This window comes from Rhodamnia argentea, chromosome 11 (genome assembly GCF_020921035.1).
Source record: "Rhodamnia argentea isolate NSW1041297 chromosome 11, ASM2092103v1, whole genome shotgun sequence".
In the NCBI taxonomy this organism is placed as follows: Eukaryota; Viridiplantae; Streptophyta; class Magnoliopsida; order Myrtales; family Myrtaceae; genus Rhodamnia; species Rhodamnia argentea.
Window position 1 is genome coordinate 6,417,703 of NC_063160.1, and position 70,833 is coordinate 6,488,535.

Sequence of the window (70,833 nt, forward strand, 5' to 3'; positions counted from 1 at the left end):
GACAACTTCGGTAAAGCCCCGGAAGCTACTCCCTATCCGGCAATGCCGCTAGAGGATGTGATCATCACGGGCGTGAACTCGAGCACGCCGCCCGTAGTCCCAATCCCTCAAGCCAGCCCCGTGACCCCCGGATTGAATGGTGATGCGGCCAAGCTGTTGGCCCAAATGGAACAGAGGATCGAGAAGTCGAGGGGACTCACAACATACCCCAGATTGACCTGTCTGTCTTTTCAAAGGTCATGGTGCCGGAGAAGTTCAAGATGCCCGACTTCGAGAAGTATGATAGGACTTCCAACCCGATGACGATAACCAACGACCAACAAGTTTGTCATCATGGGGATACATGAGGAGGAGAACTTAGTGGATTCAGAAGTATACGACCTAGATGAGTCCAATCCAGAATATGAGTTCGGTGCCGATTGAAACTCAGCCAAGATGGTTACTGAACCTGGAGAGATAACATCCCGGACACACGATCTGATCCAGATGAATTGATCTTTTCAATTCAAAGTTTGCAAGGAATACGTACAAGGGTAAAGCGGTATCGTTTCAACTCGTTTAGGACATGAGAACGTACATTGATGCTTTCCCTTTTGATTTTTACAGGGGTCACTGCCTTTCCGGATAGGGAAGTATCCATTCTCCCCGAAAAATTAATGAAATAAGAAATTCCTGGAGCCTTTGACAATCTCATGTCTCGAACCGGATAATGAAGTTTTGCAACTCATTTGCATGAGCAGGGGCAACTCCCAATCCACGCCCCTAAGGAGTTTCTTATGTGCTTGCGAATTCTGTCCACCAAGATAAAAAGTTGCTGCATTTTAGATGCTCAAAAACACTCATACATTGCATAGTTTGCGCATGACTGTTCCTCATGTTTAATTTACCAACTCTGAATAAGGAACACGAACTACATAAGATACATCGAATGTATGGAATGGGGCGAGACAGGATGATGAAAGGCAATCCTTTCCCAAACACGTCCCATTTTTTCGGGAGAGTTGAACGATGGCTAAGTTCCGCATTTCACAAGGTAAAAGGTTTTCTCGCAAAAGGTACGATAGCCGAAATGACAGAGGCATTCAGTTCTCTATCCCAAACACTACAGGTGATCCATTGATTACCCCTTTTGAGCGGTGGTTTCATTTCTTTACCCCTGTCAAGAACCACCCCACATCGGAGTCCAGACGAGTTAATTCCAGCAGCAACACGAGGTAAATGGTTAGAAATTTTCTTGCTCGGACTAACATTAATCTTCGGGTGTTTCTTTGCATTTATACTCGAATTTTAATTCAAGTGCCTTAGGATGATGAAGAGCATTCACTTCTCTATCCTATACACTTCATTCTTTGCATAGCCCACTTGAGCCTGCAAATTCATTTCTTAAACCCCCGTTGGTGATCATTTGCTCATTCCAAAGACAAAGATAGCATTGTCCCAATGATTAGAATTGGAGATGGTCGGGTCAACAGAGAATTCCCGAATGGACTCATTTCTTGTATGCTAGTTTTTTTATGTTTACATAATTTTTCTTTGTAAATGTTTATGTTTGTTGTAATTCCTGGTTCAAAATCATGGGATTGTAAAAAAAAGGAGAGGCAAACTCAGCTTAAAGGAGAAGGGCTCGCTCTCGAAAAAAAAAAAAAAAAAAAGAAAAATAAAGAGATGCTGAAGAGCTCTCAAAGAAAAAGGAAAAGAAATCTCTTCTCGAAAAAAAAGAAGAAAAAAAAGAAAAATGAGAGTCGGGAGTAAGAAAAGCAAAGGCTGATCTCATATGAAAATTTCAAGCATAGGAAAAGCAAAGTGCCTACCAAAAGTAAGGCCAATGCACATTCATTTGTAAAGTACTTCTGAATTTTGAATGTACATTTTTGCATGTTAAGTTGTAAATTCCATGTACATGTTTGCATTGTGTCTCTTGCAAATCCTTGACAGACACTTGTTGTGAAGAAGACTCCCCAAGAAATCGGTTTGTAAAGTGCAATTTTCAGTAGAAAACTATCATCCCTCATTCAATGATGGTATTCTTTCTGAAGACATTTCCGGAAGACCAAGATCGGTGACTAGTCGGCGATGATCACCAACGTCAAGCCCCTTCTCATTTAATTTCTGAGCCAAAACGAGCCTTTTCGTTCCTCGGTCCCCAATCCTAGCCTACGTTATAACCCTCCAAAGTCTCTTCTGATTAGGGCACTTGAGTTAACGTAGAGTTAAATGATTTTAAGCATCACTCGAAGAAGTTCGAGCAAGATTATTTCTCTCTCATTTTTGCAGGATTCTTGACTTGTAAATCCGGAGCAAATGATGAAGAAATTCATTTCAGCAGCCTTGACTCAACTAGAGTCCCCTTTGTAAACCTTTGACCTAGCCCTCATTACGGTCCTAATCAAGACCTCCAGATCGGCTCGGTCGTATCAATTGCGAGATTACTTGGATCCTTATCGAATGCGATGATGGAAAGATTGAGTGATTTCTCTTGAATCCTGCAGACGGGATAAATAGCTTTTCTCGAGAGTGAGAGAAAGCCCTTTCGGACTGAAGTCCCCCCATTCAGCTCACATTCGAGGTATTCGTAATGTGAGAACCTCCCTGGACAAAATTGGTAATGCAAACTTGACAAAATGGTTATGCATGAACCATAGTATGAGTGATTGCATTATACTCATTGTTGAATATGTTTGTGTGTGTTACCTATGACATTCTATGATAGGTAATACATTCCCGATGTTCGAGTTCCCTCCCAAGGTCTCGAAATTCATCCAAGGATTATTGAATGAGCAAGTTTTGCTTGGCAAATGCCTACCAGTGTACGATACAAGCAATCGCTTCGTTCCTTGATTAATCGTTTGGAGAACCCGGGTAAGTTTTCGAACCCCTTTTCAAATTAACAACTCTTCTCATGATAGTTGTTATGATTCAATTCGTGCAATATGCCCCTTTTGTACTTATCGATTCCATTCGATGGTGCTCCTATCAAATATTGTTCAATTCAGGCAATATGCCTCTTACGTCAAGTCGTGTAGACATATGCACCGGCGATCTTGACATCTTATCAAATCATAACGACGTAGCTCTTATGGTTTCAATCTCGGGACGTGAAGACATATGCACCGGCGATCTTGACATCTTATCAAATCATAACGACGTAACTCTTATGGTTTCAATCTCGGGACGTGAAGACATATGCACTGGCGATCTTGACATCTTATCAAATCATAACGACGTAGCTCTTATGGTTTCAATCTCGGGACGTGAAGACATATGCACCGGCGATCTTGACATCTCTTCAAATCATAACGACGTAGCTCTTATGATTTCAGTATCGAATCACGAAGACGTATGCACCGGTGATCTTGACCTTTAGTCGGCTCATAATGACATAGCTCTTATGATTTTCAGCTCCTTTATCAAATCATGAAGACATAAGCACCCATGGTTTTGATCCAAACCAAATCATAACGACGTAGCTCTTATGATTTTGGTTCCCCTTTGTCGAATCGTGAAGACATATGCACTGGCGATTTCGACATTTAATCAACTCACAACGACGTAGCTCTTGTGAACTTGATTTCACTTCTTTCGACTCACAACGACGTAGCTCTTGTGATCTCAAACGACACACATATCTTGCGCTGTCTTGCATTAGAGAGAAGTCTCCGATAAGAGATAGACCAAATACCTTAAAATCCTTGCATCTGCAAAAAGAAGCTTGGAAATTAAGAGAACCATTAGCTTACGAGAAATTTGGTAAAACAGGTATTCTTGTATGCGATCCATGTGCAGATTTCTCTAACATGAAAAAGGGAAATTATGACACATGTTATTTACGATCTTGCATATCATGCATCACTTCATTACATGAACAATGGGATTAAAACTCCCACCAAAAAGTTCATCCATAATTTGCACTGTCAAAATTTAGGATTCAATTTTGTCTTTGAGCGGAACCTCTACGAGCCTCCACTCAAAGAGGGGCAGCTGTTGACGCCTAAATTTTGACTAATCTATTTTTTTGCATAAAAATTATAAAAATCATCTCACATATTTATTTGTTAGCATACATTGCATTGGCATATAAATGGACCGGCAGAACATTTGAGCTTAATTTAACGGGCATCTGGACTTGACATGGGGTGAAAAATGTAGCAAGAATATTTGGACTTGAAAGAAATATTTTCTCAAGGATTGTATTGCAAATACTTAGAACCTCGTGGACTGTATTGCAAATACCAAGAGAAGGGGATATGGAGAAGGGAAGATGAAAAAGGGAAGATGATGAAGGGAAGGTGATGAAGAGAAGATGAAGAAGGGAAGATGATGAAGGGCAAGTGAAGAAGGGAAGATGATGAAGGGAAGGTGGTGAAAAGAAGATGAAGAAGAGAAGATGGAGAAGGGAAGATGGTAAAAAGAGGATGGAGAAATTTGGCTATAAAAGAGGGAGAGTTCTTGAGAATTGAGGAGGAGAATTTTTGTGATAGAGATTTTAGAGAGCTCTTGAGAGGAGTTTTAGAGAGTTTTTGGGAGTGGAAGAGAATTGAGAGAGTTTTGAGAGAGTTTTTGAGAGGAATTTTTAGAGAGGAAAAAGAGAGTTCTTGAGAAAAATCGGAAGAGAAAATTCGAGAGTGAAGAAAGGAGTTTTAGTCGAGCATCATCTTCGACGAGTCACATATTTCGCCTCTCGCCACCCAACAACGCCATTGCTTGTCATTTTCAACGACAGCCGCGTTCTTCCGGTTCCGAGATCTTGAAGGGAACTATAACGTGTATGTGAGTAAGATTTTGTGTAATAGAAGGTAATCCTTTCCATCTCGATCTACAAAAATGTAATCGTTTGGTTTGAATATTTGTTTGTCTATTTTAGACATGTCACGTGTTCCAAAGTTTAACATTATTACATGTTAATTTATTTCTGTAAATACTCGTGCTTGGCTGCGTTTTCTTTCTTTCTAAATCATCCATGGTGTATATCGCACAAAGTTCAATGTTTTGCATTCTCATAAAAAAGAAGATAAAAAACCAAAAAATTGCATCTTTGAATTTCAAGTAAAATCCATCAAAATTGCCAAATCAAATATTTTTCATGAAAATGGTACCGAAAGGGCGTTAGAGAAATCGACGTAACCAAATCCCCGTATTCAAAATCTCCGGTTCGCGGAAATAAGATAGTTTTCTCCCGCTATTTTATTTAGGTTTCTAATCAACCTACCGAAAATGATTAGTGGCGACTCCAAATTCAAATCACATTGCATGTTAATTATTTGAACCTTAAGTTGCGATTTGGTATGGACTTGGGAGAGTCCGAGTTAGGTTAGTTAATTAATTAACCCGATAATCCATTAGCCCGAAAATTGACTTGCGTTTTTTTTTAGGTCGCGACAGATATTAGTTATAATAGGGCGCATGTGAAAGACAAGGAAACATACATGAGGCCAAAACTTAAACAATCAACCACCCAAACATAAAATGATTACGCGTAGTCACCTAGCATAAAATTACCAGCGAATACCACAACTCCTGATTTATATATGTATAAAGTGACTCGATTTATACTTCAAATTACCAAAAGGGAAAACAACTGGGAAAGTAACAAACGTCTCCTTCGAATCCGTCATTCTTATCATCCACTATCATTACTACCACCACTACTCACGGTTACTACTACGTCCGGATACCATCCAAAAGTGCCTCTCATGGCTTCATCCCGCCGCTAGTCCGAAATAGGTAGAAATCAACAAGAGTGAGAATAAAACTCAGCAATTAAAGCATCTAACAAAACGATTATACCATACACCAGCCACACAATCAAGCAACAATAACTACCCATGACCTTCAAAGAAACACATAAAACCACGACCATAGACAATCACCAAATAAGAATGGACGACGACTCTATTCTCATGTCAAATGACTCTTACCGATTTCATGAATCATAATCCCATAAGCAAGTATATGATCCATCATCACGAGACTCTTACAATGCAATGCAAGCCGCAATCCCTATGAATCCCAATGATTAGTCCCATTGTTATTATCGAGTGGGACGAATCCATCTCACGAGACCAACCCGTATCTCGAGACAAACCCGATGATCAATTCCTGGACCAACCTTGATTTTCCAAAATCAATTCGGTCTTCGCACTCTGCAGCGTCCAACGAGCGCATCGTTAAGCTCCGACACACGGCTTCCCGATTTCCTTCCTATTCTCACGAGGTATCGTCAGAATGCATCCGACGGAACATTGCTACCAGATACAATAAAGTAAAATGATGTTACGAGACACACTGAAGTAACGTATAGATACCGGACACACTAAAGTATTGAATGGATACCGGATAAACTGAAGTATCGCTTCTAATACAAGACACATTGAAGTATCGGGTTTACTTTATCATTCATGCACACTCATTTGATTGTTTTAATCTTTTAATACATCGACTCGCCGACCTACGGCCCATGCATGAATGAACAACTACAATTCGTGTCATGCCACAGTTAAGATGGGCTTCACAATCAATGACCCATTTTATCGTATCAAAACCAATTCGAACCAAAATATTCACAAGCAGGACTCATCTCATAATGTTAGACTCAATGCACGTAATCGATAATCCAAACACATGCAAGTCCACGGCTACATCATGCACGTCATCCGAGTCCCAAGTTACGCCACAACAAATTCAAATCCGGGTAATCCCACACTATTATTAGACTATTCAACAAGTCCAAATATCCCTTAATCGGTCTCATGTAACGTGCAAGCCACAGGACTTCCTAAACATCCATCAAAGCACTCGACCTCCACATGACACGGACATTCGTTGCAATTCAATTCATTCAATCGACATGTAAGGTAATCGATCGATCATTTCGATCTACCCAAGATCCCTAGTCCACATTAACCCCTAGATTTAACGTGCAAGTCAACGAAGAACATCCTCAAGAACCATAGCTACTTGGCCGAACTCCCTTCTAAGACTCAACTTCCATTCGCATTCAATTGATGAAATTCAAGATGATCATCCTCCGCAACCCAAATATCCATGACTAATAGATGCTAACATAAGTAGCGTAACCGACAAGAAAGTCAGAATTGTACAATCACTCTTCAAGAATCATGCCGAACCACTCATCACACTTCAACTTCAATTCATGACAAACCGAGAACATACAAGATGTTCAGCTCTCGTAATCTAGATACCCGAAGCCACTCAACTTCAATTCGGACAACGGATTCAACATGCAAAGCCAATTTCTTGGACATGCAAGACAATATCCATCTCGACACCCAAAACCCAAATGGCATCATCATGCTCAATCAAGAAAAAGTTAGATGCATAGGCAAAAGGTTAGAGACCCCACTTGCCTCGGGTTCTACGTTCGAGCAAACGGAAGTCGAATCACCTCGAAACGAAGCATGGGTCGCCACCTCCTTCTTTGATGTTATGTGGCCAAGAAGGGAAGATAGAGAGAGAGGATGGGCACACGGGCAAAATGACAAGTGGTAGAGGAGAGCTTAGGTCGAGGGAGGCCGGGCTGCTGGGTCGGTGTTGAGGGCAAGAGAGATGAACCAAGAGGGATAGACGCGGCGAGAGAGAGATCGAGAGAAAAGAGAGGGTGGCGGAGAAAACAAGGGATGGAGGGAGTGTTGTCCATGAAGGGTGAGGGAAAAAGTGAGGGGAGGAAAGAGAAATGGGGGGTTTAAATAAAGGGGCTAGGCGTTTTTTTTTTTTTTTTTGTGGGGGTCGGGGGGGAGGGGCAAAAGGCGGTGGGAAGGTTTCGCGAGTTTAAGCTTCATGCCGAGCAATCATACGAGATCCAAATCAAAACATAGATCGCTTGTCCATCCAAAGACTATCCTTTACCTTCCAATGGTTCTATTAGCCCAAATCTTTATCGTGCACATCACCAAAGTTTCGTCCAATACTCCATCACGCCAATGCTTAAAGATCCCAAATCATAATCAACATTAATCCAAGCACAAATTAGCCATTCCGCTTAATAATCCAACTTGCGAAAATTCCGGCCTTCGTAGCTATAGATAAGTTTACCCCAACGAGATGGCCAAGATACTTCTGCAATCTTCTAATAAATTACCGATGGGCCAAGGTCCGCGGGCCAAACTTGATACATTTGGGTTGAGCTCTGTGAGAGCTTTTCAATGACACCCAATTCACCCAAATCAAACCCCCAAATATCTGGATACCACGATTTTTAATCGTAGATATCAATTCTTTATGGGGTTGGGAAAATCATAATTTTCAAAGGGGAAAATTGTGCAAAAAGTCCAAAACCTATTGCACTTTTGCCAATTAGTCCTAAATTTTTTCCCTTTTTGCCAATTGAATCCATCCGGCCATTTTAACAGGAAATAGCCGACGTGAACGTCGACCATCCTACGTGGCACTGTTGGTGCCGACGCAGATAATTTTTAATAATATTTTAATTAATTTTCAAACTTTTTACTATTTTTTCCTTTGATTTTTATTTTATTGGTTTTCTTTTTCTAAGCTGCCGGCGAGGGTTGCCGGGCCAATTCGTGATCGATTTTTACACTTTTTCGATGAAAATTATAGTTACAATTTTTCCGGGGGCGCAGAATCGGGTCTATCACACGTAGAATGTGAGAGAAATGGTATCGGATTTTTGGCTCAAATGGTTTGGCATTTTCTATTCAGCTTACTCCAATCTTCCGGTTTTAACAGTCCAATAACAAGCTAGAGTCCACTAGCGCAATCCATGGAGCCTTTGACAGCGTTTACAAATGAAGTTACCTCTTCACGAAAGACTAGAGATCAATATACAAGTACACACTTTACTCTCCGCTCAAAGCACTCTTTGCAATGATTATATCCATTTTATCTTAGAATTTACAATTAGCATGGCAAGATTTTTCTCAAAAATAAGCACACGAAGTGGAGACATTCTTTGAGTGCGATTTGATTCCCTGGCCAACCTTCAACTCCTACTTTCGGACACATAAAGGCCTCCAAGTAGGGGTGTGCAAACCGGACCGGACCGGCCCGGGACCGGCCCGGACCAGCCAGGTTGGTCCGATCCTTGAGGTGGATGGTCCGGTCCCCGGTCCCAATAAATGGAACCGGTGATCGGGCGATCCGGTCCTCGGGTTTCTTGTATTGGGACCGGACCGCCAATAATATATAATTATTTATATATAAATATATACAATTGCAAAAAAAAAATTGAAAACAAAATAGAATAATAAAAGTCCACTGCCCATTTTTTTCCCAATCTTGCATGGTCACACTCTCCTCCTCAAGACTCTCTTTTTAGTCTTATTTTCCATCTTGTTTTTGGTCATCTTTTCTCTCTGCAGGCTTTTTTGAGTGCAGTTGGTGATGTTTTTATCATGTAATGGTTGGATTTGGTATTGAATTCGAACATTTTGGTCAAGTTCGTCGATCATAAAAGTCATAGTGAGTCGCTATATTTTTACCATGGCATAGTTTATTAAGTTGACTAGATTTTCAATAGTTAGCGGTCCTCTTGGGCCGGGACCGGGACCGCCGGTCCCGGCCCGGTCCTTGGTCCTGAAAATATGGGGACCGGGACTACGGTCCGGTCCCCGGTTCCATACCGGGATCGGACCGGCCCGGACCATGCACACCCCTACCTCCAAGCTTGATTTGCCCGTTGGAGTCTTTTTGGTCAAAAGAGATTTGAGAGGTCTGTTCTTAAACTGAAAGTTCACCTGGAGCTAATTAATGGGCATTGCCAAAAAGAGACAAAATTGTCTTGGCGAACTTGTTTGACACCGAAGTGGCAAACCCCATCTGACTTCTCCAAAACAATTGTCCGCGGATTCCAAAGCCCGAAACTGGCTACAAAGGACCAATTTGAATTTAAATCAATTGATACAGAGCTAGCTCATTATTTACGGTTTCGTGGAGTAGAGTCCGCTCTGTATGTAGCGTGACCTCCCTTTATGACGAGAGCTATCCAAACTTAACGATTCTATCAAATCCCATTTTCTGTCGCTACGAGCCCCCACCCGCACGTGATGACTCATCACTTATGAGCACCATCATGATGGAGCTGACCCTTGAGGACCACAACTCCTGTATTGAGCGCTTCTCTTCCACTTACCATGATGATCCTCCTTCAGTTGCTTCAAGCTCAACCTCACGGCCACCAAGATCTCAGCCACAATGTCGTACTCCGCGGCCATGGAAGGGATGTTGCCTCCGCTCCAGAGGCACCATATCTGGTCGAGGTCGCCGATGCGCCATGTTTGGTTGAGCTTGACGTCACGCCATCTGGTCGTTATGGAGATACAACAGAGATGCAGCGGCACGGCCAGGCAAGGGCCAAGATCAACGTACTTGTGGCAGGTGATTGTGGAAGTTGCGAATCGTGAACCAAGGAAAAAAAAGGGAAAAGACTATACACGCTAAGATGGAGAAATAAGAAGAGCATCCGTCCATGTCATCATATTTATATGATTGGGAATCCACTTAAGTGAAAACTATGGGACACGACGCTCCTCTCGACAAAAACCTTTCATTTTCAAAAGTTGAGGTACTAAATTTATAAATAAATAAAAAAAGTAAGTAGTTTAAATGCTTGACTGAAAAACGAATGAGGGTTCGATTACTTGCAATGTCATTAACGCTTCGGAAAAAACAGGCAAAACTTGCAAAAATAACTATGCATGTCATTTTGATATTGTATCCTCAAAGATTCAATTTAGCGTCTTATCACAGCACGGTGTCATAAGTAAATAAAAGTACCTCCATTTAGGACAAGAAACACGACACCTGAAAAGGGAACAAGCATCATAACAGCCCATCAAAGTGCCCAAAAGAAAAAGGACGCCTCCTGGCTTTCACAGATTTTATATGGTGATGCTCTTTTGAGTGCCTGGTCTCTGACTCAAGAAAATAATGCACTCAAGACTTAGCCATTCACGTCAAAAGCCTTTATTCGACAAATCTTTTGTTGCTTTGAATTAGCTCTTTTACCTTTTCTGAGATTGCATAAAGCAAAAAAGAGACATACACATAAGTGAAACCTCCAGAGACCAAAGAGAGAGAAAAAAATCATGATAGACCCTGAAACACCCAGTGATTTGAATAGCCAAAATGCAAGTAAAATTCTTGAATCCATCAACCGCCCATCAAACTCTACAGACGGGCACACAGACACAGGCGGTACTTAGGAAATCACAGTGATATCACGATAATCAAGTCCCAAGCTGCAGCTTCTGTGCTGACTACTGTAATTCACACGGTATTTTGAGAGCCAGAATGCAGGTATGAATTCATGCATCCCCTCGGCAGCCCATCAAACTCCACAAACACACACGCACATATATACTGATGGTAATTCAGACCACAGCGAGATCTTGCGAGTCGAGCAGTGAACAGCTGCTTCCACTATATATATTGCAGCATTTTACTTCGCATTATGAATTCGTCCTGGGACCAGATGAAATTTTACAGAGGAAACCGGTTTTAGGGAAGGGCCCTAATGACTACAGTACATCTCATTGAAGAACAATATACAAGGGAATTGTTGCCATTGCCAATATTAGCAGGGACGGGGAAAAAAGAGAAAGATACATCATCTGCTCAAAGGGTACAAAATGGAAACACTCTAAATAACCATAGAGAAAACTCTTTCACCAAGAAGAAAAGTTACCGTACTCTGTTGAGACTCCTACTTTCCTCTTCTTCACGACACCATTTTCTGCCGTCACACTGTCAGTGACAGCTGTTCCAGCTGGAGCACTCCTCGCTTTCAAATATTTCCCTACCTGGCCACCCCCTACAGGTACTGGATTGCTATACCATGACCCAACCTTGTCCTACGGAGAGAGCAAAACAGCATGAGTCTTTCAGACCGCAATTATCCACAAGAAAATGCTCTTGAAGTTAAAATCAAAACAAAATATTGATTACTAACATTTTCTTCATCCTCAGCAGCCTTGTCGTTTTCAGCCATCTCTTTCTCCTCTTCCTCATCAGGTTCATTATAAGGATTGACAAATACCGTCACCCCTGTAATCTTGATCTCTTCCTGCACATATGACAAAAGACCACAATAACAGATCTACTCCTGGTAGCAGTATGTTTGTATTCGCTGTTTTAAGCTTGTCAGCTCTTTTGGATATGAGTTACCAAATCAGACCAGTAGTACAGTACGGGAAAGGATCTTCTGCGTTCATTATCTTTCAAATATCAAAGGAATTTCTATAGGTAACAAAAAACTGGTATAAATAATGAACATCCAAACAGTGAAGAGTCCTATTTCTCCCCCAAAGGATGATATTGCTTGGGAGCACATTTTTCAGCGTGCAAAATGGCGCAGGGTGTACGTACACGTCTTTTGAATCTCAAAGGAATTTTAACAAGTGACTAAAATAGAGGAAATTACAATTTTGGTCCCTGTAGTTTGGGCTGATTTTTTTTTTTTTTTTTGGGGTCCTTGTGCTTTGTTTGGTTATAATTGTAGCACTAGCACTATTCTCTGGCGACACAAGTCCTTCCATCAAATTTCCATTCAAACTATGTCCGAAATTGTTGAGTCATGCACTGACAGCTGACATGTGGCACCTACATGTACAAGACACTAAAACAAATTGGCCTTTTGGCCCCTATCCTTTTTTGAAGTGCTCAAATTTAGTCCATGTACTTTGTTTGCCACAATTCCACTCCTCGTACCATTACTTGATGAGATTTTAAGCAAGAGTTTTCACTCTTTAACTCTAAATATAACTTCTATGATATCTGCTATTATTTACATACATGACATTATGTGTATGATAATAGTGGTGGTTCTATTAGTAACAATTGAAGAAACTTTTGTCGAATCCATTTAATATTCAAGGGTTGAAATTGAATCAGAAGGATTCCCATAAATTGTCTAGCTAGCGCATTTAGCCTATTTATAGCGAGTTAAAGTTGTGATTAGAATATTTAAAAGCTATTTACAATTTTGTAAAGTAGTCCTCAACGCTTCTATATATCTCTAACTAAAAATAAGGATGTCATTGCTGACTACAATTTTATAAATGTAGGAATTAAGAGTATGGGGACCAAAAGTCTAATTTGTGCTTGCACACTTAGGTGCCATGATAGAGCTGACTCAGCAATTTCCGGTGAATTTTAAATGGATATTTTGAAGGAAGGACTTAAATTGTTGCTGGAGAATAGCACGAGGACTAAAATTATAACCGAACAAAGTATGAGTACCAAAAGCAAAATCTGAACCATAATGACCAAAAATGCAAGTTCCCCAAAAAAGAATGAACACCACATGGTTAAAAGTCCTATTTCTCCCTCAAAGGGTGATCTAGTGTTTGTGAGAACATTCTTCTCTGTGCGTGTAAGTGCATGGTGTTTGTGCGAATGCAACTGTGTAAAGTAACAAAAGCAGTAAAAGATTACTACTGCTGAATAGAATGACTCACCTGGGGCAGATCATTGTCATCAACTGGAACTTTTTCCATCGCTGCCAATGTAGTCAAGCCGCCAACTACTCCACCAAAAACCGTATGTTTAAAGTTCAAATGATTCGCAGATTTGTACAAAATAAAGAACTGTGAACCATTTGTGTGTGGACCACTGTTAGCCATACTAACTACACCCCTTCCAGAATGAAGTAACTTGGAGTTTAACTCGTCTTTGAAAGGCTTTCCCCATATTGATTCACCTCCTCTCCCAGTACCAGTAGGATCACCACCTTGAATCATAAAATTTCTGAAACAGAAGTAGAAAACATCAAATTCTGAATCTTTGGAGCACAGTGAACTGAGAGAAAATAATTGTGGACCTGAATTTGCAGTTACCTTATGTTCCTGTGAAAAGCCACTCCATTGTAATAGCCTCTTTCACAAAGTGTGATGAAGTTCTCACATGTTCTGGGAGCAATATCACAGTGCAGCTCTATATTCAGATCCCCATGGGTTGTGTGCAGCTGAACATATCCCTTCTTCTTTGGATTCTTCTCAACCTTAATGTACTCATATTCATTTTTGGTAACAGGATCATATGAAGTTGAAGTGAAGGATCGTGATGCAGCACCAGTGGTATAGCGGCTCTTCACCTGAAAAGAAATCTAATCTCAGAACTTGCTTAAACTAACTCAGTTGTAAAAAATTAAACAAACTGGCTCCAGCAATCTTTGCATCAAAAACCCTCCCCCTTGTTTATTTTACAACTCTCTAACAAGTTCATCTCGAAGGAGAACCTTGCCTATTCTTGGCAAACTAGGGAAACCCCAATCAAGAATATATCAATTCGAGCACTACAGTTTCAACTCCAGAAACAAGTTGGATCAGATAAAATTGGAAATTTATTCTCTATGAAGTAACCTATTCATGGACACATTGATAAGGGAGGAGTGGAAGGACGAGATGCAGTGAGAGATTAAAGCAAAGGACTTCTTTGCAAACAATTTAGTAATGTACGTCAACCAACCATGAGATGACATTCGTCATACTCGCAGTCAACAACTAATGGGGGAATGTCAAAATCAAATGCAGAAAGGTGGTAGGTTGATGTAACTTAGACTGCTGACACATAGTCATCTGTGGAAAAGTGACCTCCCAAAATATCCATCTCTGCAACCTTCTCAGGTAAAAATGATCGCTTAAATGTTATGATTAGAACTGCTCAAATGGTGGGCTGGGATGGTGCAGGGTGTGTGGAGCAGTTCCGATAAAAATCCCAACTTTGGTACTAAAATCTGCCTACTCGTTATGATATCCATTTTCAGACCAAAACAGCTAACTCAGGCCAGATGGGTTTTTTGACGTGGAATACTTTAAGAAGTCCATCTATTTGCACTTCAAGATGGAATGGGCTAAGCAGGATGCGAGGTCTATGAACAGCAAACATCATGACGCCATAGACCAAGTTTACTGAAAATGATGAGTCACTATGTGCAACTTCCAAATCCTTCCAACAGAGACATGGTTAGACTGAATCTCACATCATCTAAAACCCAGGACGTCACTAATTAGAAGTTATGAAGTTCATTTTCTTATTCACAGAAGTTGGGAAAGACAAGATCAGTGCAACCCTGCCAACCAATTTCCAAGAAAGATAGAAGAGATTTAAAGTATCTTGTTTGGTACCTAATCACATACATTGCTCGATAACTAGTACCCTTATAAGATCGAACTTACAATTGAAAGTTAACCTTGACAGAGTAAAAGAAAACAACCCATGGATCTCTTCATCCTATCGAATATTACCAAGGGAAGGAAAACATAAAGAAGCTACCAAAAGCTGGAAAAATATTTCAGTTTTTTCCCATTAGGTTTAAATTTCTCAACTCCCTTCTTCCGCCAACAGTCAAACTCATTTTTTGTTTCTCTATCTTAGGCAAACACGTTTTAGAATATATCAGGGTTTACAGTCCACCCACTTGCTTATTTCCTTCCCTTCATTGGTCACTATTAACTTTTCTTCATGCCTTTCTATTGATTGTCGCCCTTAGTCATCTTTTCCCACATTTCTTTTAATATCTAGTGACCTTAAATTTTTTAGAGCCTACTTCCACACATATTCCAATGCATAGGTTTTAATGAATAAACTGACAATATGTTCCCTTATTCTAGCTGCCTAGCTTTTCATGGTCTATGAAACTCATCCTAGAGTTTATTGGACTTAATATCACCTTCCTCCATGCTTTTCCAGACATACTGATAAATCCTCACCGACTTTGCTGACAATTATAAGTTAAGATTCAGTTTTCTGTCCCCTTTCATTCTATTGTTTTACCTTCTGTTACAATGCCTTTTCATTTGATTGTGCCCCATTATTCTGGTTTCCAACAAGTTAAATGCTGATTTAATGTAGCCTAGAATCACAGATGCACAAACTTGGCTTCGCTATGAATTTCCATCTGAAATTAATTTCAATATTAATGACTTCAGTAAGATGTATCAGCGCATCTAAACGTGCACAAGGTTTTAGCACAGGCCATATCTTCTGCTTATAAATCGCATTAAAACCTGAAACTCTGGTTTACAGTACATTACATCTAGTTATGAGATCAGCAGATAGAAATTACTAACCAACTTTGCATTGACAAGATCCCTCTCACCAGCCATGTGCATAGCTATCCGAGAAGCAGTTTTATCAATTGCTGAGGCTTTTGCTGCAGAAGCACTTCTCCCATGTACGGCAGCAGAAGCCGCATCAACAATACTGTATGCCTGTGAAGCTTTAACTTCGCCATTTGAATTGGATTCTGCATCCTCCTTTATGCGGGACCTTGCTGCTAAAATGGCAGCAAGTGCGGCAGCCCTTTCATTTTGCGCCTTGCTGCCACCGCCACCAAGCAGGGCAGTTTGCCTCCCTTTCTCAGTGCCAATCTCCTCAAGCATTTGTTTGATGTCACCAGTCACATTTATGTTATAGGTTGGATCCAAACTCATTTTCTGTTTTTCTGAAAAATAATGATGCAAAAGTTACCAGCACATTCTATCTTTAATAATTCTTAGAAGATAAGGAAATCCTATAACCAACCTTCGTCAGCAACTTTCAAATCATTTTTCACATGATCAAAGTCAAGGAGTACCTTGCTGTCAATGGCGCTTGGGTTCTGCGGGAAAAAGCAACAGAGATACACATATAAAAACTACATAAAAACAAGATAAAATTAAAGGGCCAGTAAGTCCATCAATTGAAACAAGAATCTCTCAAGGGCTTTCCAGCAAATCCATCTCATTCAGCTACCTGAAGAGTAATGATATCCTCCCGCGTGAATGGTTCATCAGTCAGCAATTCTTTCCAGTTCTTCGTCTTGATGTTTAATTCCTTGATTGCCTACAGAAAGGAACAGAAGGAATGAATGAAGCAAGAATAAGGTCTCCACAACAAGATAATAGATAAGGACATTTCAAAGAGGGAAAAAAGAGAAGCCCGACCTCATAACAAAAGACATTTCCTGTAGTCTTAACAGCAACAATATGGGTGAATTCAGTAAAAACTTTGTTCAGGACGGGGCACTGAAACTCGCCTGCATAAAATTGAGAGAATGAAGAAGATGATGGGGACAGACTTAGTTAATTAGTTCCAAAAAACGTAGACCAATCTATATAATAACACCCACAAAAACAAGAAAATGACAACATCTACCTAGACAAACAATATCAAACATATTACTGCTATTAACTTTCAGAAGGCTTGATATTTACTGTCAGCACAATTTCTTGTGACAAAGAATTTCATGAGAAAGCAAAGCTCAACTAAGCTAAGCCTCATTGGCATACTAGATAAATCTCCAAAAATTGCTTTGATCCTACATTCTACTCTAAGATGTTGTTTCCTTTGAACAGTTGCAACACTAAATAATGTTTTAATGTACCACTACAACTGATGTGATCATACTGATCACTTCATTTCAATATATATTTCAGTTACTTGTGGTAACAGTAACATGGTCCTAACAACAACCATATCATCATGAAAGGACCCTTAATGTGTACTTCCTTCGAGTAACCTCACATCTATATGCACAAACTAATAGAGGAAATCACAAATATGTGCAACTCTAAAGAGAAAAAACCAAAACACCAAAATTTAAAAGACAGATCCAACAGCAACAAACTGACATATTTGAGGATGGATCAAGACAGACCAAAATATCACAATATTTCCAAGTCTGATTAATCACCCCAGATATCGAGAAAATCTGGAACTCTTCGCAGAACTGAATAAAAAGTTGCAAAGAATTCACAAAAATCCTACAGACTGATTCTTAATGGCCACATGGCCACCAATAAGCATCATGACAGCCCTTGAACTCAAATGATAGTGTACGTGAAAGCATAGCATGGCTTCAGCCTATCTAGGTATGAAGCAACTTCTCAGTATTCTCTCTTAATTGAGACATGCAGCGATCCTGATCGGGCAACATTCTGTCCTATACGGCCAGTGCAACTCAACTTAAGGCCAAAACAGCATCTGTGGACATATTGGACAACCGGCAAATCTTTCCTTTACCCTCTCAATTTCCCAACTCGACTCTCTCTCGACTTAAGCCAACCTCATCCAATGTTTCGAACCACGAGATATCGCTCAGACGCTGAAAGGCATGGTTACCACTTTATTAGGCCATACCGACCAGAAACTCACCTTCAGCATTCTTATGAAATGTGAGAGGAATCAAATCCTCGTGCCTGAGCGGAGCTCCGGTCACCGGATGCTTCCCATACTTTCTGATATAAGGAATGATGCTCCTGCAACGTATTACCAGAACCATACTCGCTCAACACTATGCAACTATCATCAGAGACCAAAACACAAAGCACGCCACAACACGAGTAAGATGGGACCAATCGACTCACATGATATCAAAGACGCTCCCATCGGCCGTGCACGCCGGGCTCTCGAAGGGAGTGAACGTAAGCCTGCACCGAAACACACGGTTCATACACTCCAATCACAAGCACGAACGCACGCGATTTCTCATGCAAATTTACGGATACAGAGACAAAGCCGAGAGGAAGAGGAAGAAGGGCGTACGCGCAACAGTAGAAGGGGAGGCGCTTGAAGGGAGTGCCGGTTTCCTTGGACTTCGCGCCGCCCCACTCGGTGGCCCACTCCGTCTTGGTGATGAACATCCGGTCTTTGCTGTGCTGTTTCTTCCCCATCTCTCCCCGAGCTCAAAGACCCGATCTTGCGCAATTAGGGTTTCAGTCGATACTTCTGCAAACAGCGACTGTCAATGTCAACGAATCAACTCAGCGGTACGCAATCACCGAAGGGAACGACAGGGAGATTATAAGACGACGAGCTGTTCAATCTGAACTTTTGGAGTTCCGTCATCGCCGACTCACCATCAGAGGCTGGCGCTCCGCCGAGGAAGACTCCGCTCGAGCGTATCGGGTCGGGTCAGGATAGGCTTTGGTGGGCTGTCGGGGTAGAAGTTGGGCTCAAGAATTTCGAGGTGGGAAAGTCCACTTCAATTTCTTTGATTTCTAGGCCCAACGTGATTATTCCCTAAAGCCGCAGTTCGTCGTCAGGTTAAAAGTCAGGATAAATTCTATGTTTGGTAGATATTCAGGATAGGATAAAGGGAGGTTCAGCCTTCATCACATGAGAACACAATCTCATGAGCACTAAAGCTTGCGTGAAAAGAAACTAAATTACCCCTTTCGATTCATCAACTCTATCATAGAGCCATCGTCCTCCGTCGAACAATACTAGCGTTCCTCGAGCAGCATGTCCGAATTTTAATCTCGAGCATTCTTGGCTCCCTCGAGCCTCCGTCGAGCAGCATTGCCCGTAGTGAGAACCGGCCGAGTTGGAGCAATGGTAGGATTGGGCAGCGAACGGAGGCAAGGCTGTTTGTGAGAGACGGCCGAAGATCTATAGGGAGTTCCTAGCATGGCGGGCGGAGGGCTAATATGAGCAAAGAGGCGCGACCCAAAATTGCAGGAGAGTGCCATTCTATGTGCGTTTCTCGCGAATCCACCACACTTTAAATCCGTAGTTCACCAAACGATAAATAGGACATGATAAAATTCTTGAATTTCTTATCTTATAATATTTACTCCTATCTTGATTAGAAATCGGGACTTGACCTAAATACATTTAAGATGGATAAAAATAAAAAGGGTTTTATTAGCAAAATAATTTTTTGGTGATTGTGAGAGTAATGGTATATTATTAGCCATTAATTTTTAATGGCTAATAATAAATAATTAAAAATTGTCGTAGGGATGAACTTCATATCACTATAATTGCTACTTGGATTCAATTTTGCCCTTCACGTTTATCCGACATAATTTCTTCTTGTTATAAAAGTTAGCATCCCTTTCGTTCCAATGACCATGTATAGATTGGTGCCAAATAAATACACCTTATAATTCAAGAGAATTAAGTGATAATCAATTTTACTTAGAAAGGCCTGCACCGTACTTAAGATAAAAAGACTGTCGCCATTACAGAAAACCCATTTTAACAAACATTGGTTTTGTGCTTGCGACATAGAGCTTTGCTAGCGTGGCATGGACAATACTTCGAGAAGTTATGTAGGACATGATGATCGATGCCCGAAAAGGGTTTGAAGGAGACATATTAGTCTCAAAGAAGGGTGCGACCTCTACGGTCGAAGGGTATTCTCATCTTTTTCTTTTTTTAATTTTTTTCCCTTCATCGGACTTAGGCGAGGGTTGCCCTCGCTGGCGCCGGTCATTGACAAAGGCCGAATGGCAGCGGGAGGGAAGAGGGAAAAAGAAAAAAAAATAAAAAAATATACTTAGAATCTTTTGGAAAAATGCCAAAAAAGGGCCCCAAGTGTACTTGTTTTCTCAATTAAGGGCCTGAAGTGTAACTTGTGTCAAAGAAGGGCCCAAAGTGCTTTTTTTTATTCAAACAAGGGCCTAAATGGGGACACTTTTGTCTTTTTGCATTTTGTAATTGTTTTCCTTTTTTTCTTCTGTTTTTTTCCTTTTGTTCTCCTCCTCCTCACCTGGGGCCGTGGGGTGAGCGGTCGCAAGGGCTTACCTCACTCGGCTCGGGCGAGGGTCGGTTGAGCCGCCGAAATGGCGGATGGCGAGGACGCGGCGACGGCGGCGGCGAGGCCGAGGTGGAGGCAGCAGCGGGGGTCAAGATCCGGTTGAAGGCGAGCTTCGCGTTCGAGATCGTCGCTCATCGCGGCCGAAGCGACCTTGCACCCGTCTGCGGCCGGCGACGAGAGAGCCGCGGGTTGAGCGATCGAGATCGCGGGCGGCGAGGATGCGGGGCGGAGAGGCCGAGGCGGGGGTCCTCGCGTCGCTCGTCCCCGCTGAAGCGACCTTGCACCCGTCTGCAATGGGCGACGAGAGATCCGCGGCCGAGAGCCCCGAGATCGCGGGCGGCGAGGACGCGAGGCGGAGAGACCAAGGCGGGGGTCCTCTCGTCGCTCATCGCGGCCGAGGCGACCTTGCACCCGTTTGCGGCCGGCGACGAGAGATCCGCGGGTTGAGCGGCCGAGATCGCGGGTGGCGAGGACGCGGGGCCGAGAGACCGAGGCGGGGGTCCTCGCGTCGCTCATCGCGGCTAAAGCGATCTTGCACCCGTCTGCAGCCGACGACGAGAGAGCCGCGGGTTGAGTTGCCGAGATCGCGGGCGGCGAGGACGCGGGGCGGAGAGGTCGAGGTGGGGGTCCTCGCGCTTGTTTGCGGCTCACGGCCAGTGGGTGCAAGGGGAAGAAGAAAGAAGAAAAGGCGCCTGTTTGCGGCTTTACTACTAATTTGGTGCAATGGGAAGAAGAAAGAAGAAAAGGAAAAAAACAGAAGAAAAAAAAAGGAAAACAATCACAAAACGTAAAAAGACAAAAATGTCCCCGTTCGGGCCCTCATTTGAATAAAAAATGACACTTGAGGCCCTTTTTGACCTGAAGTTGCATTTCAGGCCCTTAATTGAGAAAACAAATACACTTTGGGCCCTTTTTTGGCATTTTCCCGAATTTTTTTAACACTCTTTCTTCAACAGTGAGAGTAGTCACATGCTCGCCGGCGGGCAAAGGCTCTCCTGCACATCTTTGTCTCGCAAATGGTGCACAGATGAAGTGAACAAGCATTTTCGGCCAAAGCGAAGGAGCAACTTTCAACTTTCCACTTGGATGGGCCACGCGAGAAGCAGCAGTAGCAGCGGTGAAGAAGATGGGGACGCCGAGTGGAAAGCCGCCGTTGATTCGATTGCCTCTGCCGACCCTTTTCTGGCCAGAAATTTTGCCGTCGATGCTTCCAAGCCCTCCTCGCAGAACAATGACAAGCTCTCCGGACCGATTGTTGAAGAAGACCCAGATCCCAAATTCAGACCCCAGTTGCCAAAGCACTACCAAATCAAGGTTTGACGATTTTGTACCGCGTAGCCCTCTCGGGTTCCTCTTTGACGTGCTCGTGCTCCCGTGTCCCTCTGTTTCGGCGGCTAGTTTTGATTGTACGTGATACATAGAAGACGAATTCTGCTGTTCTCTTACGGTTTGACAATGCCACTTTGGTCTTCCTTTGTGGAACAATGGGAAGATATCAGTTTCTGCCTGATGAATCTTGGCTTTTGGAGGAGACTCGTGGAGTTTTTTTTTCATATATATATAAATATGACTGGCGGCCCTATGAAATATCTTGCAAACCCATGAATTTGTGCCTTTAGCTTGTGGAGGACTTTATGCGTTGGTGGGTTTCGAACGAGTTCCTGCGCTAAAAACCTTCCAATGCCTTAACTGGGCCACTTGGAGATGCGAGATTAGTGGAGTTTAAGAAACCAATGTAGTATATACCAAAACTTTGAAGAGCTTCATGCTGGGATTGATGGTTTCTGAAGCTTTCTTTTGCTGATTGATTTTGAGCAGCATTTATCTATATAAAAAAAATGATCTAAAAGATCGATTTTATGCAGCATAAGTTTGGGCTTGTGATGAATTATTTTCTGTTCGTAGTATATCTTAATTGGAAATGATAACTTGGGAATGCAAATGCCAAATGGAAACAAGAGAGAGTACAAGATAAGTTGCATTCTTGTTGAAACTTGGAGTTATGCTCAAGTAAATTACATCAGTTTTTGATTAACTGGTAGCATAACCTTGCTTCAAAGTGATTACTCAACTCTCTCTCTCTCTCTCTCTCTCTCTCTCTGCTTGGTTTTCTCGTGAAGCTCATCGCATTGTATGAAACTCAAATAGATTTACTCTCCAATACCAGCAGTTGGTACTTGGTTGCACAATAGAATATATCTAATGCATATGTAGCGACTATTTTCTTGTTTTCTTAGTTTTTCCAGTTGCACACGGGATGTTTAAGTACTATTATTTAAGGAGTGTAAAGAACTGTGACTCCTTTCAACAGAGAATGTCATTGATACTGTGATTTTTTTTTTTTTTTATCGACATATACTGTGATGTTAAGAGAGTGAATATTTGCAACACCTGATTGAAATAGAGGAAAATTGCAACACCTGTGGGAATAAGTCAGGTCGATCAGCATGGATAGCTCCTGTTTTGTAGGTCCCTCTTTGGTCAGTATAATTTGACATTGTTCCTTGGAATAATTTCTGGTTCTGATGACTCTCATCTCCAAGAACATGACATCACTATATTGTTAATCTGTTCAATTTGGCTGTCTACTTAGCAACCATAATGGCAATAGCAAAAGTGGCTAATTCTTTTGTGTAACTGGCTACATGAGTTTATTAGCCCTATCCTACATGAATCTTATAGGTTCGTGACACTTGTTGCGAGATTTGTCCTTGTCCAGTGTGTTTTGTTGTATCTCTGTTTCCCCTTTATACTGCTATGCAACCTTGTTAAAGTGTACGCTGAGATATTAGGAACTAAGTGTTCATGTAAGAGAAACTTTTTAGTTTGAATAGCACTTGCTTTTCCAGATTAATTCGAGGGGGAGGTGGGATTATTAGTTACTGGAAGAACGTAATAGAAACTCAAGAATATTTTACAAATTACAAAATATGGTTGTGCTTTTACTTACTGTGAGGATGCTGGCATAATTTGGAATTTTATAAATGCTAAAATTTACAAATACTAGTTTATGGAAAGCATTCTGAATCTTTGATCCTTGTATCATTAGTTAGTTCTTCTTGTCAACTCTGGTAGCTGGCCTTTCCTCATCCTTTTGATAATTGTTCACCATGAAGTGGAAGCTTCAGATTGATCATTTCGCTGAGACTGAAGTAGGTTGCTTGGTGGTCTCTAGACCTTTTTTTTTTCAATAGAAGTGGAGGTAGCTGAGTCCAACGAGGATTTTCATGATGTACTTAATTGCACTTGACGTTATCATTAACATTCACCTAAAAGAAGGGTACCGAGTGAAGTTGCAAATTAAATGTTGGCTTGTTATTGTTAATGTTCTTGACTTCCCTTCTTACCATTTAACCTTCTATCTCTGTTATCCGGCTGACGCAATCTGTTGGTCTTGTTGCTGCTTCCAGTCTTGAGAACCTTGTTTACTGCATCGTACTGTCCTACGTGGAACATGAGATAGCACAATGTTGAATTAGGCTTATGAGTACTTAACAATTGGGCTTCTACCTTTAAGTTCAGTGATTTTGGCTTAGGAACTGGCGAGGCTGTTTCGCAGTGAACTAGCTCCTCAAAACTGATATAAATAGTATCTGAAAAACTTTCCTTGGCATAGTTGAATCAGCCACTTTTTAGGTATGTCTTAATCAACGGCGTTGAATGCAACTAATGACTGACACTGATATGATTCTACCCAAATCTCTGCTCGCACCGATGGGAAACTGGATAATTATAGGAACTCTAGCAGAATTATGGCATTCAGATTGAAGGTTTGTGGTTATCTAATTTAGTGGTGAAAGTTACAGACAGGTACATGGGACAGCATTGTACTTGCTAATGGTTCCCAAAATTTCTGTAATGTGGTGCCGGTGCGTTCTTTTTTGGCTGATAAAAATGATTGAATGTCGTAGGTCGTTTCCCTTTCTTTCTCTACAATTCAGTAAACACAGACACTATCAGTTTATAGAGGTGCTGCCTTTCTTGCATCTGCATGAAGAAGGTCTAAAAGGGAAGATGGCAGGAGTAGTACCCAATTGCTGGGGTACATCTTCCTCATAACATGCGTTGCTACCCAATTAGAGGATTCATTGCCTTTCTTTTCAGCAAAACTAAGCTTTCTGCTATCCATCTCATTAACACTGGTTTCTTCATTCAGTTTGTATCTTTCCTAGCCCTTGCCAGGTTTTCAAGCACAGCTTCTGCTTCAGTCTTAACATTGACTCTGTCCCATCCTTGCTCCTTAGCCAGTTGTACTCCTTCCAGAACAGCATGTGCCTCTGTGATCTGTGAACTTGTGGACCGCACAATTTTCCCAGCTCCAGCAATCAATTGAGCTCTAGAATTTCTTGCTATTACTACCTCTGATACCACTTTTGTGATTCATCAAATGCTCGATGATAATTCACTTTGATTTAATTGGTTGTTGGTTCCTCAAACTTTCTTTTCTGCTTTATCTGTCTGCATTATCTGTCTGGTACTGGCAAAGTTCCAGCTCGGTTTAAACTTCCTCACTTCTTTTTTCTAGCATTTTTCATTTCCTCCTTAAAAAAAGTTCTGCTTCTTTCCTTCTAGTTATGCCAACTCGCCTTTGCAGCTGTTCCCTGCATGTTCTTCTTATCAGAAATTCCTTAATTCTCATAAGTAAATTTCCAGGAATTCCTTAATTCATCTGGCCACTAAGTATTTCTTTCTTTGTTTATATTTAATCCCAAACGCCCAAATAATACACATAAGTTTTAGTTGCATGATAGCTGTCTCCTCTTGATTACAGAAACTACTAGTAGCATGAACCCACCCTTATTGGCCATTATATGAACTGTCCTCTCTCTGCCAATTTCCGAGGATTGCTAGGCAAAGCATCGGAGCAAGTTTCTATAATGTCCTCACTTTTGTTGGACTGTCGGTGCTCCATATGGCTTTCTTTACTCTTTGGTTGCTGTTGATTCCTTTTGCTCATCCTTGGCTTCTCCTTCAAGTAATAGTAGCAGATTTAACAGTAATAGCACCATTGCAAACCAGCTTATGGTTCCATACACCATATTCTTTCACTATTCCCCACTTCTACATGCCACCTAAATCAAGATAGTTTCTTACTTCGAGTATGCTATGCCATGCCAATGATGATCTTCCTCCTTTTTTGGCTTAAAGGAGATCAATCATTTGGATAATACAAGCCCTTTAACAACTTGACCTAAAAACATGTGTTGAGCACTATCCTCCAGGCAAGCATGAACATCAAAACATTGTAAACTTCCAAATCTTTGAGACCCATTCCGCCTTATCCTTTTGGTAAGGTTGACCTGTTCCATCCCATTCAGTGCAGTCTCATTGGATTTTGCTGGTCCCAACCAGAATAATATTTGCTTGTGTGAGCACCAAGCCTCTGGAAATTCAGAGCAACCCAAAGTGGTGCAGGCTACTTTTTGACTGCGAACATTGATAAGCACAAGAAAAAAAATCCTGAGAAATTAACTAGCGGATGATATTTCTGACCTCATTCCATAGGGATGTGCAATATATTGTATATTTTGGTGGGTTCATCATCGTACCGATTAATATAAATTGTTTCAAGAAACTTCAAGTGAGACCCTGCCACACAGCATCAGTTCTTTATCCATAGGCGCTGGTATTTGTCAAAATTCTTGAAGAGTGTACAACTCCATGGTGAACATAAACACAAAGTACTTCACTTCAACTTTGGCTCGTAAACAAAAATGCAGTGTATGCGGGTACATGTTCTTGAAAAAGATGAGGTTTCAAATTATTGGAAGAACTTCTTGCAGATGAAGAAGTAATACATTGCCACAATTCCTGATAGCAAGCTCATTTAAAGTTGTAGTGGTTCGACCTAAAAATAGCATAAGCCTATATTTGATGGAGAAGTATTAAGCAGAAGTGGGATTACATCATGCATTCAAAGATTTAAACTTTGCTACAGGAGTTCACTATAACCATCAGTGAACGATGCAAACTGAACCTCTATGTATATTATGTAAGACAAGTATATTCTTTGTAACCGGGGATCTGTTTCTGCATGAGATACTAAAATGCAAGTGTTCTGGGGGTCTAACTTGTGGCATGATGGTTCACACTCAGGATGGTTTTGATACAAACAGAGGGACAGCAAGTTTCTATGCAAGCGTATCACATATATGTGCATCCTTGCTCCTCTTTACTGCCTTCTTTCAGTGCATTAGTTAAGTGTGATTCAACTTGTTAAATAGTCAGTTTGTGATGCAGATAATCTTCTCTACAGGCACAAAAGCTTCTGGATGACATCGTAGAGAGAAACTTGGAAATTGTGAGCAATTCAGTTACCATCCAAGTCAGTGACAGAGAAGATGATGGAGGTGGGATTAAACTGTTTAGAACTGCACCCCGTGGTATCACATTTGATCGAACTGGTAAGTAATTCCATTTGATATATGTCCAATCCCTCTCTGTGAGGGTATCTTCCAATCTGGTTGTAAAAGACAGACTGAAGTTAAGTCATTGACGCATCATGCATCACTCAGAGCGGTTCTGTCGACTGGCTCCTTATAGTCAAGCAGATAGACTAATGTTATTTGGACTATGTATTTCCAGCATCATGCTTACAATTTATTGCAACTAATAATGAGACTAGTTAATTTTCAAAGACTTGATTTTCCTGCTTCAAGTAATTGTTACAAGAGCAATGCTATTTTACCTCGCGACCTATGGTGGTAACTATCATAACTTAATGAAGTACGATGCATTGGTTGATTTTGGTATTTGATCATGCACTCTGGTGTTATTTGCTTGTCAAGCTGCAAAAAACCATGTCGCTGCTTGTATGTGTACTGAAAATTAGGTGATGCCAGCAGATGAGCCTCAAGGACCAAAAAGGAAACCAAGGATTCTACCTGGAGAAGAGATCGATGAGAAATCGAAAAAGGTTGGTAGCTATCCTAGATGACATAGCTTGGGAGTGGTTGGTGAAATTATTGGTCAGACTTTGGTTTCTACTTTCCTTATTTTGATACTTGCTTACTCTTCCTTGGTCTTCTTTTTTATCAGTTCAAGAGGCAACTCCAATCAGTTGTTGTCGATGGCTTAGATGTAATGGGTGCAGCGAAAGCTGCATGCCAGAAGTCATTGGCGAGATTAGAGGCTAGAGATGCGGCGGCGAAAGCAGCTGTGAAAAGAGAGGAAGATAGGGTTGCGGAACTCAAGAGGATCAGAGGGGAGAGGTGGCTACCTTCAATCGCTAAAGAAATGCAACTAGAGCGTCAAGGACGATATAATAACGTATGATGCTTCCACAATTTCATGACTATTTGATACTCTCATTATTGCTTATATCATCTTTTCGCGCATTCCAGTTTATTTTTCCTTTGCCTTCATGTTTGATTCTGGTGATTATCGGACCCGGTGCATTCATTTCCCCAATTTGATTGTGCCATAGAGTCGTATTCAGATTTTTTAGCAACTCAGCTGTAAAGTAGTCATCCTCTGACAAGTTTTGCGTTGTCTGCTCGGAACATATGCTTGTCTTGAAGTTCACGTTTCCATTTATGTTTCAAATGAACGTCATCTTATGAATTTTACAGCTTCAAAATCATGTCTCACTCCATAACCATGTTAGATCCAAGGCATCGGCACCAACCCGGAAACGGTGCCTTTTTCATTTCGTTCTGTCTTTAATGGGAAGAGATTTGTTTTCCCTCTATTTGCGATATATGCATTATTGGTTTGAGCTTTCAGGCCTCTAGGTATCCTCTCTTTCAAGTACAGAATGACTTTCTCAGCCAATTCATGAGGAGAGCTGCGGTCTAGTCCATTCTGTTGGAGCACTATCTGCAACACATTGACATGCCTTAAACCATCTTCAGATTATTGCTACTTATTTCGCCTACCAGTGGCTAATTAAGCTTTCTGAGATCCAAAAGGAGAGCTCTTAACCTTGAGATGGTTCATTTTGTGGTTCAAGTGTTCTATTTGAAAGCATTAACGTTTGTTGATAACTATTGGTGTTTCTTAGTTGGATAGGGGCGAACACACCTCGCAATCTAGTGGCGGTTCATAAGGATCGTCTATGACTGTAAAACCTGCAAAGGTAAATGTTTCACAAGCTATATCTGGTTAACATCAGAGCCAGGACCCGGAATCGCAGTTTGTAAAAACAGAACTTCGGATCTTATTATTCCGACTAACAAATAGACTGATGGAGTATTATGCCGAGATACGCCATACAAACCGAGCAAAACATGGAGGAGAAAGCGGCCAACATCTGCAATGCGCCCAAAATCCAGACTTCACCTTTGATCTTTCCAGCTCCTGCTAGTTTGTAAAGGCCCTTAGGGTCTCTTGCCTCACAGATTTGGAGCGGAACATCAATCAACACCTATTGCAAATTACGATAAGGTTCTCAAGAAATCCATCCTCTTTTGGAACAGGGGATGATATAGTTGAAAAAATAAAAATCAGAAATTGAAATGATAAGATTGGAATCGCGGAGTAACAAGCATACCTCGATGAATCCGCCTTTAGGCAATAGCGCACGGCATGCGGCGCGATCCTTTCTAGAAGGAGAGATCAAACAAGCTACGCATATGATCCCGGCATCTGTGAAGAGCTTAGCCACCTCGCCTGAAGTCGCAACTATACAAAGCTCGCTGTTGGTGAACCAATGACCTCGCCAAAGAATAATTCCAAAGGATGAACCGGCAAATTTCTCACCTATCCTTCGGATATTCTCTTCTCGATCTTCCATGGTAAAACTAAGGTTGCTATTGAGGCCATGCCGCACATTGTCGCCGTCGAGGATTAAGGCCAACTTTAGGATGAAGACCAGCTTTCCCCTCGAATGCAGGCCGCGACTTAAGGCGCGTGCCAAGGTGCTCTTTCCTACAATTGAAGCCAAGCCAAAATTTTAGGTGCGCTGCAACAAAACCTCAAAAGTACTCTTGCTTCTCCAAAAACATGACTTTGTGTCCGAAACAGCCAAACTAGCCATTTGAGATTACTGATGTACCGTAGTTGCCCCCAAGCCAATGGACGCCGTCTTAAATTTGCTTTCAGGCGAGACGGAAATTCCACCAACTTAAACCCATTTGATGAACGAGTCATAGCGAACCTGAACCGCTGAGCCCGGTGATCCATATCACGCAACCTTTTTGCCGGAGCAGCTCTTGCCTCGCGAGTTTGTCGGCCGGACATTCTTGCCATGTGATGTTTGTCGACTTTCCAACAGTACCTGCAATTTTACCTGCTCGGAAAAGCAGTCGAAATATTGCTCAAACAAGCTAACGGAGCGGAAAATATATGCCGCACGGAGATTAACGTTTAAGTTGTGAGTAGACATTGACGATTCCGCAAGCAGAAGGACGTACGAAGTAGCAGTAAACTTTTCGGCACTCCTCGAATTGAAGTTCACAAGTTTTTACCTTCTTGGTCATCGGCACAAGTGACTCCTTCGTCCTCCACCGCCTTGATCGGCGCCAAAAGGCTCAGCCGATCATCACCATTCGTGCGTAGCCCCCCAAGAACCGCCTCGATTCCGAAGACGGACCGTCTCGCTTGCACTGCCGGCCAGATCGAAACCGAGCCTCGACAACGACAACGAGGACGGGTATCCGAAACCGGACTCCACGAGACGGCCAACCTTCGAATTTGCTACCGGAATGGCGCTCATCTTTTCCAAAGGTTCAAAATAAAAGGAATGAGAGGCTCGTTTTGAAGCCAGAGCAGAGAGGTTGGTTTGTGTTTTGTAACAGGTGCAGCTTTTTGCGGGTGCGGTCTGCGTAGACTGTCTTTTTATCCAATGCATGCCTGTAAATCCATTTATGGATATGCTTTTGACCCGTCCCAAACCGCAACTTGAGACTTACATTTAATGGCGATTGTCCGGATGCCACTGAATGTAGTAACTAACGATAGAAGGAAGGCTTTCACGCTCACGTTTTAGCGGGCTTAATAACCTTCGCTTGATGGTCAAGATAAAATTTAGCATACGATAAAATTGATCATATCCTATATTTAATGCTTCCTCAAGACTATGATAAAGTTAGATATAAAAGAAATGTATTCCAGATAAAACTATCACACGAGGGAGTTGGGATAAAGATGGATAGGAGTTCAATATCCATAATATAAGAGTTATTTTTCTCGGATAAAACTGCTTAAACTAATAAAATTAAAATAATACTTGAATTCTAAAGTAAAACATTCAAAATAACGAGAAAAAAAACGACAAGAATTTCTTTTTTGTACGGTCCTTTTTTTATTTATATTTTCGAGGTTCTTTCTATCTCATATTGTAAATATAATACACAAATATTTGAATTTATGTTCATTACATATTTTAAACATTTTAGTATTTAGGGTATATTAGAGTAGTTTTACTATTTAATAAAATTTTACTAGAGAATGATGGAAAGAAAAAAAGAAATGAATTAAATAAAAGAGAGGGAAAATAATAGAAAATAGCAAATAAAAATGAAGTAGACAAGAGTGTAATGAGAATTTCTTGCCATATTTGTTTATACAATTTTTAAGTTCATTTACACTAATGTGTTGTTTATACCAAACAATGGACATAACAACATCTATGAATTTCATATGCTATCATATACATTCCTATTTTGATTAGAAATCCAGACTACCATATGTAACCTAAAAGGCTTTTAATTGCAATATTAGGGTTAATATTCTTCAAAATCCGCATCTTCACTCCCCAAAACTCTTTGAGATCGTAAACTTGGGCAGTAAGAGGGCATTGAATCGACTCTAGCGAGGTTGCCACTGTCGGTGACTATATATATATATATATTAGAGAGTGAGATGCACCCGGTCACTAACAGCAACAACCTCGATACGCAATACTCTTTCATGATTGATTTGGTGCGATTTCAGCTTTAATTACCGCCTCTCTATTTTTGTTGAAGTATTGGTTAGTTTTGGGAAAATTTCCAAAAAGTCCTAAACTTTGCCAATTTTTTCTTAAACTTTTTAATTATGCCAATTGAGCCCTAAACTTTTTCATGTTTAAGTCCACCAAGCCAAAATTGGTCGGAAAATCACTGCCGTGGATGTTTGCCATCCTACATGGCATGACCAACGCTAAAGTGGACAATTTTATGAATTGTTTATATTTTTTGAAATTTTATTAATTTTTTATTTTATTTTTCTTTTTTTTCTATTTTCTCTTTTCCATCATTTCTATTTGATTCTATTGTGGCCAGTAAGGGTTAGCGAAAGTCGTCGACCTCAAGAGAGGGTCGTCCTCGCCGGCCTCAAGCGAGGTACACTTGCGCCCGGCCTAGCGAGGGCCACCCTCGCCCTTGCTTGATCTAACAAAGGGCTACTCTCGCCAACCCACCCCGACATCCCTAGCTCGAGGCTAGAAAGGGCAGTCCTCACCTGAAACCGGTGACCTCTATCAATGAATGCCTCATTGATGGTCAGCGGAGGGACACAAGGAAAAAGAAAAAAGAAAAGAAGAAAACAAGAGAAAGGGAAAAAAGAAAAGAAGAAAAAAGTAAATAAGGAAAAACAATAAAAGAAAAGAAAAATAGAAAATAAGAAAAAATTCAAAAAAAATCTTGCATTACTAATAAAAATTGTCAACGTCAAGCCACGTAGAATGTCTTGCATCCATGTTAGAAAATAAAAAAGGAAAAAAAATTAAAAAAATTAAAATAGTATTAAAAATTGTCAATGTCAAGCCACGTAGAACGTCTTGCATCCATGTTAACAATTTCCGGCAAAAATTGATCGGATGGACTTAATTGATAAAAATGTGAAAATATTTAGGACTCAATTGGTATAATTGAGATGTTTACAATTGACTTGGCAAAACAAAAAATTCTAATCAGTTTACGACTTAATTGGCCAAAAAAAGGGAAAAAAAATTTGACATAATTAAAATGTTTGCGATTGAATTAGCAAAAGTACAATAAGTTTAGAATTTTTTAGATAATTTTTTCAATTAATTTTTTTCCGTGACTCTGTTGTGATACAGAGTCTCCAGTTTAGTCTTGATAGGAGGCATTTGAAACTTGCGGCCATGAACATGTTCACATTTGAGAACAAGTAGAATATCTCTTACAAATGCAGAGAAAAATTGCTGTATGTGTCGGTTAATTGAGCATATAAATAGGCTTGAGACGTTGGGTAACGCAAAAGACCAACAAGAGAGACTAAAACCATGCTTATAGCCTAATAATCAATAAAAGTTCTATTGTTTACTTTTCCGCCCTTTGCCTAACTCTTCCACAAACACAAGCTAGACTCGTGAAACGAGTGGTTGAGTTGGATCATAAATGGTCCGACCCAAATAGACTAATTTGACTAATTTATGACAAATTTATTACAATGTAAATCTAGTGACCCATACTGATCCAACCTATATTCTTAAAATACTTTCATATTTAATTCAATTTAGAAAAATTTATACCCAAACTTAGGTGAAAGTGCGGAGTGAATGAATATGAGATCAAGCGAGTGTAAGAAAATGAAGAGAGAGGTATAGAGATGAATTGGGAATATTTAAACCCATTTGCCCGACTCTCCCACAAACACACAACACGCATTTATCATTTCCAAGATATATTCTAAATGGTGCTGTTAGCACGACAGTGTGACAGTATTATTATGGAATGCTAAACATAAGATCAAAGGTGAGTTCTACCATTATTGCTATATTTTTTTGCCATTCATAATACTTATGGTTGAGATTGTACTGTTATATTGTTCTGCTATTAGCTTCTCAAATCCCTATCCTAAACTGACGGTGCCACGTTCAGTTGCTATTAGGTCTTTTCCTGAGCAATACTAAAATCACCCAACAAAATATTTGACACCAAAATTACGGCCAGCTTCACTAAATACTCTCTCCCCGAAGAGCATAAAAGGGTACGGGGATAGACAACAAGAGGAGTTCCAAGGCACAACAAAGTCACACCCATCAATTTTAGTGATCGTATGTAGGGATGTAGGGATGATCGGTTCTTGATTCGATCCGGTCCTACCCTGGAATCGAGAACTTAGAATCGGACCTATGAGATCGGCTCCTCATTTTCGAAACCAGGGACCAGTGAGACCGGTTCCCCGTTTTCAAAACCGAGGATCGGTTTGGTCCGATTCCCAAGAGGAAAATTCACAATCACGCGTAACATTGAAAATGAAAACCATCAAGTTCACTGAGTCCATAAGTGGAACCAGTCTAAGAAGTTCTCACTGAACTTATCGAACTCACTTCTTAGTGAGAACTTCTTTGCTAAGAATTCTCATTTATCAGTGAAGAACTTCTCAAGCTCTTCACTAAGAAGGTTCATTTCAAACAAAAATATGCTGGTCCAGTTGGGCGGTTCGGTTGGTCTTATCCCCTCAAGAACTGGATCGGAGCCCTCTAGAACCAAACCAAATCGACCGATCCGGTTCATGTTGTTCTTGATTCGTTCAATCCGTCTTGCTCACCCCTATTGGTGTGGACGCCGTCCATCCTAAATGACACGACCGGTGTTAAGGTGAACAATATTTTTAATATTTTAATATTTTTTTCAAAATTTTATTATTTTATTATTTTCTCTTTATTTTCACTATGGCCACCGAGGGCCGTGATGCCCTTGTCGGTAAGGCTAGCCTCGCCCGCCAGGGGTGATTAAAATATTGTTAAAAATGCCCACGTCAACGTCGGTCATGTCACGTAAGACAATCAGCGTACACATCATTGCTTCTCGACCAAAATTGGCCGTATAAATTGAATTGACAGAAATGCAAAATGTTCGGGACTAAATTGGTCAAATTAAAAAGTTTAGCACCGAATTAACACAAATGTAATAGGTTTGGGACTTTTTGGTACTTTTCTTGAAAAAAATAATAACATAAGAAAAAGTAATTTGAAATGACTACATAGTGAAATAAATATACAATCTCATACATTTGAAAATGATGGAAGAAGGTTGTGGGGAACAAAAATAAAAAAAAGAGGAGGAGAAACCCCTCCAAAAAAAAAAAAAAAAAAAAAGAGGAGGAGAAACCCCTCCAAAATAAATATATCCACATTGCAGTATTAAGAAGAAAACAAATCACTCCGACAAAGTTTGTTAGGTTTCATGATAAACTGCAATGCTTCTCTTACAAGAATTATGATCATGTAGGAAAAGACAGTTGCTCGAAATCATGTCCTCGAGATAACTATACCGAAGACAGAGAAAATACAGAAAATAAGATGAGGATTATTGACGTGAGAAAGTAAATTTGAGGTTTGACCAAAAAAAGTAAATTTGAGGGCGGTAATTATATTTTTCCTAAAAAATGAAATATAATGATAAAAATGGGGGAAATTTCAAATAAAAGTATAAATTGTCCCTTTTTTTTTATTATAAAAATAATGGCCTAATGTAGAACTTGTTTCAAAATGCCCTTATTGTTTCAAGGGTTAATACTATGAAAAACTCCAAATTAGTACACCTATGATAAATTTACTTCAAACTATTTTTTTGACCACGAAAAATCTCAAACTAGGATAATTATAACAAATTTATCTCAAACTTTTTTTTGATTATTAAAAACTCTAAACTGGTACACATGTGAAAAATTTACCATATACTAATTTTTTTTATCACGAAAAATTTCAAACCGATATACCTATGATAAATTTACTCTTCGTTAAATTTAGTTAATACCACTAATATTTTCAAACCGATACACCTATGACAAACAGAGGATAAAAACCTCAAGTTGAAATACCCATCAATTATCACATGTCATATAACTTAGCACTTACGGTTAGATTTAACGAAAACTAACGGAGAATAAAATTAATAAAGATGTATCGGTTTGGGGTAAATTTGTCATAACTGTACCAGTTTTGAATTTTTTGTGGTAAAAAAAACAACTTATGGTAAATTTGTTATTGGTATACAAGTTTGGGATTTTCCATAGTATTAACCCTTGTTTCAAAGAAGAGCCTCACAAAGAGCATTTTCGTCATTTTCTTCTATTGATTTTTTTTTTCATTCTTTTTTTCCGTCCTTCTCACCGATGGCCTGTCTTACGCAATAGCCGACCATTAGCAAGGACGAGGCGATGCGATCGAGGCTTGCGAGGGGCTATCACCTCGCTTGGGCGAGGGCGGCCCCACTTGGACCTTCGTTGGTGGCCAGCCATCGTCCGAGACTAGTCACAAGCGAGAAGGGGAAAAAGAAAAAAAAAAAAAAGGGGGAAAAAATAAAATAAAAAATTAAAGTAACGAAAATACCCTTTTTTTCAAACAATGAGGGCACTTCATAGCCTTGTTTGAAAATTTTCCATAAAAAGGTGAACTACAAAAAACATTAACCTATTGTTTCAATTTTTCAAATTCTTAAATCTAACTCATTGTCGTGTTTTATCCACATTCAAAGCTTTTACAAGTACCATCCCACCAAATTCATTCTCGTTCAAACAGCAGCTCTTCCTCTTTACACCACCTCGGTAACATCTCTCCCCACGTTCTCTCCTGCAATTTTGCTTCTAGTCGCAGGTTTCGAATCTCTTGACACTCCGAAAGCGTGCTTCAATCCACTGATCAGTCTCTGCCGAATGCTCTTGCGACCGCCCAGGCCGCCTCCGTCCCCTGGCCAATCCGAGCCTCCTCCCGCTCCGGCCGCTGCCGAGCCTCGGTCGCTGAACCTGTAGCTCCCCGACGAGACCGATCCTCGCTCGCCTCTCTCGATCTTGCCGCTCTCCGCCACCGTTACACAGTGGAAGCTAGCCGACCGAGCTAAGTCGGTCAACGCGGCGCTCATCTGCTTCTCGGAGGTCGACGACTCCCGGAGGATCCGCCTCATCCCGGTGAGCTCCTTCTCGAGGCTCTGGATCCGCGAGTTGGTGGCGTCCATCGCGGCCTTCAGCTGGGCCGTGCAGCGGACGTCGGCGTCTCGCTGGAGGATCGCGCCGAGCGTGGCGGCGGAGGAGGAGGTGTCGCCCTCCTTGCTCTGGCGCTTCTTGCGCTGGGGTCGGCGGCGGTCGCAGGCGTGGACGACGTGGAGCCGGGTCCTCAGCTGCTCAATGAGCATGGCGCGGATGATGAAGCGCAGCGGCATCCGAGGGTTTTGGACGGCGTGGAGGAGGAGGGCCGGCGAGAGCTTGGTGCAGTCGACGGTGTTGCATATCTGGGCCTTGCGTTCCTCCGTTATTTTCCCACCGTGTTCCTGCGAATATTCCAAATTAAAAGTAAACAAAAATTCCATAATGAATTTTATCATAATGGCAGAAAAATTGTTTGAAATATATATTTTATTACTTTGATAATAATATCGACAAATTAATTCATGGGAATCATATTGACAAAATTGACCTTGAGATACACATCCACCATTCTATATAGCAAGTCATGACTGGTCAAACGACCGTGCATCGAGTCGACCGTAGCTTGAAAATCCTCGGCCCCGACAGTTACGACGGCGTCCAAGCACGCGGCGAACCCGTCCCCCACGCCGCCGTCATCACCGCCTCCCGCAGCCTCGCCGTCTTCCATCGGACCGTACGCCTCGACGCATCTGCTGACCAGGCACGCCGCCGTCTCTGCCTCGGGCAAAAGATCCAAGCACGAGCGGAACAGGGCCGAGGCGCACTCGGGGCTCAAGGCGACGTACTGGCGGAAGTAGGTCTCCGCGACGAGCCTCAGGTCGTCGCCCCCGTCGCCGCCGTCGCCCGCCGCCATCTCCAGCGACGCGGCCGCGGTGGCGAGCTCGGCGACGTTGGACGGCGTCACCTCGACGTGGGCCCCGCAGCAGAAGTCGGCCACGAGGCGGAACGTGGCCGCCGTGATCTTTAGCGGCGGAGAGAGGGTGAGCTCGGAGACGCCAGCGAGGTGCCGCTTGAGGTAGGCGCTTCTCGACGTGAGAGGAACCTACGGGGGCGGGGCCAAAACAACAGTCCCCTCCGTTAAATTATTTACAGCATCGTTAACCCAAGAGAGAGAGAGAAAAAGAAGAAGAAGAAGATGGAATTATTAATTGCTAATGACAAGTACACGTCCTATTTTCCCGTTTCAGCGACAATACAACCCTAGCCTATAGTTTGTCTTTTCAGCTACATATAAAATCAAATTAAATGGAACAATTTTTTTTTTTTTTTTGGAAAACCGGGGAAATTTTTGCACCAATGACTGAGGCACGTGTTTTGAACAATTTTATTAATAATTTCGACATCCATGAAATCAACCAATGAGAAGAGAGTTCATCCGCAGCTGGATCATGCTTATGATCCTGTCCGGGCGCAGTGCAAGAGATGATGATGGCGAGAACGAACGAGTCAAAAAGGAAAGACGGGGCTACAAACCTTGTGCAGATGAAAACACGTCCCTTGAACTCTTATCACAACGTCCGGCCCGCACCCAGATTTCCCCGACCTGACAGATTTCAAAGCGGTGTTTAGGGAGAGGAACCCACGGTCAAATCCAGATTTCTTCCCATTTGAATTTGTTCCTCGAATGGAAAACGAAGTCATACAGAACAAGGGAATTGGAAGAGGGGAAGTTATCACCACGTTTCTGCTCGAGGAGTGGCTGCTGCAGAGGAGAGAGGAGGCGGAGAAGCGGTGGAGCAGTCGCCGTCTTCTTCTTCTTGTCCGTAGTCTTCCTCCTCATAAATGGTGTCCACGACGCCAAGCTCATTCCAATTCTTATCCTTCTTCTTCTTCTGCCTCATGGCTAGTTCCATAGATAATGACGGTTCCTTCTGCGACCTTTCTCTTCTTCAGACGAGCAACACAGATCCCCGGGCGCTGCGAACGCCCTTTAAGACCTTCTCTTCGTGCAGGTGAGGAGGAGGGATGGAGAAGATGGAGATTCTCTTCGTGCTGGTGAGGAGGGGGGGTTACTGAATTGGTGAGAGAATTTATGGCGTGCATGTGATGGCTCATAAATGCCACGATTAACTCCTCTCCTTCTCTCCCCTCATGAAGACACACTCCCCCCAAAAATTGCACTGTTCTTGAATTTGAAGTGAATTACACGTCTCGGATTCGGATTCGGATTCGGATTCGGAATTTCCATTTATTGGATGATTAGGAGGAAAGTCCTGATTTGGTTCTAGGGTTGCCAAATTGCAATGTTAGGAAGCCGGGGAGAACATATGCCATAAGGCAGCTCTTCGCTTGGCAATGATCTCCTCTGGGAAAGGCAAGACGTGATTAGGCCATTCTCTAATTGCCTTTCCCATAATTTGTGATTGATTGAATATCCGCGGAGGGGTGGGGCAAACGAGTTTTTGGTGGGCATTTGTTAGTTGGAAAAAATATCAAAATGATCATAAATTTATATACATTTAGTATTAATTCAATCTTAAGTTTTTTAATTAGATCAATCTTAACTTGCCAATATAGTGTATCCAATCAATTTTGGTAGGAAATTACTGGCATAGACGCCGGTGCGTGGCATAGCCGGCAATGACGTAGATAATTTTTTAAAATTTTTATGATATTCTTTTCCTTTTCTTTCTTTTTTACTTTTCTTTCCTTCCTTTTTTTCTGAAAAAATAAAAATTGTAACATTTGTTTACGTCGGTGTGGATTGTGCCACGTATAGCGACCAATGTTCATTGAGCAATGTCCTGCTAAAATTGATTGGATGGACAATATTGTCAAATCATCAAAAGATTTAAAACTAAATCAATCCAATTGAAAAGTTTAGTAGTAAATTGGTACCAATGTAATAAGTTTATAACTTTTTTTTTTATACTTTTTGGTTTATTAGGCATGCTAAATTTGTAACGCATTTTCTCAAAATGCATTGTGAACTTTAAAGATTTCTCCCACCAATTGCTTATGAAGTGCTTCTGAACAGATATCCATAGAAGATTTGTGGTGGTTTTTTTTGCCTCTTTTAACTTATTTTGAGCAAGATGTCCCTGAGAGGTGTCAAAATGGTTTTAAAACCCATATTTTAACCCATATTCAATGAGACGGGTAAAATATGGGTTAGTCGAGTTTTAATAAATGTGATTGAGTTGAAAATTGATTTTATGTGGATTGTAAATGCGTTTAAAGATAAACTCATATTTTAACCCATTTAGTTTGTAAATGTTATTAGTTGAGTCAATCCATTCAAGTGCCTCTTCAACAATTTTTATATTTTTTAATTTGTAATTTTTTCTTTTTCTTTTTTCTTTTTCCTTTCTTTCTTCAACATAACAAATTAAAAGTTCAGTTGCCTACCACCCGCTCACCGACAACCCGCCGCCACTTGTTGGTCCCTGTTCGTTGGTCGACGAATTTAATATTGAAGTGTTTTAGCATGTATGAGTTAGGTCGGGTATGAGTATGGATTACTAGATTTGTATTACATGGAAATGGGTCAATATGGACCGGACCATTTTTGACCCGACTCACCCATTTAACAAGTTTAATGTCACTACAAAGATTTATGTCTATGCATTCAAATTCTTTCCACCACCTTTGACCTAAACCTGTTCCTCGGAAAGCGATATAACAATACGTTTTAGCCAAAAAAGGAAAATCATGTAATAATATGGCTGCATTCTTGCTTTGGAAGGTACTCCATAGTGCGAATACTCTTTTCGATGTGGATTTCTTATATGAATTCGAATGTATTGGACAGATTTATCACAGACATTCATTATATGTCGTCCACTTTTGTTGGAGATACGGATTTATGGAAATATGGTTTCCTTCCTCGAAGTGATCGAGTAAATCGATTTAGTTAGGAATTAAATCATGTACAATTGGGAAAGTATCTCCTATATGTGTTCTTCTTTTATAGTGTCCATGTATTGTATTATAAATTGAACCTAAAACATACGAGGTCTTCAATAGAAAGTAATACGGTCTCTATAGATTTCGCAATAGAGGGTATCAAAGCGTTTTCTAGCCTAGCTTTCGCAACTCAATCTGATTGCCTTACGTAACAAAACACAAAAAAGTCATAAACCTATTGTAATTGTGTCAATTCATTCATAAATCTTTTTTTTTTTTTGGCCAAATGAGTTCTAAACCTTGCCTTTTGCTTTTGTGCTAATTCAATTCACCTGGTCAATTTTGGCCCAAAAATACTGACGCGGCACGGCTGGTGCTGATGTGATAAATTTTAATAATATTTAATATTTATTCAGTTTATTTATTTATTTAATTTATTTTTTTCTGTCTCTTTCTTTTTTATCTTCCTTCTTCCTCCAGCTAGTGCCTAAGTCGAAAAAATGAGAGAAAGAAAGTAAATAAATAAATAAATAAATAAATAATTTGAATATATATGTATATATATAGAGCAACCCCCGTAATATTTTCTTTGATTTTTTTTTCAATAATAAATTATTCGATTTTCGAATAAAGAGTGACAAAACGAATAATTGAAATTTTCTCTTTGATAGATTAAATTCCTAGATGTAGATCTAGGTTTGGGGTTAATTGTTAATGAACTCCATTTGTTGAATCACGGTGAGACGAGCCGTTTATTATTACGATAGGTGTCATCTGCTAATACACGACCAATTAGTGTTTGGGGTTCCCTCAAACAACAAGAAGCTGGGTCACCTTTACCTACCCACTGTCGATTTTTGATACATGACAACAAAATGACTGTAAGGTATTGCCGATGAATGTCTTTGGAGAATGTCTACAAACTACCCCAAAGCGGAGGGGCTATCTCGACAACCTTTTGGCAGGAACATATGCATTAAAATGAATGATATAGAATTCCTAAAAATAATCATCAGTATCACTCATAAAAATGACCACACGGAAAATATTTGTATCATGTCCATAAATATTTAAACATAAATTGTTATCGGTAAAGAAAACATTTTCCATTAACTAATTCCAAGCGATACGAGCTACCCTTTTCTTAAAAAATATTTTTCAAATAAAGTGTTTTTTGCAAATAAACGGAGTCTAAAGATGCCTTTGTTTGAGTGAATGTATTTTTTAGGAATTAGTTTTTCAGACTTTCACCCTTTTGAATAGTCGAAATTGATTTAGTCAAAGGAAAACACTTTTAGAGTAAGGAAAAATCCATGCACAAAATTAAGAAAGCGAGTTCCTAAATCTAAAGAGTGAAAACACTTTTCAGAACCACTCCTTTCAAATTTTTGAATTTTTTATTTTCTTTTTTCTTCTCTATCCGTAGTCGTCAGGCCACGGCACCGGCCCGTCGTGGTGGAGAAAGAAGGAACAAAATAGAAAGAAAAAAAGAAAGGAACAACTTAAAATCATTTAAAAATTCAAATTTTTTTTTTTTATTTTGCATGAGATAAAGTGATAAGATTGAAATCATTTTACAAATAAGATCCAAACATCAGAAAATACTTTCGATCGCATACCATCAAATAAAGAAAAATTAATCATTTTTTTCTGAAAAATGATTTCCTGAAAAGTATTTTTCTTTAACATGAAGTTTGTTGAAACAACCGCACCGAAACTCACCTAAGTACCGCAATCACTCTTCTTCTTTTGTATGATACACGGTATGTGAACTTATCGATTTCAACGACCCTCATATTACACAGCACAAAGAGAGAGAGAGAGAGAGAGAGAGAGAGAGAGAGAGAGAGAGATGAAAACAAAATTTAAAAAAATCTTGGAAACGTTTTTCCCCGGTGCATTGTGAGTTTGACCAGGGTCAAATTAACAAAGTACCTCTGAATATGCTCCGTTTGTTTCTCGAAGAATGAATGACTTGAAAAATATTTTTCAAAAAATGATCTCTTGTAACGCCACAAAGATGAATGATCGTCCACGAAAAAATGTTTAGGCAAATTGTTATCGACAATAAGAACATTTTTCGTTGGTTAGTTATTTTAGGCGATAAAAGCGATTGCTTTTAAGAACATATTTTCAAAATCATTTATTTTTCACGAAACAAATGGAGGCTTAAAAAATACTTCGATTCCATATCGGACTCTGCAATTGGAGAAAAAATATGTGCCCGCAACAGAAAATTCAACTAGATAGTCATCAAATCTTGAGTTTGTTTACTACGTTATCATGGGCAGACAAACCCATAGATCCATGGACATCATCGCACCAGTCAAACAAACGTCCACAAGCCATTCTAGGCAAGGGTTCTAGACCGATCAATCCGGCCGGATGAAAAGAACCGGCTGAGCAAGCATAGGCAAACTACAATATCTACTATCGTATCGTTCGTCAACCAACTGAATATTCAGAAAAATTCAATTGCCAGCATTTCACGGTCTCAGGGGGCGAAAAATCGCGATCGGACAACCATTGTATTGAATTACCAATCAAAGCTGACAAAGTAACAAGACTCGAGTTGTCACCCGAGAACAAACACAGTCACATGAAAAATTCTTGTCATTTCTTGTTTGTCCAGGGAACGCTGGTGCAACATTGATGTGGCCATCTTCGTTTGCCTATTTACCGGAAGGACTAAAGAAAAAAAGAAAAGTATAGATTTTTATGGACCCAATTGGCCGAAAAAATAGTTTTAGATCATATTAAAAAAATTGAAAATTTCCAAAACTGTTTTATGCCTTTGTTACTCATATAAATATCCGACTTGAGTTGAATTTAAGTTAGACTATAGCTTAAGCTCGTTCATTTTACGAAAAATAACTTTTAGAAAAAATAGAATATAATAGAACCAGATAAAAATATGGGAAATTTTTTTTTCTTTTTGAAAAGAGAAAATCATTATCTTTATTTTTTGTAAAATTATTTTTTATTTTCTTCTTTCCTATCTTAATTTTTCGATTTTTTGTTCCGGCGAGCCTCAAGCTTGCCTGTGGCCATCATTGGGCGAGCCTTGAGCTCGTCAACGGCTATTGCCTGTTGGTCTTGGTGGAGGAAGGAGGAAAAGTAAAGAAAAGAAAAAGGAAAAAGAAAAGAGAAAAATAATAATAATTAAAATTTAAGTTTTTATAATAGAAAAATAAAATAAATAAATAAGGTAAAAAAATTATTCAAAAGGGTGCAAGGAGGAAAATCAAATTCGATTTTTCATATCAAGAAAATATTTTCTAGTTCATTTTTAGGTTTCAGCCCCAATACCGAAAAATGTTATTTTCTTGAAATTTTTTTTAGAAACAGCACATTTTTCATGAAACGAATGAAGTCTTTATTTGCTTACTGTAAGCTACTAAATAATGTATAATGTTGAGCACCACTAAATTGCACTACTAAAATTCGATTTAATTTTCCTCCATGCACTCATTTTAATAATTATGTTAGCCTTTATTTTTTCTTCTTTTTATAAAAAAATCAAATTTTTTATTTTTCCTTTTTTCTTTTTCATTTTTCTTCTTCTACGCTAGCAACCGGCCCTAGGCGAGGTGAAGCCTCGTGCCTCATCAATCGAGCGAGGCCTCGGCATTGTCTTTCTCTTGCGAGCTTGAGCCTTGATGATGTGGAGAGGTTCGAGTTGGCCTTGCTCGAGGCAGACACAAACTTGACCTCATCGGATCTAGTGGGGCGAGTTCGCCCGAGTCTAGCTCGTGGCAAGGCTCATCCTCACTCACGAGCCATCGCCATTGTTGGCGATCGGTAGAGGAAGAAAAAAAAAAAGGAAACGAAAAAAAGAAAAGAAAAGAAAAAAAAAATTTAAACTATAAAAATACAAAAAAAATTGGAATTTTTTTAAATAACTAAAAAGAAATTGAATGTGAAAGATTGGAGAAAGGAAATATGAGGGAAAATTTTCCTCTTCTCAAAAAGAGGAAAGCATTTTCCTCGTTTTTGAATGTGTTTCTTCCATGGATGGAAAATGTGTCGAGAAATCCGGAAAAATATTTTTTAGAAATTATTTTTCATGAAACAAACGGAGCCTTAGATTCTTGATTTTCCAATCGATCATATGAAGCGTTAATTTGGCCTAATTGTGTCCAGCACAATATTTTCCTCCCAGACACTAAATTCATGCATACTTAAGGACGAGTGTAATCGACATTTCGTTTACCCATTACTCTAAACACAAAAAGGATAAATGCACAAGATTTCCTAAACTTCTCGATGAAAAGTAGTACGGCTCTAAAAAACTACAATCTAATCATAAAACTTATAGATGAATATTTTTCACAATCTTTTGATGAAATCACGCTGAGCGGGGCCACATAAAAAATTGGGCCAAAGAATTTAAGAACACAAAAGAAAGACTGAAAAAAGCCCAAAAGATTTTAAACAAGACAGAAAAACCGAAGACGATAGGGGAAAAAAAAACATGGGACCCAAAATGAGATGGCCCGGGGTTGGAGTGTCGAAGGAGCAATGCCATCCTACCAATGAGGCGAGTTCAACCCCTAACCTGAAACATGTACGCCTAAATCAAAAGCTAACTGAGCTATAAGCGCTTCTGTTTGTCCATTGGCTTCAATAAACATGTAAATGACATAGTTTAAGACATAGTTTAGCTGTAATGTTCTATTTTTTTTTTTCAACCCGAAGGTTCAACCAGTTGAAGCGACAATACCTGCGAACTGGGAAACAGACCGGTTCTCTGACTGGTCCAAATTAATAACACTGCTCTACACAATCCAAGAGAGAAAGACAAACGGAAATAAAGTAACAAACTCCGGAAATGTCCCGGGCGGCCTCAAATAGGCGTATGTTTTTCCCAGGTGCACTAAGTAAAAACATGAGAGACAACCAAGTTGAAACGGCAACAAAATCTTCCTCCAAGTCTTGTACCCTTGAAAGAGCAAAATCCTTTAGAATCCAAACTCAAGCCCAGGGGCGACATCGGGGGAAAACCATACCAATACCTCATTATTTCTCATGACATAGAGCATATACAACGATGATGGAACTCTAATGGCATATAAGATAATGACTAGACTCGAATAGTATATCGAACGAATGGCAGAGCTGCCAATACAGCCTGTGGAGTATACCTTACTGTAAAATTACAGAAAGCGCATAGAATGCAGCGGAGATGTGTAGAGGAGACCAAACCAAAGGTAAAAACTCATCTAACCTGGCCTCTAATGCATATCAGATGCATTCCCTGTTAAAGCATATTTATCCAATTTAAAATTGATGACAAAAATCCTCTGCAAAGGAACCATCCATCCACTTGATAATCTAGCGCTAAATCACAATGATTTATCAGATTATTGTAAAAATATCAACAAGCTAGTCCCCACAACCTCCACGCAACTTGGCAAAACTGCCAAAGCACAATACCAACTGTGCTCTGCAGCAGCACTCCAAAACAAGATTTACAACCAGTTCCTTTCACGGCAAGAAGGCAAGAAATAGGGCATTCCAACTCTATAACAAAGGCGTGTAAGTTAAAAAAAAAAACACCTCTAAAAACAAAATGCATGTGAAAAAGCTCCAAAGAAACTCCAAGAAGTATTGCAAGTTTGCCTCAAATTTCAGAACTTCATACCTCTTACCTGAATATATTCCATGCCAGCAATTCTACTTATTATCAGCTAACAATCCTATTATGAAGGGACACTACTCCATCACCTAACAGCTAAGTCTGTCGATAATAACATCCTATTACGATAGGCAAGTAAGCAAGCCGAGCACAACCAAGTAAGGCGCACCCATAACTAACCAAGAAGGAAGAAAAAATTCAGATCAATGCATCGTTTACTAAACTCATTCTCTAATCTACAGACGGAAAAAAGTCTTAAATGCTCATAAAATTAGACAAGAAGCAACTATCATGCCCGAGAAGGCAAAAAATATAAAGAAGAAAAACTAGCAGAGCACTTTAAGAAACAATGCACCACTAACAATCCAGGCAAACCTACTTATCAGCCACAAGCAAAAGCAAATTATATGGCCAGACTTCAACCTCACTCGAGGGTTCATAGTTTTCTGCACAGATACGGCATCACAAAAGCGTGTCAAAATACACTAGAATGATTGATATAACAATCACATCTAAAGCAACACTCCAAATTATTATAATGTTCAGATAAACAGAGACACTACTGCCCGGTCAAGTTCAGTCTGAAGCTGACAACATTAGACCAAAAAGCTAGCACAGAGCTTACAAACAGATCCATGGACATGCTGCACTAGTCAAGGTCCACTAAAGACCGATCAATCCAGTCGGATGAATAGAACTGAGAGAATATGTAAACTGCATTATCTAACACCATGGATTCCCAAACTCATTATTCAGTCCATTTCGTCGCAAGTATTTCACGGTCTCGGGAAAGATAATACTGCACCAGCCAACCACCATCTTGAATTGCCAATCCAAAGTAGCAACGTAACAAGACTTGAGTGATCACGAAAGAACTAAAGCAATCACACGATATTGAAACAAAATACTACAGTAGGAGACAGTATATCCAACCAGTTCGCAGATAAAAAAGCAGGGCATTCCAGACATCTAAAGCAACATCCTTCGATATATCAGCCAAATAACCTTCTGGAGTCTGAAAACAACCAAAATTATCACCGAAATGGACAACAAACTGAGTACAAAAGGACCTTCCTCACTCTCTATCTCTCTTAATCGATGTTCTGCATGACATCCTCGGCCGTGAACTTGGTCCCCTTGTCCTTGTCGGCAGCAGCGCGTCCCTGGGCCTTGCGATCGAGCAGGGACTTGCGGTCCTTGTCGAGCCGGAGCTTCGTGATAACGACCTTCGAGGGAGAAATCCCCACGTTCACGGTCGATCCGTTGACCTTCTCGCGGGTGATTCGCTCGATGTGGATGACCCACTTCCGGCGATAGACCTGGACGACCTTGCCCTCGCGGCCCTTGTACGTCCCGCGGACCACCTGGACCTCGTCGTCCTTGCGCACCGGCATGGACCGCACGTTGTACTTCGACCGGAGGTCGGAGCTCACCGGGGCGCTCATCAGGACGCGGCGGACGCTCGACGGCGCCGTGAAGTGGGCCTTCCGGTTCTTGCGGCGGGAGCTAGTGACGCGAGGGTTGTACTTCATCTTGGCTCTCTCTTGCTAGGGTTTCCGGAGTCCTGACGACGGAAAGGGACCAACATTTGGGACCGTGAGGTTATCTATATAGTAGGAAACCGAAACTAGGGTTTTATGATGGTGGGCCTGGGCTGGACTTTATTTTGGGCTTTAACTTATTTAATTGTTCAGTTTCAAATGGCAGCTTACTGCGGCCCAAATTTAAGTATTGTAATACAAATTGTGCGGTCGCCAAAAATAAGTGATTTGAATTTTTTTTTAAAAATAATCATATTTATCGCTCAAAATAATTATTTAATAAAAAATTATTTGCATAAACGATGAAAATATTCTTCCTCCATTCATCTTTGTCCCGATATAAATGATCATCCTTTGAAAAATATTTTCTTGCCATTCATTTTTCGAGATATAAACAGAGCCTAAAAAAGAAGATTCACGAAAAAAAGAGGGATCTGTCTATTAGATTTTCCCATGTGGAGGATTATCGAGAGATTAATTTTCAAAAGATGGAACACCGATCTTGCGACACGTGGAAGACTCGATTTTTACGGTAGTTATTGAAGGAATCACAATGGGTAAACTAGTTTTATGAGCGGGCCATTTTGTAAGGTTTCCATAACCCGTTTTTATGCTTCTCTGCCCTATTCGATGGGAGTGCAAGAGTGAAAGCTACTGCTCCCTCCCTAGCCAAGAGAAGGAGACCTATCCGGACATAAGAGAAGCTCGGGTCTGGCCGAGAAAGGAGGGTTTACCATTGGTTGGATCGTGAAGGGTTACTTGTTCGCTAATTTTTTTTTCAGTCAAAATTGTTCGCTATTTTACTCTTCGAGTCGTGGGGTCGGTTCTTGCATCCTTACATTATCGGCAATGAGCTTCTTCTTCTTCTTCTTCTTTTTTTTTGTGTGGTCAAAATCGGCAATGAGCTTCCTTTTGTGCCCTCGATGACGACATCCGTATATTGTGCATTGTCATTTACTTGTGGACTTTGGCAACTGAGAATGATTATTAGATATTCTAATTGATAGCATGAATTCTTCCAAATTTTGTGCTTTAATTAAGTCATTTACTCTTGCAATAAGAAAAAAATCACCACTTCGACTTATGGTTTCGTTATCTATTTAGAAAGTCGGCGACTTCTCTTTGAAATTGCTTGTGAATCTAGTAAATGCGACATAATGTTATTTCGTTTCAAGAAAATTGTTCAAGAACTCGCTAATCAAGGGATTTTTTATTTTGTTTTTGTATGTCTTTTTTTCTTTTTTTTAAGTTCAAATCATCAGTTTGAATCCGACAAAAGCCTCACAAGTAACAAGCCATTATCATGCTCCTAAGGAGGGGCTTCGAAAATCATCGAGTCTCATCGAGTATGTTTCATGCGATTAACTTGTAGTTTCTAATTTTGACAACGTAACAACTATTTAACTTCGCAAAAGAGATCAAATTATCTCTTCGCATATTTCTTCCTTCCAAGAGAAGAAGCTTAATTTGGAGTGAAGCACGATCACATTAATAACTGTGAATATGATTGTGATATAAATCTCCATTTCTAAGTCTCATATGAAGTGAAAAACACTAATGGCACTATTAACTTAATCTGAACTTTTTAAAAAAAGAAAACTTAATCTGAACTCAGTGGAAATCTGTGCAAGTTTCTGAGATAAGTTCAAGAAAAGAATAGTTCATATATTTAATGCTTTTGGAGGAAATGACAGACAAAAATTGATAAAGAATATCGAAATTTTGATGAATTAAAAATACCAGAATAATAAGTAACTTAAATGAGAGTTGGTAACAAAAAAACTAGTTGATAATTTATTTGAAAAAAAGTTGGTGAATCACCTAAATGAGAATTAATGATGTTGGATTTGACGAGATCCACCCATTTATGTTGCCTATCGGGTTTACTATTTAATTAAATATATTACGGGAATATATTTGTTACACCCAATTGGACTTCTAGAATCCTTATCTTTAAACCTTGATGGAAATTCCTCAAAAATTATGGCATGAACGTTTGGGTCATATATCACAAGGCGGAATGGAACGCCTCATTGAGGATGGAATTCTACATTATCTAGATTTCTCCGATTTTGGCATCTGTATTAAATGTGTTAAAGGAAAATTCTCAAAGGGCAATAAACATGATTCCACAAGGAGTAAAGGATTTTTACAAATCATCCACACCGATATTTGTGGACCTTTTCCTACTCCTGGAATTAGTGGTCATAAGTATTTTATCACTTTCATCGATGACTACTCACGTTATAGTTATGTCTATCTTATCCATGATAAATCTGAAGCATTAGACATGTTTACGATCTATAAAACGGAAGATGAAAATCAACTTGACCTAAAGATTAAAGTTGTAAGGTCCGATTGTGGAGGAGAATATTATGGAAGGTTCTTCCATACAGGTCATAATCCTGGTGCTTTTGCTTTATTTTTGGAGCAATGTGGTATAGTTGTTTAGCATACAATGTCGGGTACTCCCCAGCAAAATGGTGTTGTCGAGCGACGAAATCCTACGTTAATGGATATGATACGAAGTATGATATGCCATAGCACTCTACCAGAGTGTATTTGGGTTGAAGCTCTTAAAATAGTCATGTATATCCTTAATCGGGTTCCCAGTAAATGCGTGGTTAAAACACCTTATGAACTGCGGACAAAAAGAAAATCGAGTTTGGGATGTCTTCATGTATGTGGCTAATGCAAAGATATATAACCTACAACTAATGAAACTCGACCAAAGGACCATAACTTATTATTTTGTTAGTTACCTCGAAAGATCAAAGAGTTTTAGATTTTCTTGTCCTTCACATACCACTAAATTTGTTGAAACTATAAATGCAGTGTTTTTAGAAAATAATGATTATAATACCCCTATAATAATAGACCTTGAGAAAACCCGAGAGCAAGGTTCTACTTAGGATCATGTTTTGGTTCTTATTATCCAAGGGTCTAGTGTACCATTACTTTCACCGGAAGGTTTCGGTCCACCGGAGGAGGTACTTAATGAAGAACCTCATAATATAGAGCCTATTCTTCCTCCCGTTGATGAACAATCTCTTAGGAGATCAGGACAAGAAAGGAAATCAACTATCTTTGATGATTGCATTGTATATCTAGATGAGTCAAACTATGATTTTGGCACAAGAACTTATCCTATCTCTTACAATGAAGCCATTACAAGCGATCATTCAACACAGTGGCTTGAAGCCACGAAAGATGAGTTGAACTCAATGAAAACTAATGGTGTTTGGGACCTGGCAAACTTGCCTAAAGAGGCCAAAGCTGTAGGTTGTAAATGGGTCTACAAACTAAGCTAGACCTTAAAGGTAATGTTGAAAGGTATAAAGCTAGACTGGTCGCGAAAGGCTTCACTCAAAGAGAATGATTTGATTATAACGACACATTTTTCCCTGTGTAAAAGAAGGACTCTTTCAGAATGATCATGGCTTTAGTAGCTAATTATGATTTAGAGCTACATCAAATAGACGTGAAAACAACATTTCTTAATGGAGACTTACAAGAGGATGTCTATATGGCACAACCACAAGGTTTTGTGGTTGAGGGTAAGGAACACATGAAATGCAAACTGAAAAAGTCAATCTATGGTTTGAAACAAGCCTCAAGACCGTGGTATCTTAAGTTTCATGATGTGATTAGTAATTTCAACTTTAAAGAAAATGGAGTAGATAAATGTATATACCTTGAGATCAGTGGGAGTAAATTTATCATTCTAGTATTGTATGTAGATGATATATACTAGATGATATATTACTTGCCAGTAGTGATAATGACATGTTGTATGAGACCAAGAGTTGTCTTTCACATAACTTTGAAATGAAAGACCTTAGTGAAGCCTCTTATGTAATAGGCATTGACATTCACAGAGATAGATCTTGAAGGATCTTAGGACTATCTTAGAGAGCCTATATTGAAAACATTTTCAAAAGATTCAACATGTATAATTGCTCTCCCAACGTTGCCCTTGTTGTTAAAGGTGACAAATTAGCTTATTATAATGCCCTAGAAGTCAATTGGAGCTTCTACAAATGAGGCATGTTCCCTATACATCCGTAGTAGGGAGTCTTATGTATGCTCAAGTATGTGCTTGCCCATATATAGTATATGTTGTTGAAATGCTTGACCGTTATCAAATAAACCTAGGAATGGGTCATTAGAAAGCAGCTAAGAAAGTGATGAGCTACTTACAAAGTACAAAAGATTTTATGCTTACCTACAAGAGAATAGATAACCTTGAGGTTATGGTTATTCTGATTGTGATTATGCTCAATGCATCGACTCCAAGAAATCCACATTAGGTGATATTTTTATGCTCGCTAGATGACCCATCTCATGGAAGGGTTGCAAAGCAATCCATAATTGCATCTTTCACTATGGAGGCAGAGTTCGTAACATGTTATGAAGCAAGTTCTCATGGCCTATGGTTGAGGAATTTCATTATGGGGCTTGACATAGTTGATACTATTTTGAGACTACTGAAGATTCATTGTGACAATCAGGCTGCCGTTTTCTTCTAAAAAAAGAAGCCAAGTGGTGCATCCAAACATATTGACATTAAATATTTTATTGTGAGAGAAAGAGTTCAAAATGAAATCGTGTCCATTCAGCATATTAGTACGAATGCCATGTTAGCGGATCCCACGATGAAAGGCTTACCACTTAATCTTTTTCGAGAGCATGTTGCTAGCATAGGTTTGGTTGATAGCCTTTAATTTAGGCCATGATTTTGGACACATGTATTTTTATATTTTGTGATCACATCATGTAATGGATTTTGAATTCATGGTTTGTTGCTTATTGTTATATGTGCACATTTGAAGCCTTTTGAAAAATAAATAATTATGTACAGACCTCATGAATATACTATGAAATATTATTGTTCATGACTATTAAGATATTAGATGTTGTGTTTGATGTTCATGCTGGAATAGTAACTGGAGAATGGTATTATGGCATTGGACCATGGATACTGGTTTCAATTCTTTTATGTACAAATATCAGACACGACCTTACTTAAGAGATGTTTTATATGCCCGATTATGTTGTGTTAAGGTGATAGATAATAGAACCTTTGGCCAAGTGAGAGAATGTTGGATTTGACGAGATCCACCTAAATATATGGCCTATCGGGTTTATTATTTAATTAAATATATTACATGCATATATTTATTATATATTTGTTACATTTAATTGGGCCTCTAGAACCCTTATTTTTAATCCTTGATGGATGGTTGAGATTAGACAGCCCTAGGGTTAGTCCCATCATTCCCTCTATATAAGATCTCTTTTTGTAGAGAACGGCTATAATGTTATTACGTTTTCGCAGTCTTACGCTTCCAATTCTCCACAAAATCATAGAGAGAAAAATACACATCCATTATATTTATTGTAGATGAGAGTGGTAAAGATCTATACCCATAAAAGACATATTCTCTCTCATCGAATCAGCAATGGTTTCTTTTAATTCGGGTATGTTATATTTATAAATTTCGTTTTATGTTCGTGTGATTGAAAAATCCTATCGATTTAACATATGATTCATATGAGAGGTGAAAAATTTAAGGCATTGGGAAGGGATGAAGGGACGCAAATTAACCATCTCCCCTACTATGGTTTTATTTGCTCTCTCTAAGCACATGATGATGACAGGTGGTGACTTCATTTGAGCTCATGTTATCCCAAATCCAAAACTTACATCTCTGCTGCCGATTCTACCTCCAGATTTGGAGGCTCGGCGTCCATGGCCATGGAGGGCGCCGGGCTTCTAGATTTGGAGCTACGCCTCTAGATATAGCAATGCAGCTTGTCCATGGTCGTGAGACTATTGGCATTATCCAAATCGATTTTGAAAGATACTGGTGATTAGTTTATAAGTGGGAGGGAAACTCTCAATCTTTGAGCTAGTTTTTGGAATGCGAGAAGTTCAAGACTACTCGACACTATATTAGAGTTCAGGTTAACAACAAATCTGGATTCAATAGTCACACTGAAGGTGCGAGTTGCAGCTGCTCCGATTCAAGGTCCGATGTGTGAGGGAGAGATTGTTGTGGAATGGACTGATGGTCGGTTTATAAGTGTAAGAGAAATAGAGACTTGACAATATGCACGAGACCCCAATGACTAGGGACGAGCCTCCAAATCTGGCGGTGGTAGCAAGCTAAAGAAAGTTGAGGGAAGGATTGAGCAAGAGACGGATGCAAAACTAAGCGTGGATAGGTGGTAGCGATGGCGAGGGAAGGCATCCTGGTTTGCCGGAGCTTTGGGGGGATTTTAGAAGAGGTATGATGAGGAAAATGGTTGGTTCACTTGCAACAGTTATGGGTCCGCAAATAAAAGATAAATGCAAACGGTAAGCGATTAAAAAAATTGGTAATTCACAAACTATTAAGTAGTGTTGGTAATTTTAACGAAATCACGGTATATTACTTACGGATTATTAGGAGATCAATGCTCCATTTGTTTCGCGGAAAATATGACATTCTCGGAGAATGTTTTCCGGGAAGTCATTTTCCAAGAAAATGACTTCCTTTTCCGATGTTTGGCAAAAACTTGAAAAAGTTCTAGAAAATATTTTCCGCCGTTTGATAATGAAAATTTGTCTTATTTTTTTTCTTCAAAAAAGACTTTGGCGCTCACTTCTTTTGAAGTCCCCTCTCTCTTAGCTCGCGTTTCTAGAGATAGAGAGAGAAACCCCGAAGGAGAGATGCGTTGCGCAAAGGAAGCATGAGGCGACGGTACTCGGAGCTCTGGCACCGCCCTGGCCCGCGATGCTATCGGCGTTCACCGGGAAGCAGGTGGTCCTTGTCGATTGCACCGCGGAGGTCTTGCAACGCCTCCTGGAGGCCACCCTCGGCGGCGAATAGGAATCGGCCGTCGAATGCCTTGCCGACCCACTCATCGACGTCAACTACGTCGAGGCTGTGAGCCTCAAGACTAGGAAGGCCGCCGTCGTCCTGCGCATCGAGTCCACCGCTGAGCTCCGCGTGGAGCACAAGGAGTTCGGGACGGACGTCACGGCTCTGTTCCTCGCAATAGCTTTCCTTGCTTGAGGCCGGAGCTATCGGCTGCGGTCGTGGCTGGCGACCAGGTGAGGGAGAAGAAGGAATACTAAAAAAAAAAAGATGAAAAAAGAAAAAAAATAAAGAAAGTAATTAAAAAAATAAATTTTTTGAATTTTGAAAAAATAAATAAAAAACGAAAAGAAAGCAAAAAAATAATTAAAAAGAAAAAATAGTTGAAAGAGAGGAGGAATGAAAAGTGTGGAAAATATTTTCCTCTTCTCAAAATGAGGAAATCATTTTCCTTAGTTTTAGAAGGTTTTTTTTGTTGATCGGAAAATATTTTCCGTTGACCGCTCATTTTCCACCCCCCAAACACCGGAAATTGGGGAAAATATTTTCCGGAAAAATATTTTCCATGAAACAAACGGAGCCTAAGGAAAATGATTTTCTCATTTTGAGAAGAGTAAAACATTTTCCACACTTTTCATTCCTCCTCTCTTTCAACTATTTTTTCTTTTTAATTATTTTTTTTATTTATTTTTTCAAAATTCAAAAAATTAATTTTGTTTTTCGGGTAAAATTTATTTTTTAATTACTTTCTTTATTTTTTTCTTTTTTCATCTTTTTTTTTTAGTATTCCTTCTTCTCCCTCAGCTGGTCGCCGGCCACAACCGTAGCCGATGGCTCCGGCCTCAAGCAAGGAAAGCTATTGCGAGGAACAGAGCCATGACGTCCGTCCCGAACTCCTTGTGCTCCACGCGGAGCTCGGCGGTGGACTTGATGCGCAGGATGATGGCGGCCTTCCGGGTCTTGAGGCTCACCGCCCCGACGTAATTGACGTCGACGAGTGGGTCGGCAAGGCATTCGACGGCCGATTCCGGGTTGCCGCCGAGGGTGGCCTCCGGGAGGCGTTGCGAGACCTCCGTGGTGCAATCGACGGGGATCACCTGCTTCCCGGTGAATGCCGATAGCATCGCGGGCCGGGGCGGTGCCAGAGCTCTGAGCACCGTCGCCTCATGCTTCCTTTGCGCAACGCCTCTCTCCTTTGGGTTTTCTCTCTCTATCTCTAGAAACGCGAGCTAAGAGAGAGGGGACTTCAAAAGAAGTGAGTGCCAAAGTCTGTTTTGAAGAAAAAAATAAGACGAATTTTCCTTATCAAACGGCGGAAAATATTTTCTAGAACTTTTTCAAGTTTTTGCCAAACATCGGAAAAGGAAGTCATTTTCTTGGAAAATGACTTCCCGGGAAACATTCTCTGGGAATGTCATATTTTCCGCGAAACAAACGAAGCATTTTTAGAAGGTTTTTTTTTTGTTGACCGGAAAATATTTTCCGTTGACCGCTCATTTTCCGCCCCCCAAACACCGGAAATTGGGGAAAATATTTTCCGTGAAACAAACGGAGCCCAAGTGACATGTGATTTTTTCTTTTCGCCAACTTATCAACGAATTTCCGTTCATTCCTTGGTACAACCTATTGTATTCTCGGTAACATCGACACCGACATGCCACACGCAACACGACATGGCACGACACGAAACGCCGACACGTTATTTATTAAAAAAAATAGAGAATTTCGGCACGGACACGCATATTAAATGTATATTTTTATATGTGCATAATAAATTATCATGTATCGTTGAGGTTCTTCTTCTTCTTATGTTAAGAATTCTTATTATTGGGTGTATTAATTTTGGGATGATTGTGTATATAACTTAAGCATATATATATATATATATATATATATATATATATATACATACATACATACATACATACATATACATATTGACCCATAATTTATTGAAAATACTCAAAGAAACATAATTCCGACAGGAGAATGGACATGTGACTTTCTAGGACTAAACTGTCCTTTGTCTTCACATTATGGATAAAATCCCTCTTTCGCCCTTAATGACTCTACTAAAAAGCAAATAAAAAAATTAAACAACAAATACGAAATAAAAGAGAACTCAAAATTGACTAATTTTTTTTTTAATCAAAACAACAAGTAATTAGCACAATGACGACAGATAACACCTGTCTTCTTTGTGAAAAGCCATTTAAATTCCTCACTAGAGACATACCTTGAGCCTCTCTCTCCTCCATCTGCTATTTTTTCAAGCAATAGCCGATGTCAATCTTGAAGAGGGGTTTGTGAAACTTGTCCTGCAAGAAAATCTACAAGCAGAAGCAATAGGACCAAACCCTTGTCCATTTCAATCATGTCCTCATATATAGACGAGATTGCACCTGATAGGCAAGCATGACGATGCCAAATAATCACCTCAGTTCACTCAAGTTAGTCATGCATCCATTGTATAATGCTAAACCGAGTTCCATCACATTAGCTGGAGCGCTGAAACTTATAGGGAACTCATCACATTGTAGAAAGGCAGCATCACGCTAATCAACAATGATTCATATAATGAGCTCCGATTAGATGTAATCAATGATTTCTACTACTGTACTAATAGGTTATACACTGCCAATCATTAAAGTACGTCATACTGTTTAAAGATCTAGACATAAACCACTCTAAAACACTCTAAAATGCAGGGATGTCACGACAACAAATCAGAATGGATGCAAGAAAAAACTTACAGGTGATTTTGAATCACTTGGTTCAACGAATGGAACCATCACTTATCAATCAGTCTGATTCTCACTAAAACAACTCAGATACTTAGAGAATGTCTCCAAGTACAAAATTTCATCAAAGCACAAAGAGCAAAAACAATTCGGCCAAGTAAAGGCAATGAATTTGGCGTACTATTTATTAAGTGCTCATTTCCAAGCACCGGCAAAAATAATTGGAGAAAGGGCTTAAAAAATCCCCATCAACAGATGGCCGAGAAACATCATGGAACAAGAGCAATGGACAATCCAAACTTGGGAGCCTTCTCCAGAGCCTTGGTGTCAATCTCACCAGAAATTGTAAACATTGACTTTGGTATAACCTCATGCTGCAGGACCCCCCCGAGCTTCCCATGATTATTCAGCTTTCCTTTCACTATGGTGAGGTGGTCAATGGCATATGAACCTCCAACCGTAAAAGTATTCTCGTTCGTGGAGAACTTTCTACAAATCTCTCCAACAGCACTAGTCTTCTTAGACTGATCCAGATGGTGTACATACGATGCTTGGATAGAGTCCCCTTTGTCACCACTGAGAAGCAGATTCCACGAGCATCGAAGTCAGCAATCTTCCATCAATTGATTCGTTCAATGTCTAACATTTGTAAGGAAATTGATAAGCCCAACACTTACAAGATCACAGAACCATAGGAGTCTGGCTTTGACACGCTGATCCCAGCAGTGTACTTTGTGAAGTTGCCCGATGTTACATCATATCCTGCCTCTCCACCAAATGCAATGCTCGGATTACCAATGGTGGCAGAAAGGTCAAAAACAGGAGATTGTTTCAATGTAGCAGCTGTAGTAAGGGTTGCATGTTCATGGAAGTACTGAACCTCCAGCTGCATTAAAATAGTGCATGCCAAGCCATCAGAAAAGCAAACAGCAAGCAACCATCTGAAATGATTCCCAAGGCTAGCAAATCAATTTATTTTACCTTGCCAGAATCATAGTACGGCAGTTTAAATGAGGCGATGGCTTTGGTTGATGGGAGGATCTCAGTGAAAGTGAGGGTAGAGAGAATCTGCCCAGACAAGGATCAATGTCAAATTAAATTTCTGAGTTAATTCAAACTCCTTCCTTCAAACTTTAAAGGAAACAATAATGAAAAAAGAGCAACCCACATTTGACTCAGTATCAACTTTGACATCTATAAGGACATCCTTATATTTGTATTTTGCTGCCAGGTCAGAAGTTGAAAGGCTTCCCTTCTTCACTGCTGTCGATGTGAGGATCTGTGGAAGGCAAAAAGTAATGAGAAGTCTACAAATTATACAACAAGAGTAGCAGTTAATGCTTCCTTATAAATTACATTAGTCACTTGTAACAAGCTATCTAAAACTCTTCAAAGCATGAAGTTGCAAACCTTTTGTGCTCGGGGGTGCACAGAGAGAGAGAGAGAGAGAGAGAGAGAGAGAGAGAGAGTAATTGTGAACACCATAAGCATATTTCAACCATGGCTAATTATTAAAAGCCACAATAAACCATGCTATTTTGACCTCTAAATTCCTTAAGATACTTATGGTTATGTGAGATTCAACATTTTCAAAATTATTCTACCCACTTTGTGCTTTCTGAAGCTGATTGAAATCTAAACTGCTGAACCGAGGATGGACCTTACACAATGCTATTTATACATGACTGTGACAAACAGACCATGCACAACCACCATGTAAATACAAGTGGTGCCCGTCTCTATTATTCCTTTGTTGATGTAGATGGTTTGGTACTAGTGATGTCTGCAACAAATTTCTGCCATTGCCTCAAGTTGTACATTCATCAAATGCTAAGGTTTGTTACTTTCACATTTCCTTTTCCTAACACATTCATTTGTTTTGGCGAACAAACTCGAAGTTCTGCACGAGTTTTCAGTTCCAGCTATCCTGCCTCACATGAGAAATCGACCATAACAAGGAAGAAATCCTGTGAAATTTTTCCAGTCATGACCGTTCTTTAATGACTAAAAGGAGAATAAATGAGACGACGAAACTCAATGCAAATCAATAATTAATGGGTGAAAGCAGCAATTGCAGAAAGAAAAAGAATGTAAATTCTAGAAAAACAAAAGAATTAATTCCTATAAAGCAATAGTTCAATGACCGGATATATGTAGAAACAGAGGGGAGCACACCCAAGCTGCAATCACTGCTTCCTTAATAAAATCAGACCTATTCATTTGGGGAAAGGGAACAACTAAATGACCGAATCGTGTCAAACATCCGATCAACCGAACTGATTCGAACCCATTCGAAACACCGAAGCCGATGGGAACTCATCCACACGCCACAAGAGAAGATCAATAAAAATCCTTCCTTTTTCTTCTAATTATGGATCTCACCAGAAACAAGCAAGCAACAATTCAACGAGACGGTTCCCAATTCCCATCTACTGCACACGTCCCGATATCAGAAGACGAGATAATCAACATACCACTCCATTTTCGCTGCAGGTGTTGATGGAGACCTTGTGATCGGTGGTGTAGTTCGCGGTCAGAATATCTGCAATCGACGAAAGGAAATCGCGAGAGTCAACACTCGAGGAACGAATCCGCACCCCTCCCCCCCCCTCCCCCAATCCCCCCACAAGCGCAATTCGACACTCGAGACGAATCGGAAATGGGATTGAGTCGATACCTTTCGTTTTCTTGCCGAATTCCGAGAAAAGCCCCGGTCCCTTGCTCATCTTTCACAATGAAATGGAGGGAGAGAGAGAGAGAGAGAGAGAGGGAATTGGCAGAGAACAGGAGTGTGTTTTCTGGTTTTCGTTTTCAATTTTCGTGATTTCCTCTCTCTGGTGACGATGGCTTTGCGAGAATGAGAGTCGCCCGGAGAAACGCAGAATCTTGCTTGACGGCTGTGATGGTGCAGTTTAACACAGTCGAATCTTTGCCGTTGATGCTTGCCTGGTGGGGCCGGGTTCCTGGCTTCCCCCACTGCCCGTCAAAGGTGGGAACGTCACCCCATTGTGGGGGATCGATTCCTATTGACTTTTCATTTATTTTATACGATTATATTTTACTTTCTATACGTGCTGCCTAGAGCTTCTTCCCTGGAAACTTCACACTGACAAATCCAAGTGTCGATGACATTTGCACATCTCCCCAGTAGCACCGATACACGATATGACACGGCACGATGAGCCGGCACGCCATTATTAAAAACTAAAAAATTTCGATACCTTAGGAAATAAATGAACCCCGAAGACGAAGCGACGGAAGTTTAGGGCGGAGTTCCTCCTACTGAATACGAGAGGAAGTTGCATTAACTGTTGGAAACAAAGACAGCAAGAACGAATCAAAGAGCTCAAAGCATCTTTAGAGCGTTTGGAGCACAAGCTATCTGAGAAAGAGAGAGATCTCATGGTGGAAAGACCCTGTTCTTCTTCTGTCACAGCATGTGTCTTGGGCCTTTTCATGGTGGTCTAACGAACAATGGAACTTTGATATGTTGAGCTCAAAACTGTGAAATTGATTTGAATGGTGTGCAGCTTTTCGTTTCCTTTGCATATCCTTTCTGAGATGGATAAAGGTACTCGCTAAAAAACTTTCATATTGATAATTACACGTTCATAGTCTTGCCTCTCACCCTATAATGAACACAGTGGAAAAGGGTCGAAGAGAAAAGGGCAAGACGCAATAAAAGATGGCGTTTAAGTCAAAGCCAAAGCGAATGACAAGGAGAAGAAGGGACAATCAGCAGATTCATGTGTCAAGACAAATAGGAAATCCCTTTAAAAAGTCAGGAATGAGACTTGGAGGCGTACAAGTTAAATGAATTAGTTCCATATCGATTGTCTAGTGGGGATAACAAGTAGGATGGCTCTTTAAGATGCCAAAAATGAGACTTGAAGTCTTATTTTTCTCGGCTATTTGGCTAAGTTGAAGTGCAGTATAAATTTTTTAGTGTAAAGGCCCTTCGACTCGGGTGTCTTGAGTGTTGACTTCGTGTTGAAAACGTGTTGGATATACGCGTCTGACACGGAGGCCATTCCAACGTGTCTGAGCTTTCACAAGCTCCAGCTCTCTCTCTCTCGCCAAACTAGGCTCGATCATGCTTGTTAAAACATCATCTTCGTGTCTAACAAAAAAGGACCCTAAAAACATTTGGGAACGAAAGATGGCGAAGAAGTCAAGCGTTTTCTTGTAGGCGTGCAGCCAGTCAAGGAAGAAAAAGTGCAAACGGTATCCCGACAGCGGATGTTCACGACACAAGACCAGAGACCCCTCTAAATTTGCGACTCTTAGAATTAATGGTGGATCGGTGATCTTCCAAGAAGAACACGGGATTGAATATTTAATGATATAAGAAAAGTCAAGCTCGAAATTCCAATAATTGATGATAAATCCTCGATCAAGGGCTCGAGTCGCAATTTGTCGAGCATTAGCCAACTTTACGATGAAGGCTACAAGATAAGTTTCGAAGAAGGAAAATGCGTTAGGTTAGACAGAGATCGAAAGAAAAAATTTCACTGGAAAAGGAATGATATTAATATTGGATGTAGAAGATGCTAACCATTTGCAGGATCATTGCCTTGTTTTTGTAAAAGATGCGAGCAACATAAGGCACAAGGAGCATGCACTTATAAAGTAATAGAGCCAATTGTTTTAAAAGCTTAAACTATTAGATAAATGCGTTGTTTAATATTTAATTACTTTATCATGCACATGCAAGTCTCAAGCAAATCCTAAAGATGTTCCAGAAAGACTTGGTGCGCTGTTTGCCGAAAAGAAGATCTGAAAAGACTGCCTTTGTGCAGAGCATGCACCCTCTGTAAGCAAAACGAGAATTCGTTCAAATCATTTTTTTTTCTTTTAAACTAATCGAGTCAGATGGATTTATTTTGGCATATAAAGAGTGAAAGACTCGACGTATTTTGTACTAATAATAGATGACCATATAAGATTTACTTAGGTTATAATGCTTGCACATGGATTAAGCATTTCGTAGCCCGCGAATGATTGTGGCCGACAAGTCATTATTAATAGTCAAAAACTCGAAATTTAGACTTCTGATTGCGATATGATCTATTTTCCGACCAGAAAGAGCTATTTAGCATTTTGAATTAGCATAAGCCTTACATTTACAAGTCATTTGCACTTCCATTTCGAAAAGTCCAAGGTTTGACTTTAGAGTTGACTTTTTGATCAATCTTTAACATAAAAGCCAATCCATGATCAAAATTTGACTTCCCGCATGAAAGCTTCTAAATAGTATCAATTCGTTACTGCACGATTAAGTTTTGAACAAAATCGAAGTTTGGCTCATTAATTGACCTTTTTGACTGAAAAGTCACTTTTTTGTCAACATTTTTCCGAAAAAAAAAGGAGCAAAAATGGAAATGTACCTTAATTTCATTTAGGCATAATCAATTTTACATAAATCAATTAAAAATCAATTTGCAATCTAATAGTTTGTAATTTGATGAAGATTTAGTGCAATTGACCGAATTCAACACGGCCCATGCCAGACTATCCTCCAATTTGAAAAATTTAAGTTCAATTTGGTCGATTAAGCACCTTTGAAAATTGGTCATATGTCTCATTGGACATTTTGTTGAAAATTAAGGGAATTCAAATATTTATTAATAATTTGGCCGAAGCAAATTAACCAATTGCATTCAATTCGATCCAATTGACTTTGGATTTTTTTTTTTTATCGGAAAAAGCTAATATTATTAAACGAACTATTTCCTAACCATAAGAGCCTAGCAAAGGGGCATCCAAACATAGTAAATTCCAAAGAGATTGCGGGGATGAACTAGCCACATGAGAAACACTAGCCTTCCTGTGTCGGTCTAATAAAGCACAGGCCTCCATGATAAGAGCACTTACTTCCCACAACACATGATCCGTATTAGTTACCGATTTGACCACTTTCAAACAGTCAGATTCTAACTCCAAGACTTCACTTTCTCTCTCCTACACAAGCTTCAGCCCCTCGACAAGAGCTACGGCTTTGGTATGTGCTCCGGTGGAAGCCAACAATGAGGTAATTCGCTATTCACATACTCTAAATTCGATTTTTGGAGGTTCCATTTGCTGAATGTGCTGAGTATGTTGAGGGCGGCGTCAATTAAAGCTTATGGATATGGAACATGTTGCCAGAAAATAAAATTGTTCCTGGCCTTCCACATGCACCAGGGGGTTGTTGCACTCACGTGACATCCCGAAATTTTCCACATTAGAAATAATTAGAAAAATAAAATAATATCTCTTGACTTGTTCCTTAAGACACCTAGAAGCTTCTAGAGGAAGCAAAATCGTTTCTTAATAAAGAAGGAATCTCAAAGCTTCTTGAAGAGGCTAATGCTTTTGACTTGTTGAGGAAGCTATTTCAAAGTTTCTCGAGGAAGCCATTACCTTACTTAAGCAATTTTCCCGAAAATTTCGTATTAGAAAACATAGCACAAAGTAATAATTATAGAATTAATATACAAGTCAATGCCAAGTCAATTAAGAACATACAAGTCAATTTTCTAACGGATACGGATGATGTCTCTTTCAAACCTTAAAAGATAAGGATAATGTCATTTTCAAATAATAAGATGAAAGTCATTTTCAAGCGTTAATGATAAGGGATAAGTATCAAGTCATTATCAAGCATTAATTATAAGGGATAATAATTAAGTCATTATCAAGCATTAATGGATAAGATAAGGATGCATTATCCACCATACAAGTGGACCAATAAACATATGATATGTAGCTAGTCTAGAAACCGAAGAGAACTAGGCTTTTAGGTGGACCAATGGAATTAAGACACAAGGCATGGTCATTAATGACGCAGCTTATAAGAGAAGCTAGGAATCTTGTGAAGGAAGCTATGAAATTACTATAAATAGGGCTTCGGTTTCCTCATTTCCAATATCTACCAACTTTCTCCTCTTTCCCTACTCTCATGTCCACTACCCTTCTCCTTCCCCACGCCAACCCCTCTCTCTCTCTCTCTCTCTCTCTCTCTCTCATGGCACGACCGACCGCCGCCTCATGCCATCGCCGCTAACATATGCCGCCGCCACACTGCCTCACCGACGCACCACACAACGCCATCTGCTCACCTTGTTTTCTTGCGTGTCATAAGATACAATACTTTTGCTTGGGTAACGGGTAAATGGGATTACTAGTTTTAAGGTGGTAATATCCATTTATTACTTGATGAAGTGTTGCATTAATATGTGATTATGTATGGTCATATGTATCACAGCACTAATGTCACGTTATTTTGGTTAAATTCGACGGAGGTGTTACGGACGTTGAGTGAGGACCGATTGAAGACCAAGGGGAGTCGTCAAGGCCAATCGAGCAAGCATCCGGCCGGATCCAGGTTTGGTCGGGTTTGGAACTATCTAGACCTGAACCAGTCAAAACCCATCCAGCCTTCGGGATTGACCTGGGCTTGGTCCAGTTAGGCCCAGATTGGCCGGTGCGGGTAGGCCGGCTCCGGGTCCCGTCAGACTGATTTAATGGGCCCAAAAGTAGTTCGAACGGTCCCTCGTCCTGTCTCCCTTCCGTCGATTAAATCCTGCATATTTTGGTGTTAAGAAAAGATAATAAATGAATCATGCGTGTGCAAGAATGCGATTGTCAATAAAGACGATAACATGCCATCGTTAGCAAGAAAAGCAACGATGTAGGGGGTTGAGGCATCGTTAGTGAGAAAAGCAATGATGCTGCTTCATTAGTGAGAAAAGCGATGATGCAAAGGCTTGAGGTAATGATGTAATCTCTAACCGTTGCTCGCTGCAACGGAATTATCTGTCGTCGTCGTCGGTGAGAAAAGCAACGATGACGTAGACGTCGTCTACCTAATGATGATATGAAATGTTTTCGCCGTCGTACATGTGCAGTGGTGATGTTGCCTAGTATCAAAAGTTTTGATTGGAGGCTCGGGGAAAGAAATAACAAAAAGCAAAAAGAAAGAATGTCTGTTGCATTTATTGAGTTTACGCTTCACATGGCAAGTAGTGTACACTGTTTTTGAGTAGTGGATCATTGAATAGTGTTTAAAAGTACCGACACCACTACATTGAGTATTTTGGACTGATATTCCTGTTTTAGGCCTAGCAATTTCATTTACTAGGCTACTTGCTCATCCCTTATTTTTCAAGAAATCAAGATGGCTTCGTCACAAACTCCTCTGTTCGGCTACCTAACTCACATGGTATTTTTCCAAACAGAAGTTGTGGACGTAGAAACTAATATCGAGTATGTCATAATTAAGACTATTGTCTAGGTAGACATTGGGTTACTAGCTCAGCTTCCCCTCGATTTTATCTCGTGGCACTAGAGGCTAGGTGGAGGAATGCTTATGGGCCTGTTGCGCAACTTCGATGGACTAGCAAGAGTTCAAGAGCCGAATTATTATGAGACAATAGACTTAGTGTCCTAAGGAGAAGTAGAGTAATGGTGGTCCAAATAACCTCCCCAATTTTGATCACGTATAGCCAAGGGAAGGATAGTGAAACTTGTAAGATATATGTGATGCATACTTAGATTTCATATATGCATAAAGTATATCTTACTATATTCATTATCTTCTCTTAAAAATGTACAATCAAACTTTGGAAGGTTACCCTCGACTATCCCTAGTCCGGCACTCCATATTATTACTAAACTATTATGACCTCTTCCTCATCTTGACTCAAGTACTCTCCTAAGGCGTTACTTTGCCTTGAAAACCCGACGATCCATCGAAATTGCACAGAGGACCCATGAGCATTCTTCTTGCTGGGAATATTCCATGTAAGTTGACAATCTAAATAGAGAGGCACGAGGTGGATCCATCTTAATTTTCTAAAAAATGAAGGGATGAGCACACGGTTCGGTAGAAAAAGCACTAGTTCGAGATAGAGTAGAAGTTATAACACCCGATGTCGTGAACCACAAAGCTATCCTTTGATCTATTACTCAAATTCATCAAGTATGACATTAGTCATAATATCAAACATACACTTTAATGAATGCCATATCTTTTCTTTTCACTTTTGGGATTTCATTTCCTAAGCCTTTCACTTCACATAACGATTTTGTATGACATCAATCAATCATAACTCAACAAAAGCAATATCCATTATTTTCTTATCACTTTCTCGGGCATCCTTTTTCCCAATTACATCGGGACTTTGGTACTGGGCAACGTTAGCACTTTACGTGTTTGGCGACACATTTGTTCAATCACTTGGTAATGATAAACGATGTCTACGCCATCGCCTCAAGTAAACTTTACTTGATTCCGTTGTCACGAACAACAGCCACTTGAAAATACGTCCTTTACCCTTGAGCCCCTACCCTATATCTTTTCGAGCTAACGGAGGTGTGTCGATATCTTTTAATGACAATCACATACTTGCACGCATATGATCTCTTTATTATCTTTGATTAGGATTATCATACCATCCACATATTCTAAGAAAAATCCTATACCGCATGCAATAAATATTTATATGCACGAGAATGGCATGATTTCTCAATCAATCTTTATTAAGTTTTATACACATGTTCCGGCATACATTTCATCTCATTCATAAAGAATAACCTTTTATCCACTTCAATCAAGTATTAAACTTGCATCCCTATGTCAAAACTCGTAATCCCCATACCTTTTTCACCATAGAATTACCCGAGAACACCCAAGGAACGAGCAAGAATGCGGCTAAACAAGAGAGAACACTTGCGGAATGAGGGAGCTAGGTGTCAGAAAGGGAGTGGCGTAAGAGTGTGGGCGTGAGGGAGAGAAAAGAAAGAGGGAATAGTTGGTTGTGGAAATTTGAAAGGACCTCACCCCTATTGATAGTGATTTTCTAACTTTTTCCCCAAGTTTTTAATGTGAAATGCATTTAATTCATCTTGGCCTTTTCCTAACTTCTTTTTCAAGTTTCATTAATGAGCTTACTTTTCACTGGTCCACTTGTTTAAGCTAGTTATCCTAGATTTTAGAGTAGCTACTTATATTCATTTGATTGGTCCACTTGTATGATTAATATTGATACTCGTCTTTACATTTAATGCTTAAAAATGATATTGATCTTATCGTGACATTTAATGCTAGAAAATGATACTAATCTTGTCCTTATATAATTGACTTTGCATTGACTTATCAATTGACTTATGCATTGACTTGTGCATTGACCTGTGCATTGACCTACTTTTTAGCCAATGACTTTTGACTACGGAGTATCGGAATGGAGACATGACCTCGACAATGCAACCGGGCGGTTGACTCCGTCCAAGTGGACGGACGGTTGTGGGTTGCTCGGGCGGAACAATCCTCCACCACGTTGGCTAGGCATGGCCATCGGTGATCGAGTGTGTGCCCTAGCATCGCCGTGCTAGGCCGGGTGGGGTTAGCGATCCTCGTCTCGATCCATCTCGTCCTTGCTCATCTTGTTCATTGTTTACACCGTCCTATAACATATGGTTAATTAGAAATCCAATTTACATACAATCTATTAATTGCTAAAACCGTGGATGCCACATTTATATTTCTTTGACTTTACTAATGAAAGTGACATCATTCTTATCCTATCATTTAATGCTCGAAAATGACATTATTCTTATCCTTTAGAATGACTTAATTGACTTAGTATTGATTTTATTCTTATTCTTTAGAAAATCGACTTGCCGTTGACTCAATTGACTTTACATTGACTTCTATATTCTATTTGATTTATAAATATCAATTCAAGAACTATTTCTTATATTGTATTTTCTAGTGGAATTCTCCGGAAAACTTCACAAATAAACTTTCCTGAAAAATTTCGAAATAACTTTCTTGAGAATTTAAGAATAACCTCTTCTAAAAGTTTCTTAAACAATTTATCCGTAAAATTTATTTTACTCTCTAATTATTTCTAATGTAGGGAAAATTCGGGATGTCACAACTCTTCCCCCCTTAAGAAATTTAGTCCTCAAAATTTGAACATGCTTGGGTCCTTAATCGATGTGGATACTTGCCTTTCATTGTTTCTTCATTCCTCCAAACTGCTTCACCATGCATTTGCTGTGCTACTCTAATAAATAATTTTCTGCCTATACTTTCCTTGACCTTAGAGAATCAAATATTATAAAAACAAGACCACTTCATTAATCTTTACTTTTGTTTCAACCGTCATTTTCATACTTACGACTCTTTAAAACTTTTATGACTTCACTTACGGTCATTATTCATAATAACTATTCCAACTTGCAAATTGCTAGCATAACTTTCTAAGATTCTCACAATGCTGCTTTACTTAATTTAATTTCAAACCTTGAAATCATTTCGGATATTTGAAATGATGCAATTCTATTTTCAAAAATCATTTATGAGTTTCAAATTTGAACTTCAAAATCATTTGATCATTGCATACGATGTAACTTCACCTTTGCAAAAAAAAATAATAATAAATTTGGGATTTCAATCCGAACCTTAAAATCATCTTAAACCTTGAAAACGGTGCATCTCCATTTTCGAAAACATTTTGAAATCTCAACTCGAACTTTGAAATCATTTTGAACCTTTGAAACAATGCGGCTTCGCTTGAAAATAATTCTTGGAGTTCCAATTCGAACTTTGAAATTATTTTGAACTTTTGAAACAATGCAACTCCATTTCCCAAAAATCATTTTGTTCACAAAGTTCAAAATAATTTAGTTTGAAAACTATCAATTACGTAAGTAGTTTAATTCAAAACTAAAACGTCACCAACTTTTGAATTTTTTTTGAATTTTGAAGACTGTTTAGTTCAAAAAAATTTCAAATTTTGAGAACTGTTCCAACTTTTCACAAGAAAATCCTGATTTGAAAATGTCTCGATCGCTAAAAACACTTGGCTCATAAAACATTTTAAATGTCAAAAGTAGTTTAGCTCGGGAGTATAAAGTAATTTAACCTTCGAAAAATAGCTTAGTTCAAAAGCATAAATTAACTCAAGCTTGAAATTATCATAATTAAAGGACTGAAAACGCCTTAGGCTTTGAAACCAATTTTGCTCGAAGCTAAAAATGTCTCAACTTTTGAAAATATGCAGTTCGGATCATAAAAATATTTCAGCCTTGAAAATAGTTCTGACTTTCTTTGAAATCAATTTAAACTTTGTAAAAGAGTCGGATTTCAAAAATAGTTCGAACTTAGCACAATACTTATGCTCACATTTTTCAATGTATGACTTGGTTCATTCCCGCCCTCATCGTTATCCTAGAAGCCCGCCGGGAGTGGCTCTTTGTCCAGGCCTTCTTGCCCCGGTGATCACTCCCCGCCCTCGTCGGATTGGTTCATTATAGGTTCACTTAGCCTTTGCCTGGTTCGATTCCAAGTCACACGCCTACAAAGGGAGTCCGGCTCGACAAGTCCCATACCAAGTCTTGCGGTTGTTAGGTATTCTGTTTAGCTTATTCCATATCAAGCTTCACGGTTTATCAAGTTTGATATACATGTAAGATAATGACATTGTAATGCATGCACGTTTTTAAAACTTAGCTGATTTAATGCAATAAACACGTGGAATGCATGTATAACCTCATAGCTCGGATCGTGTGTGAATCGACATCATAAACATCATATCTTGATTTTAATTCAATCTCATAGAACCATTAGTCGACAGTAGATTCTAACTTATAAGGGTTGATCATTACCAATCCACACCATCTTTCTTGATCATCGCCTAAACTAGATCCAAGACCATTCAAGTCCATCAACAAATATTAACATCTAATCCTCCATACACCACTTCGAATTCATGCATATAGTTCACGACTAACAGTCACTTCCTTGCAACAACACAAAGTCATTCAGAGCCTATTGATGAAGATCAACATCTAAACCTCAATAATTCTCGATTGCCACGTACTTCGTCGCAAGTCCTATGACATCCCGTAATCCGGCTCGTTTTGAAGCCTTGAATAAATGAAAAGTCTCATTGATGTATTTCGGTTTAATCTCACTCAAGAATGTTCCATCTTGAGCAGACTAACCGAATGGGAATGGCTAACTAGGAAAAATCAAGTACGTGGACCTAAGAACTTGGTCATGGACTGACTCTTTGATCATGAAAATTGTCGAGGGAATATTTTGGACCAATATAGGCTGATCCTGGAATAATTTAGAAACGATTTGGGTAATACACTACGCTTGGATCACGGGTGATTCCGTTTGACCTCGTATGGGTTCCAAACGTCCCCGAATTATTTTCTAACGATCGTGTCTATTGGGACTAGTGATTGACCCTTGCAATTGAATGACAACCAAGGTCGCTATGACTCGAGTAATTCTTAAACGTGATTTTAATCACGGGTCGATACGCGTAACTCCTAAAAGCCGCCCATTAGTGTGAGATACGCTGAAAATTCTATTGATCGAGATTAATCGCGAATCGAGCTTCGGAATTTGACGTCGGACCTTCAGGGGTTTCCATAAATAAAAATTTTGGACGTTTCCTCATCCTGCGTGCAATTCCTTCGCTGTTCGCCCCAAAGAGATTCGGGAAAAGTAGATTTGGACTGGATATGGGAAAGGACCCATTTGCCCTCGAAAAATACCCCATTTTTCACTTGGAACGAGGGGTATTTTAATCATTTTCCCCTTTGGCCGAGATTGACTAGTTAATGTGGGGAGAAAATATTTTTTCCCTCTTGACTTTGTGGACATAATTAATTATTCTTAACCTATATTATTAATTATTTGGCCTTCTTCTTCTTCATTTTTCAAGAGCACATTCTCTCTCTAGCTCAATTTTCTCTCTCTCTCCCTCACTTGGCCGAATTCACTCTCTCTCACCCTCCATTGCCGAAAATTCTTCAAGCTTTCACCGGAGTCGCTTTAGGTTGCTTGGAGTTCCTAGATCGTCGACGAGTCGCTGGCCGTGCAAGG

At 39.8% G+C, this 70,833-nt stretch overlaps 5 protein-coding genes and 1 pseudogene across 8 annotated transcripts; 1 reads left to right on the forward strand and 5 right to left on the reverse strand.

The window, feature by feature from the left end:
• Positions 1–9,139: 9,139 nt before the first annotated feature.
• LOC115742125 (peptidyl-prolyl cis-trans isomerase CYP65) lies at positions 9,140–18,925 on the reverse strand. 2 transcript variants are annotated; one of them, XR_007196821.1, is made up of 12 exons: positions 18,499–18,925; positions 18,321–18,383; positions 18,109–18,212; positions 16,899–16,990; positions 16,708–16,797; positions 16,498–16,573; positions 16,044–16,417; positions 13,809–14,065; positions 13,431–13,719; positions 11,924–12,037; positions 11,578–11,825; positions 9,140–9,184 (listed from the first exon to the last, which is right to left on the reverse strand). XR_007196821.1 is itself a non-coding variant. In XM_030676238.2 (11 exons), the coding sequence occupies exons 1-11, from the start codon at positions 18,624–18,626 to the stop codon at positions 11,640–11,642; spliced, it is 1,773 nt and encodes a 590-aa protein (XP_030532098.1). In that variant the 5' UTR covers positions 18,627–18,925; the 3' UTR covers positions 11,387–11,639. The 2 variants fall into 2 exon arrangements, 1 of the variants encoding a protein (XP_030532098.1); XM_030676238.2 differs by lacking the exon at positions 9,140–9,184 and having other exon boundaries at positions 11,387–11,825.
• Positions 18,926–21,477: 2,552 nt separating this feature from the next.
• LOC115742144 lies at positions 21,478–28,079 on the forward strand. 2 transcript variants are annotated; one of them, XM_030676263.2, is made up of 4 exons: positions 21,478–21,811; positions 26,754–26,901; positions 27,340–27,413; positions 27,536–28,079. In XM_030676263.2, the coding sequence occupies exons 1-4, from the start codon at positions 21,584–21,586 to the stop codon at positions 27,770–27,772; spliced, it is 687 nt and encodes a 228-aa protein (XP_030532123.1). In that variant the 5' UTR covers positions 21,478–21,583; the 3' UTR covers positions 27,773–28,079. The 2 variants fall into 2 exon arrangements, with proteins under 2 accessions (XP_030532123.1, XP_030532124.1); XM_030676264.2 differs by having other exon boundaries at positions 27,343–27,413.
• Positions 28,078–31,914, reverse strand: LOC115742103 (annotated as a pseudogene).
• A 3,846-nt stretch (positions 31,915–35,760) lies between these two features.
• Positions 35,761–38,241, reverse strand: LOC115742127 (BTB/POZ domain-containing protein At3g49900). 2 transcript variants are annotated; one of them, XM_030676244.2, is made up of 4 exons: positions 37,997–38,241; positions 37,790–37,859; positions 36,804–37,358; positions 35,761–36,657 (listed from the first exon to the last, which is right to left on the reverse strand). In XM_030676244.2, exons 1-4 carry the CDS (start codon positions 38,167–38,169, stop codon positions 35,926–35,928), a joined length of 1,530 nt encoding a protein of 509 aa, XP_030532104.1. In that variant the 5' UTR covers positions 38,170–38,241; the 3' UTR covers positions 35,761–35,925. The 2 variants fall into 2 exon arrangements, with proteins under 2 accessions (XP_030532104.1, XP_030532103.1); XM_030676243.2 differs by having other exon boundaries at positions 37,994–38,241.
• Positions 38,242–46,694: 8,453 nt separating this feature from the next.
• LOC115742100 (60S ribosomal protein L26-1) lies at positions 46,695–47,391 on the reverse strand. Its single transcript, XM_030676216.2, has one exon. It carries the CDS (start codon positions 47,330–47,332, stop codon positions 46,892–46,894), a length of 441 nt encoding a protein of 146 aa, XP_030532076.1. The 5' UTR covers positions 47,333–47,391; the 3' UTR covers positions 46,695–46,891.
• Positions 47,392–56,978: 9,587 nt separating this feature from the next.
• Positions 56,979–59,795, reverse strand: LOC115742099 (mitochondrial outer membrane protein porin 2). Its single transcript, XM_030676215.2, has 6 exons — positions 59,623–59,795; positions 59,420–59,487; positions 58,114–58,224; positions 57,927–58,013; positions 57,623–57,831; positions 56,979–57,521 (listed from the first exon to the last, which is right to left on the reverse strand). The coding sequence occupies exons 1-6, from the start codon at positions 59,669–59,671 to the stop codon at positions 57,215–57,217; spliced, it is 831 nt and encodes a 276-aa protein (XP_030532075.1). The 5' UTR covers positions 59,672–59,795; the 3' UTR covers positions 56,979–57,214.
• Between the last annotated feature and the right edge of the window lie 11,038 nt (positions 59,796–70,833).

What these genes read in the sequence shown, in the direction of transcription:
- LOC115742125 (XM_030676238.2), bottom strand. Translation starts at nt 18,626, where the DNA reads ATGGGGAAGAAACAGCACAGCAAAGACCGGATGTTCATCACCAAGACG. An exon ending in GGGAGCGTCTTTGATATCAT is followed by an intron (nt 18,213 to 18,320) that starts GTGAGTCGATTG and finishes AATACGTTGCAG; the next exon opens with GAGCATCATTCCTTATATCA. An exon ending in TTTGAAAGTTGCTGACGAAG is followed by an intron (nt 16,418 to 16,497) that starts GTTGGTTATAGG and finishes ATTATTTTTCAG; the next exon opens with AAAAACAGAAAATGAGTTTG.
- LOC115742144 (XM_030676263.2), top strand. Translation starts at nt 21,584, where the DNA reads ATGGGCCACGCGAGAAGCAGCAGTAGCAGCGGTGAAGAAGATGGGGAC. An exon ending in CAAAGCACTACCAAATCAAG is followed by an intron (nt 21,812 to 26,753) that starts GTTTGACGATTT and finishes TCTTCTCTACAG; the next exon opens with GCACAAAAGCTTCTGGATGA. An exon ending in TATCACATTTGATCGAACTG is followed by an intron (nt 26,902 to 27,339) that starts GTAAGTAATTCC and finishes AGGTGATGCCAG; the next exon opens with CAGATGAGCCTCAAGGACCA.
- LOC115742127 (XM_030676243.2), bottom strand. Translation starts at nt 38,169, where the DNA reads ATGGAACTAGCCATGAGGCAGAAGAAGAAGAAGGATAAGAATTGGAAT. An exon ending in CGTGTTTTCATCTGCACAAG is followed by an intron (nt 37,359 to 37,789) that starts GTTTGTAGCCCC and finishes CCGCCCCCGTAG; the next exon opens with GTTCCTCTCACGTCGAGAAG. An exon ending in TGGTGGATGTGTATCTCAAG is followed by an intron (nt 36,658 to 36,803) that starts GTCAATTTTGTC and finishes GAATATTCGCAG; the next exon opens with GAACACGGTGGGAAAATAAC.
- LOC115742100 (XM_030676216.2), bottom strand. Translation starts at nt 47,332, where the DNA reads ATGAAGTACAACCCTCGCGTCACTAGCTCCCGCCGCAAGAACCGGAAG.
- LOC115742099 (XM_030676215.2), bottom strand. Translation starts at nt 59,671, where the DNA reads ATGAGCAAGGGACCGGGGCTTTTCTCGGAATTCGGCAAGAAAACGAAA. An exon ending in CCTGCAGCGAAAATGGAGTG is followed by an intron (nt 58,225 to 59,419) that starts GTATGTTGATTA and finishes TGCCTTCCACAG; the next exon opens with ATCCTCACATCGACAGCAGT. An exon ending in CGTACTATGATTCTGGCAAG is followed by an intron (nt 57,832 to 57,926) that starts GTAAAATAAATT and finishes ATTTTAATGCAG; the next exon opens with CTGGAGGTTCAGTACTTCCA.